This window comes from Pelodiscus sinensis, chromosome W (assembly GCF_052426305.1).
Source record: "Pelodiscus sinensis isolate ZL-2025 chromosome W, ASM5242630v1, whole genome shotgun sequence".
Lineage (NCBI taxonomy): Eukaryota > Metazoa > Chordata > Testudines > Trionychidae > Pelodiscus > Pelodiscus sinensis.
Window position 1 is genome coordinate 13,425,112 of NC_143084.1, and position 70,587 is coordinate 13,495,698.

Genomic DNA, 70,587 nt, shown 5'->3' on the forward strand with positions numbered 1-70,587 from the left:
CCCACTCGAGAGGCGCCGCAGTTCGGTGGCCTAAACTCAGGGGACCTTCCCTCTGACCCGGTCCAAAGTGCCCATTCCCTTTCCTGTTCCGATCCCTCCCTCCCTCCCGCTCACGGCCTTGATCCCGAACCTGCCCTTTGCGAACCTATTTCCGGCCCTGAGTCCCTCCCCGTTCCCGATCCCTCCCTAACCGTTACCGGTGTCCCCTTCCCTGCTCCTGACTCACCGCTCGACCCTGAGCCCGCCCTTCCTCCCACCCTTGTCACGAAATTCGCTCCCCCGCTATCTCCCTCCCAACCTCCCCCCACTCCTACCTCCATCATGAAGCCTTCCCTTTCTTAATTGCCCTCACATCCTGTTATTACTGCCACCCCCGCGGGAGCCGTCTCATTCCCGCTGCCTGCGGGCGGCTCTCAGGGGGTGGTATTTGTGTCCCCAGTTCCCAGTCCCATAGGGGCTGCTTTGTTCCCTCCAACGCCCCTTCCCTTGCCGGAGTCAGGGGCGGGCAGTGCGGCGCCGTCGCTTTTGGCGCCGCGCCGGGGCTCGGACCCCAGTTTGCCCATCTCTGTGGCCCGCGAGGTCCTTCAGGGGGCCCAGACAGAGGAAACGTCCGGTGCCCCCTCAGCGCTGGGGGCCAAGCTCCGCCAATTCCTCACGGATACGCGTGGGGCTAAGGGAAAGGCAGAGCTCGCCCTTCAGCGCTGGGGGGAATTCCATTCCATCTTGGGGGCCACAAGGGCCCTCTTGCAGGAGGGGAGAGGGACCAGGGGGCGGGACATCGTGGCCTACCGGCAGGCCAGCAAATTCTGCGACGCTCTCCTCCCCTTCGAGTCGGGGAGCGGCCTGTTCTGGGGCCTGCGGGAGGCCGACGATCACCCTGCCCGTGAGGACCCACCCCAGCCCTCATCATGAATTACACCACCATTGCGACATTGAATGCCCGGGGCTGTAGGGCGGGTCTCCGCAGGAGCCGGGTGCTCTCCTTCCTTCGGGAGGGGGGGTACTCGGTGGCTTTCCTGCAGAAGACCCACATGACTCCAGCTGTCAAGGCTGGCTGGCGGCTGGAGTGGGGGGACGGGGTGTATTTTAGCCACCTCGGCGCTCGCTCGCCTGGGGTGGTCACCCTGTTCTCCCCTGGCCTACGGCCCGAGGTGCTGGGGAGTGTCAAGGTTGTCCCGGGCCGCCTGCTGCACGTCCGGGCTCGCGTGGAGGGGCTGACGTTGAACTAGGTCACCTTTTATCAGCAGGCGGCCACCTTCCTCAGGACCCTGGATCCTTGCGAGTGTCTGGTCCCGGGCGGGGATTTCAACACCACCCTCGATGACCGGGACCATGTAGGACTTGCGAACTGCCAGGCCGCAGCAGGCATCCTCAGGGAGATCATGGACCATCAATCCCTGGACCATCACTACCTCTCCCGTTTCCATCTGGCACGAGCCCACTCCTCCAGCATTCGGTGGCCTTGAAAGCCTCTCTGACTTCGGAGAGGCTGGGGCCGGCCTATTGGCATTTTAACAATAGCTTGCTGGAGGACATGGGCTTCCTAGCGTCCTTCCGGGAGTTCTGACAGGCCTGGCGGGGGCAGCGGCCCACCTTTCTCTCGGTGCGGCGATGGTGGGATGTGGGGAAGGTGCGCGCCCGGCTCTTCTGCTGTGACTACTCCCGGGGCGCAGGCCTGCGGAGGGATGCGGCGATAGAGCAGCTGGAACGGGAGGTCTTGAAGCTTGAGAGGAGCCTGGTATCCGACCTCAAAGATCCACCGCTACGCGAGGCGTACTGGGAGAAGCAGGAGGAACGCAATGCCCTCCAAGATCACAGGGCCCGGGGCGCCTTCGTTTGATCTCGCATCCAGCTCCTTCGGGAGATGGATCGCAGCTCCTGCTTCTTCTATGCCCTGGAGAAAAAGAGGGGGGCAAAAAAGCACGTCACCTGCCTCTAGGCGGAGGACAGCACCCCCCTCACGGATCGGGCGGAGATGCGTGGAAGGGCCAGGGCCTTCTACGCCAGTTTGTTCTCCCCAGATCCGACTGAAGCCGACGCCTGCAAGGTGCTCTGGACCGAGCTCCTGACGGTCAGCGCGGGCGACCGAGACCGGCTGGAGCTGCCTCTCACTCTGGCCAAGTTCTCGGAAGCCCTCCGGCTCATGCCCAACAATAAAACCCCGGGCATGGATGGGCTGACCTTGGAAAGCGGGGTCCTCCCTCTGTCGTGCAGGTGAGCCGTGCTGGCCTTATTGCCGAAGAAGGGGAACCTCCGCGACGTTCAGAACTGCAGTCCCATCTCGCTCCTCAGCACGGACTACAAGGTCGTAGCAAAAGCCATCTCGCTGTGACTGCGGTCTGTGCTGGCGGACGTGATCCATCCCGACCAGACCTACACCGTCCCAGACCGTAGCATCTTTGATAATTTGTACTTGGCCCGGGATCTCTTAGAGCTCGGGCGTAGGGATGGCTTGTCGTTCGCCCTCCTGTCCCTGGACCAGGAGAAGGCGTTCGACAGGATGGACCACGGGTATCTCCTGGGCACTCTGCAGGCCTTCGGCTTCGGGCCCCGTTTTGTGGGTTTTCTCTGGGTGCTGTACGCCCACGCGGAGAGTTTGGTCAGACTCAAGTGGACCCTGACCGAGCCGGTCAGCTTCGGGCGGGGGGTACGTCAAGGGTTTCCGCTGTCGGGCCCGCTGTACGCTCTGGCAATCTGACGGGGTTAGTGCTCCGAGAGCCGGAGCTGCGGCTGGTCCTGTCGGTGTACACCAGTGACGTGCTCCTTGTGGTCCAGGACCTGGGAGACCTGGCATGAGTGGAAGCCTGCCAAGGCATCTACTTGGCGGCCTCCTCCACCTGGGTCAACTGGGTCGAGAGCTCTGGCCTGGTGGTCGGGGACGGGTGGCGGGCTGGCTCCCTCCCACCCGTGCTTCAGGCCATCAGGTGGGGCGCGGGTCCACTGCTCTATCTGGACGTTTATTTATCCGCCACACATTCTTCTCCACTGGAGAACTGGCAGGGTTTGGAGGCCAGGGTGGGTGAGCTGCTGCGGAGATGGACAGGACTGCTCCGGTGTCTCTCCCTTCGCGGGAGGGCGCTGGTACTCAATCAGCTGGTCCTGTCCATGCTCTGGCACCGGCTCAACACCCTGCGCCCGGCCCCGTAGGTCCTGGCCAAGCTCCAGAGGACAACTCTGGAGTTCTTTTGGGCAGGACTGCACTGGGTTTCTGCAGTGGTCTTGTCTCTCCCCCTGGAGGAGGGGGGCCAGGGCCTGATCTGCGTGCGCAACCAGGTCCGGACCCACCGCCTTGTGTGTGCAAGCAGCGGAATCTCCCTCGGGGCGCTGGAGACTGATCCTGCCAGAAACAACCAAGGTCGGAGACCTCCTGGACTATGACGGGGGGACTTGGTGGATCCCCGGGCGCTCGCTCAGCGTATGTGGCTCTCCACCCCTCGAACCCCCCTGCGCCTACTGCAGGAGGTGAAGGCGGCTTTGTCGCGGCCTGCTCTCAATTTCCTGCAGAGAGCCCTGCGAGAGGGTACGCCCCGCCCCTCCCTTCCTGCAAAACCTCCGTCCCTTGTTATTGGGCCCCTGTTCTGCGGGCCCCCCTGGCCTCCCCATCCTTGCACCCCCAGCCGGCTGCAAAATCTACAGCTGGTCTGCTTTTGCACTGTGCCTAGTGAACATCTGTACATGCTCGTGCTCCACACAATTCACTTCCTCACCCTCGTGTCCCGCCCCGACACCAAGTGACGGGACTATCTAAGACTCGTAGAGGGTGGGGAACCCTGATGGGCCAGTGTGTATTCCACCCTAGTTCCGCGGCCCATCGGGGACATTAGTTGGCGCCTCCTTCATGGAGCCATGAGCATGGGCGTGTACCTGGCGCGGTTCACCAACATCCCAGATGCCTGCCCCTTTTTCTGCGTGAGGGAAAACCTGGCGCACGCATATCTGGAATGTGCCAGGTTGCAGCCCCTATTCCAGCTCTTATTGAAGTTCTAGCTGCACTTTTCCCCTCATCTTTTAATTTACGCACACCCCATCCGTGGCCCCACAAAGTCGCGGGCCCTCCTCGTCAACCTCCTCCTGGCCCTAGCTAAAGCTGCCATCTATAACACCAGAAGGAGGATGCTGGACGAGGGGGTTCTCTGTGACTGTGGGGCCTATTTCTGTTCCTCCCTGGTTTCACGAATCCGTGCAGAGTTCCTCTGGGCGGCGTCCACTGGCTCCATTGATAGCTTCAAGGAGCAGTGGGCGCTGTCCGGGGTTCTCTGCTTGGTGTCCCCATCTGGTTCCCTTGTTTTACACCTGTGACCCTCACCCCTTGATCCTTTAGTCATTATTTTCCCCCCGTAATTAGTTGGACATGGGTCCAGTTGTTCCTCCTGCAAGGCTGGGGGAGGGGCTTTTAGAACGTGTGTGGGCTTTGCCCGCCCACCTTCCCATGTTTTTCAAATAGAACCCCACTACACTCCCTCTTAAACTCCCCTGTCTGCAGCTCCTGTCCGCTTCGCTCCCCTGGTCGCTCTGCCTCTGTCTTTTAAAGACCTTGAGCCCTTGAGACCTTTGGAAATAGGTTACAAAATTGGGTGGCCTTAATGCTGGGGCACTTACCCTACAAGACATAAGAACGTAAGAATGGCCATACTGGGTCAGAGCAAAGGTCCATCCAGCCCAGTATCCTGTCTGCCGACAGTGGCCAATGCCAGATGCCCTAGAGGGAGGGATCACAACAGGTAATCCTCATGTGATCCCTCCCCTGTCTCTCACTTCTGGAGAAACAGAGGCTAGGGACACCATTCCTACCCATCCTGGCTAATAGCACTGATGGACCTACCCTCCATGAATCTATCTAGCTCTTTTTTGAACCCTGTTAAAGTTCTAGCCTTCACCGCATCCTCTGGCAAGGAGTTCCACAGGTTGACTGTGCGCTGAGAGCAGAAAAACTTCCTTTTGTTTGTTTTAAACGTGCAGCCTCTTAATTGCATTTGGTGACCCCTAGTTCTTATATTGTGGGAATAAGTAAATAACTTATTCAAAGTAGGAATAAGAGATCCTCCGGAATAGGGCTTTATTCCGGAGGATCGGGCCAGTCTAGACGCTTTTTTTCTGGCTTTTCCCCAAGCCTCCTGCTTCCCGCGGATTTAAATTTAAATTTAAATCCCCCGCGGATTTCCCTATTCCCACTTTCAAAATTAGCATGCCCCTTCCGAAAAAGGGGCCAGTGTAGACGTAGCCACTGAGAGATGAGTGGGAGGGGAAGGCCTCCCCGGAGGGGGAGCCGGTCGTGGAATACGTCCTGAAGTGCCGGGAAAGACTTGCCAAGCTCATGTGCCTGGCCAGAGTGAACCTGAGCAGGGCCCAGAGGAAGCAGAAGGTCTGGTACGACCGCAATGCACGGGCCCGCGCCTACGCTACCGGGGACCAGGTGATGGTCCTAATCCCCGTGCGGAAGAACAAGCTGCAAGCCACCTGGGACGGTCCCTTCAAGGTTGTTAAGCAGCTGAGTGACGTGAACTATGTGGTGGAGTCGACGGGCCGGACACGCGGCCAGCAGGTGTACCACGTGAACATGATGAAGCCGTACTGGGACAGGGAGAACTTGGTGCTGGCCGTGTGTAAGTCCTGGGAGGAGCAGGGGGAGGATCCCCTGGTAGGTCTGTTCTCTGGGACCAGAGAGGACTCTTCGCTGGAGTCAATTTCTCTCTCGGACCAGCTCACCCCAGCCCAGCAGGCTGAGATCAGGGAGGTGCTGTGCTCCCGCCAGCAGCTGTTCTCCAACAAGCCTGGTCTCACCAACCTGGCTGTCCACCGGGTGGAGACCGGCACCCATCCCCCGGTGTGCTGCTCCCCATTCAGGGTCACGGGGAAAACAGCCCAGGACCTGGAGAGAGAGGTCCAGGACATGTTGGCCCTGGGGGTGATCCAGCCGTCCTCCAGCCCCTGGGCCTCTTCCGTGGTGCTGGTTCCCAAGAAGGACGGGTCGATCTGGTTCTGCGTGGATTACTGGAAGCTCAACACTATCACGGTGTCCGACGCCTACCCGATGCCAAGGCCCGACGAGCTCCTGGACAAGCTGGGGGGAGCTCGCTACCTCACCACCCTGGACCTCACCAAGGGCTACTGGCAGGTGCCTCTAGACCAGGAGGTTAGACTGAAATCGGCTTTCATCACCCGGCTGGGGCTCTATGAGTTCCTGGTCCTGCCCTTCGGCCTCAAAGGGGCGCCGGCCACCTTCCAGCGCCTGGTGGACCAACTGCTGCGGGGAATGGAGAACTGTACCCTAGCGTACATCGATGACATCTGCATCTTCGGCCAGTCCTGGGAGGACCATGTGGCCCAGGTCAGCCAGGTACTGGATCGGCTGAGGGAGGCTGGGCTGACTGTAAAGGCTGGGAAGTGCAATGTTGGAATGGCCGAAGTGTCCTACCTGGGCCATAAGGTGGGGAGCGGCTGCTTGAAGCCAGAGCCGGCCAAAGTGGAGGCCATCCGGGACTGGCCTGTGCCCCAGACCAAGAAGCAGGTCCAGGCTTCCATTGGGATGGCCGGGTACTACCGGAGGTTTGTGCCCAACTTCAGCTCCATCGCTGCCCTGATCACAGAGCTGTGCAGGAAGGGGAGGCCAGACAGGGTGGTCTGGACGGAGCAGTGCCAGAGGGCTCTCTGTGCACTGAAGGGAGCCCTGGCCAAGGCCCCAGTGTTGGTAAACCCAGACTTCGACAAGCCCTTTATCGTGTTTACGGACGCCTCGGACACTGGGCTGGGGGCGGTGCTGATGCAGGCAGACGAGAAAGGGGAACGTCACCCCATCGTGTACCTGAGCAGGAAGCTGCTGCCCCGGGAGCGGAGCTACGCGACCGTAGAGAGGGACGCCTGGCCGTGGTGTGGGCCCTGCAAAAGCTGCAACCGTACCTGTTTGGCCGGCGTTTCACGGTGACACCGACCACTGCCCCCTGACCTGGCTACACCAGACGAAGGGGACCAACGCCAAGCTGCTGCGGTGGAGCCTGCTCCTGCAGGACTACGACATGGAAGTGATCCACGTCAAGGGGAGCGCCAACATCATCGCTGATGTGCTGTCCCATAGCGAGGGGCCCAAACCTCCCCAGGCCACCGGCAGAGTGGCCCCGCTCAGTTCACTCTCGAGGGGGGGGGACGGACGACAGGTGTGATGTAGTGTGGGTATCTTGCTGGCTGCTATGCTGGGCGGTGGGCTGTGGGTGACTTTCGCTGGCGGCTGTTTGTAGCACAGCAGGACAGGGGATGAGTCATTATGCAAGGGGCTCCCAACCTGTCGGACCAGTTGCCTCCCAGGGAGAGAAACAAAGGAAGGAGGGAAGGGCAGCTCCTGGCTGGGGGGCAGAGCTGGAAGGGACGTTGGTTAGTTTCTGTCTGGAATCATGGAACAGGCAGCCTAAGCAACGGGCTGGGATTTAGGGGCCCAGTCTACCCTGTAACTGGATTACATCTGTGCTGTGCTGTATCCTGGAGAAGCAATAAACTTCCTCTATTCTACTGGCTGGTGGAGTCTGTTCATGCCATTACAGGGGTGCAGGCATTGGGGAAACCCCGATGCGCCACCACAGTAACATAAAAGTCTTATGTGGGTCCTGCAGCTTAGCAGGCCTGGGATGGAAGTTTCCATCCCTTCTGTACCCAGCTTAGTAGTTTCCTAGCTCCAGGCATGGGGTAAAGCTGAGAAAACCCACAGCTGCTGTTTGGGCTTGCAGGGTCCCAGGTTATACTAAGTGGTAAAGAAGTTTGACCTTGGTCTCTGCTCAGAAGAGCAGTAAGAATGGCGTTAAGCCAGGTACACGCCCACCCAGTACACAACTGGGCTGCGCCTAGACTGGCACGTTTTTCCGCAATGCGGAAAAACTTGCCAGCTGTCTACACTGGCCACTTGAATTTCCACAAGAACACTGACGATCTCATGTAAGATTGTCAGTGTTCTTGCGGAAATGCTATGCTGCTTCTGTTCGGGCAAAAGCCCTCTTGTGCAAGTGCTTTTGCGCAAGAGGGCCAGTGTAGACAATGCGGTATTGTTTTGCACAAAAAAGCCCCGATGGCGAAAATGGCGATCAGGGCTTTCTTGCGCAAAACCGCGTCTAGATTGGCCACGGACGCTTTTCCACAAAAAGTGCTTTTGCGGAAAAGCATCCGTGCCAATCTAGACGCTCTTTTGCACAAATGCTTTTAACAGAAAACTTTTCCATTAAAAGCATTTGCAGAAAATCATGCCAGTTTAGACGTAGCCCTGCAGTATAGCTAGTGTAGGGAGTCCCAGGCCCATTGAGTCTCACCAGGGATCTAGACCTCGAAGTGTGCCCTGGGTACCCCAGCTGGAGCCACGTACACTGCGGCCTGGTGCGAGGTGACAGGACCAGGACTCCCCGCAGACTGAAGGGGCGTAAGCATTTCCAAGTGCCTGTTACTCTTATGCATTGCACTGCCTATGCTGATTGTAGTATCACTTTGCAGTAGCTGTGTAACCATCTGGCAGTATTAAGTCTGTAATAGCAGTGACGTAGTGAGATTAATAAAAGCAACTATCCCTAATCAACTCTGTCTTGAAGCGAATCCACAACCCTGTTGGGCCCTGCTCCTGTGAGTTGACATCCTCCAGCTCACACCTAGTGGCAAATGGGCAACAATCTCTTACCAATATACTAACCAGTTCACATCCGTCGTCAACATTTGGCTGCCTACTCCCTCCCAAGTCCTCCAACATGGATAATAAGAGTGAGGATGCTAGATTTGCCAAACCCTGGTCCTGGCTTATCATAGAATCATCGAACCATAGAACTGGAAGAGACCTCAGAAGGCCATCAAGTCCAGCCCCCTGCTCTAGGCAGGACCAACCCAACTAAATCAACCCGGCCAGGGCTTTGTCAAGCCGAGACTTAAACACCTCTAGGGATGGAGACTCCACTACTTCCCTAGGGAACCCATTCCAGTTACCCTTCTGCTGACTGGAAAGCCTGCTATATCTCAACATACTCCTGGTGAAATCCTTGGCAGCTCACAAGAGTTGTTTGGTAAAAGCCTGGATTAGGAAGATTTTAAAATGTTGGTTACCTTGCCAAAATCTTGTTTCTCTACTGGTCAGCAAATGTGAAATAAGGTAAACTCTCAACATCAATAACTATTCCATCAATAACAGAAAACTCTCAGGCTACGTCTACACTACAAGGTTTTTGCACAAAAACCCGCAGAGCGTCCACACCTCAAGCGCGTTTTTGTGCAAGGAGATCGACAGTAAAACGGCAGAACAGAGGGCTTTTTGCAGTGTAGGTAAACCTCCTTCTACAAGGCATAACTCCTTTTTGTGCAACAGCTGTTGTGCTTTTTCTGCTTTTTCAAGAAACGCCTGCGGAGCATCCACACATGCCTTTTTGCGCAAGTGCTCTGATGGCCATTCTATGAATGGGCATCAGAGCTTTCTTGCGCAAGAGCGTCCATGCAGTGTGGACGTTTTCTTGCGCAAAAGTGCATCACAAAAGCGATGTGCTTTGAGGTGTGGACGCGCTCTTGTGCAAGAAGTTTTTGCGCAAAAACTCTTGTGCAAAAGGCTTCTTGTGCAAGAAGCCTGTAGTGTAGACGTAGCTTCAGTCTGAGCCACTTGTGGTTTTAAAACTTTTTTTTTTTTAAATTAAGATACTGATCTATTTGGTTTGTTTGGGTTTTATGGAGAATACTCCCCCCCCCCAAAAAAAAATTAGCAGCAACTTGTTAATCTCATATCAACAGTGTGTGACACCAGCCCACCTCTGTTTGTACAATGTAAGCCCCACCCAATGTGGGCCATAGAGTATCTGTCTTTTGGTTCAGAATACTCAATACTGTTCATGTGACCCCCCCCCCCAAAAAAAAAGAAGAAAAAAGCCGCTTCCTGCATACGTGAAGTCATGATTTTGGGGTCTTTTTAGAGGCTGGAAGAAACCCACCCCCATCTTGAAGCATTATGACTGGCACAAATGCAAAATAGTATGAAAACATCTTATTTCAGCTACACTATAATACAAAAGTTTAGATTTGGAGAAAACAGAGTATAGATAATTTTATGAAGCAATTCACAGTTGTTCTTGGCTTCAACACAAAGGTGTGACTCAGAGAGTGCAGTCTCAGCATGCAATACTCCATTTTGATGCAGCCCAGTGCTGTATTAAAGATGGAGGCAGCTATCTTCTCCACTGTATGCAAGTTTGATGTGGGTCTCAGGCTACTTAGTTTGGCAGAGCTAGTGATACTCTCAGCATGTACAGAAGCACCTTGAATTTCCAAAACAAGATATAAACCTTTGTTATGTTAATCCTCACACTATTGTTGTAATGTCAGGAATCTTTATTTTGCAGATCATGAGTTAAGGCAACGGCTCAGTAACTTGTACTGTAAGTTATTGAGCATCAGTGTCAGAACAGGATTAACTCAAGAGATTCCTGACTCTTAATGCTGTGTTGAATTTAATGAATTCTTGATGTACCAAAAACCAAGTGTCAGGCTGATTTATTAAAGTTAAATGTGGGAAGGCTACAAAGGGATAGTCATCCTCTCTGCATGGGCATTTGTGTTAATCTATAACACAGCCTTAATACTGTAGACCTCAACTCCATAACATTTTGTATCAGCTTTTTCTTGAGAAGAAATGTTTCTACCTGCAAAGGGAGGGACCCAAATCAGAGCAAGCCTCAGATGAAAAAGAAAATAGGATGCCTTGTGCAAAGCTGTTTAAAGGGGAATCACGAGTGCTATGTTGTAACCAAGAGGTCCAGGTCATTGAGAATACACCACAGAGGACTGGTGTCCCATTTCCTGGATCTCAACTGCACACCTTTCAGATACGTGGCTAAAATTGCTCAAAAACCAGACAAAACAACGGGATGTAAAGTAACACACTAACTTATTTAATACAGTCCAATCTGATTAATTCAAAAAAATCACTCTGCGAGCCCTGGGTTTATTCACACTAAACAAGTCAGTGGTACAGATAGTTTACTTGATTGTTGACCATGTTCATCTTCTAAGTACCCACAAAACAAATGAGCACCATCCAAGCAGACCACACCGGTATTTTCTTTTTTTTTTTTTAAATAAAACTATTTCTTCAATAGACTTAAAACAAACTAGCCAAGGTATTAATTATGATACATCTAAAAAAAATTAATACTAACCCTAACATGACTGCTGCTTTAAGACCGCTCTGTGTATCGCATTAGTCTGGCTTTTCAGTAGCAATTCCCTACAATATGTCCTAAAATAATAATAAAATAATAATAATAATAGAGAATTAAAAATTTGACAGCAAGTTTAATGGTTAAAATTAATAAAAACAGACGGTTTTGAATGATTATTTTCTTCAGCAGGTTAATTCCTGCTGTAGCACTCAGGCTACGTCTAGGCTACAGGGTTTTTTTGAAAAAAAAGTGGCCTTTTTTCAAAATAACATCACTTGTGTCTAGACTGCTGCCACGTTCTTTCAAAATTAAATCGAAAGAACGCAGCAGCTTTTTCGACAGCAGTAAACCTCATTTTACGAGGAAGAACGCCTCTGATGAAGTGGGTCTTTGCCCACGAAAGCTTATGCTCCTACACTTCAGTTAGTCTATAAGGTGCCACAGGACTCCTCGTCGTTTTTTCTAAAGAGCTCTTTCAAAAAAAGGCGTTCTTGAATGCAAACTGTGCTTTTTCGAAAGAGAGCATCCAGATTGCCTGGGTGCTCTCTTTCGAAAAAGCGGATCGCTTTTTCGAAAAAGTTGTGGCTGTCTAGACGATCTCTTTTGAAAGAAGCTTTTTCAAAAGATTATTTCAAAAAAGTTTCTTTAGAAAGAAGCGTGTAGTCTAGACGTACCCTCTGCCTCACAAATGGCAGAAGGGGTCCAAATTCTTTTAAAAATAGATTTTTAAAAAGGCAAAAGACATCTGCACCATTACCTGCTAGGCACCACAGGACTTTTGTTTATGTTATGTGCAGTCAGTAATATGTGTGTATGTATGTATGTAAAAAACTCACTGTGGGTTGGTGGGGGGTGGCAAAGAGAGGACAAAGGGTAAAACCTAGTTCCCTAAACATTTGGGTCACTAGAGCAGTTTACAATTCTGACCACCACTGGTGGCTTATTTATTTTAAAAGACCACACTGGAGCTCTGACACTCCATGTGATATTTTAGGTCACATTTCATTCAAGGTCATGCAGATTTTCTGCAGGTCATCAGGCAAGAAGCCTTCTTTTCCCTAAAGAAGGTTTAAGGAGGATAGACAGGGAAGGGAGCTAAAACGAATACAAATTTCTCAACTATAGAAGCAAATTTCATTATTTCTTCTCTCATTCACAGCGTCTTATAGGTATAACCAGACGGCTGCTTTGATTTGTCAAGGTTAAACTGGTCTCATTTCCCCTCTGGCCCCATTGGTTGCTGGTCTACCTCTGGATCCACCAGGGATGATGCAAATGCTGACTGGACGATCTGAAACCCAAATGACTCCAGAAGAGACATGTTCTGTTGGGGTGAAAAGGGGGACCCTAGAGCAGGACCCAGGTCCCCCAATGGGCCCCCAAGGGCTCTGATGTGAATTTTCTGTATATGTTTGTTCAGGTAAGACTTGGATCTGAAAAAGCTGCCACATTCGGGGCAGGGGTACTTCTTCTCTCCCTCCGGCTCCATTTTGTTTTTGGTGACTGCCATGTCGCAGGAGAAGGACCCATTGGCACTCTGTTTCTCAGGAGTCTTGAGGTCACTGGCATCAGAGAGGTCTCCATAGGAATCAGAACTCTCAATCGGGTCCGAATGTGAGCATTTCTGGCCTTCTATGGAAAGATAAGATGACAAGTTTTCAGAACCTTCCCTCCCAAGAGTGCTATTATAAAATGCTTTTAAGTAAAGGTTTAGTCACCAGCGGATTCACTATTACCTAAGACAGGCATGTCAAACAAACCCTAGGCGGGCCGCATGCGGCCCGATCAAAATTTTTTGTGGCCCACCACCACATTTTAAAAAAAGAATAAAGTGCAGCCCGCTGTGGCCGAGTGCAGATCACAGCCAGCCGACTGGCCGCTCTGCACACGGCACCACAGTGATTGCTCACGGCCGGCCGGGCCGCTCTGTGCACGGCACCCAGCACGTGCTCATGGCCGGCCGGCTGCTCTGCGCAGGCATCAAGCGCCTGCTCACAGCTGGCCGCTGTGCTCACATCGCCCCAGCCCCGGAGAAAGAAATGTGTGGCGGCAGCTCCGGGACCCAGGCATTAGGTTAAGGGGGCCTGGGGGGTGCCTGGCTCTGGGGGAGGGGGGAGGCATTAGGTTGGGGGTGCCTGGCTCTGGGGGAAGGATGAGGCATTGGGTTAGAACGGGGGGCTCTGGGGGAACGGAGGAGGGCATTGGGTTAGAAAGGGGGTATGGGAGTGCCTGGCTCTGGGGGAGAGGAGGGAAATATTTTGTTAACATTTTGTTTTTTTATGTATGTATTCCTAAATAAAAATCACAAAATGTATATTAATTTTATATCAATAAATGTCAATTTTTTGCAGTTGCATGAATATTATATATTTATGCAAAATCTGAAACTTAAAAAGTATCTGAAATTTTCACAGAAGCCTGTTCTAGTTGATTAACCACGGTCTATACTTGTTTTTATTTCAACAAAACAAGTTATGTATCATATACAACATTGAAAAGTCCCTTAAATTTATATTTATTTGCCCATATAAAATAAAATAACAATTTTACACATCAAATTATTGTATTATAGTAAAACAAGACCTGAAAAATTATAAAATATACCTAAAACAATCTATAATAAATTATTATGAATTTCCGATAGAAGTACAGTTTCTTTGGTGGCCCTGAAAGCTATCAGTTTTCGCTTGTGTGGCCCTCAGTAGGCTTCAGGTTTGACATGCCTGACCTAAGATGACAGAATGCTACAGACCTAATACAGGATGAGCCTCCCAAATCTGGGACACTCAGGTCAAGCAGGGCCACGGATGTTGCTGGACCAAGGAGCTTGGGAGGCCAGGAGCGGGAGCCAGCTGTGAGAATGCCGCAACAGCTGGGCCAGGCAGTGGAGCACCGGCCAGGCTAGGGAATCCCTGGCATCAGTGGGACATGGGGGGTGGGAAGCCCCACCCCTGCTGGGGAACCTCTGGAATCAGTGGGGCCAGGTGATGAACAGGGAGGCCCTGCCCCAGCCAGGGAACCCCCAGCGGTAGCGGGGCAGGCGCTCCTGGGCTAGGGAACCCTGGGGAACCCCCAATGGGAGTAGGACTGGCCCCGGCAGTGAGACATGGGGCAACCGGGCAGCCCCAGACCAGGGAAACCTGGGAAACCGGGGCCCAGGAACCCTGGCCAAGGCATCTGGGGAATCCCCAGTAGCAGCAGGGCTGGGGTGGCCAGATGGCCCGGGCAAAGGAACCTTTGGTGGAAGTGGGGCCCAGCGGTGGCAGGGGAATCCAGTGAACCTCTCAGGTCTCAAGGGTGCTGGACCGGGGGGGCCAACCTGTAGATATACTCCTCAATGTAATGAAGCACTGTGTCCCTCTTCCACATAGCCTGGATATGCTCCATCTCCCAGTAACCCAAGTTTGTATTATGGATACCTCCACTATCATTACAAATCTATAACATCCTCTTAATTTAATGTAGTGTCCTTATGATGCCCCATTTGAGATGTAAATGTACAGTAGAACCTCACAGTTATGAACACAAGAGTTATGAACTGACAGGTCAACCACACACCTGATTTGGAACTGGAAGTATAGTGTCAGGCAGCGATAGCAGACAAGAAAAAAAAGAGCAAGTACAAGGCCCGTATACAGGAATTTCGGTGGTGGTGGGGGGGGTGCTTTTTTGGTAAATGTGGACTGCATTTTTTTTTTTTAAATATAAAGGAGCTCAAAATAGTCATGCAATGAGTGTGTATAAGAGAGGTTAATGAAAAATTTGAATGGAAACAGTGATTGGTAAAATGTTTTTGTTGTAACATACATGAAGTAAGAATAAGAGCCTCCGGAAAAGGGCACTTTTTCCGGAGGATCGGGGCCAGTCTAGACGCTCTTTTCCGGCTTTTTTAAAAGCCGGAAAAAAGCGGCGGACATTTTTATTTAAATGCCGCGGGGGATATTTAAATCCCCTGCGGATTTCCCTACGACGACTAGTGAAATTTACATGCCCCTTCCGGAAAAGGGGCCAGTGTAGACGTAGCCTTTTAGTATACAGTAATAAAGGTTTTATAGAAATTACCTTCTGGAATCATGGCAGGCAGCGTGGCCGCCACAGCCTCCCACTCCCTCAGCTGCTTCTGCCTGCTGATACTCGGTGAGGCCAGTGCCAGGTGAGTGTGCGCGGGCCTTCTGGCCAGCGGGGCTGGGCCTGGGCCTCTCCTCGCAGGTGGGGGGTGCCATTCCCCCGGACCTTCCGTGCTGCCACCAGCCTATCCCCCCCACGACAAAGCACAGCACTCTCCCATCCCCCTAACACAATAGTTCTCAAACTTTTTGGCCTGTGGCCCATCTGGCTCATTGCAAACCTTTCCACGGACCAAGCCATTTTGCTAGTGCTGCAGCTAGGGAGAACAGTTTAATTTAACCAGCAAGAAAGGAAATATTAATTGAAATTATTAAACAAACTAAGCACTTTAACTTTCTCATGTTAGTTTACCAAAATTAATTTACTCCTCTGGCGCTCCAGCCCCACCAGGGGAGGGACAAGGAGGACTGAGGTTCAGGGCTTCTCACAGAATCCTAGGGCTGGAAGAGACCTCAGGAGGTCATTGAGTCCAACCCCCTGCCCAAAGCAGGACCAACCCCAGATTTACTCTTCTGGGGTTCCAGGGTTAGTGGATTTTGTGGACCCCCTAGGCTCTAAGTTTGGGACAAAATAGGGAGGGGGTTCAGTGTGCGGGATAGGGCTGCCTACAAGAGGGATGGGGGTGAAGGATCTGGGCGGGAGGTGGGGTGCAGGAGGGGGTGAGGATGCAAGGTGTGGATGGGCAGTGGGGTGCAGGAGCAGGCTGGGAGTAGGGTGTCTTGCCAGGGAGAGGGAGGAAGAGCAAGGGAAGATGCAGTGTGTGGCCAGAAGGGAGGGTGCAGGAGCAGGCTGGGGCTGCAGTGGTCTGGGCATGAGGGGCACTTACTTGCCTTCATGCCCCACGCTGGTCCCAAGCACGGCCTCACACTGCTCCCATTGGCCAGATTCTGGCTACTGGGAGTAGCGGGGTAAAGCCTCCAGGCAGTGCATCTGCATGCTGCTGTTCCTCCAGCCGGGGGAGGGGGAGCGTTTCTTTCCCAGGAGCTGGATTGCACAGCAAGGTTCAAGGCTCTCCAACCCCAGCAGGAAGCCAGTGCTGGCACTCCAACCTCGGGGGGGGGGGGGTGCGGAGCTGGAGCACCAGTGCAGGCTCCCCACTGTGGGGGAAGGATGGGGGCTGAGCTTGAGCCACAGAATCCCCTCACACTTTCTTGGGGGACCACGGGGGGGGGGGGGGGGGCGTCCGTTCACACACACCCTGTGTGCAGGCCTGGTATTAAATGTAAACCACTAAAAGAAAAATAAAGGGAAAGCTTACAAAAAGATTTGACAAGATAGGGAAGCTGTGTCTGCACTTGTTTAATTTAAATTAAGATGGTTAAAAAGCAGCATTTTTCTTTTACTATGCAGAAGTTTCAAAGCTATATTAAGTCAATGATCAGTCAAACTTTTGAAAGAACAAAAGTTGTTCAGAGTTACGAACATCCTCCATTCCCGAGGTGTTCAGAACTCTGAGGTTCTACTAGAGATATTGTCATGCGTGTTTAGATGCTGGAGTCCCTTCACCCAGCATTGAAATGAAGCAGGCACTTCTGGGTGGAATCCAAGAACGGTTTAACAGTGCACAACCATTAGAATATTTCCAGGTTTCTTCATCTCTTGCCCTATCACCAATATCCCAGCATGGGAGGAGGGCTCACTCTGCTCCTGGAGATGCAGTATTATATAGTCTCAACATAAAATGCATTATTCTCAGTTACTTCAACACATGCCCTGGCCGTGTCACCAGTATGTTTGGGGTGTTCCCCATCCTATTCTGGTACAGGTTGGATCTCCCTGATCCGGCACCCTTGGGACCTAACTGGTCCCAGATAAGGAATTTTGCCAGACAATGGGAGGTCATTTCTGGCCCCCCCGGCTTAGCCCCCCCCCTCCCCAAAGCCTAGCTGAGGAGCCACCACCCCCTCCCCCCACAGCCCAGCTGAGCCATGTGCCTGCTCCCCTCCTCTCCACAGCCCAGCTGGGCCACATGTCATGCCCCCCCGCCCCCAGCGCTGTGCTCCTGCCCCCCCACCCCGCAGCATGCTGGGACTCTCTGATCCTGGAACAGCCATGGTCCAGAAGGACCACGGATGTTGCTGGACCAGAGTTCCTGTTTATAGAGGTGCAACCTGTACCGTACCAAGAAAGCTCTTCTATGATCCTCTTATAGCATCTGTATGAGCATGGAAACCCCAGATGTACTCCCTAAACAAGTCTCAAAATACAAACTTTATTCTACTCCTAACCCTGAAATGCCAAAGGATTACTTGTCATATTTCATAAAAGCAGACTTTCTGTGGAATCAGCAAAAACCAATGAGGAATCCTGTGGCACCTTAAAGGCTAACAGATTTATTTGGGCATAAACTTCCGTGGGTCAAAAACACTTGTCACATGCATCTGAGAAAGTGTTTTTGACCCATGAAAGCTTATGTCCAAATAAATCTGTTACGGTATGTCTACACTACAAAGTTAGTTCGAATTAACTTTGCTAGGCACTACACATACAAACCGTTAGTTCGAACTTAATTCCAACTAGCGGAGTGCTTAATTCGAACTAGGTAAACCTCATTGTACGAGGACTAAGCCTAGTTCGAATTAAGTAGTTCGAATTAAGGGCTGTGTAGCCACTTAATTCGAACTAGTGGGAGGCTAGCCCTCCCCAGCTTGCCCTGGTGGCCACTCTGGGCCAAGCCAGGGAAACTCGTCTGCCCCCCTCCCGGCCCCGGAGCCCTTAAAGGGGCACGGGCTGGCTACGGTGCCCGTGCCAGGTGCAAGCCTGCCAGCACCCAGCCAGCAGACCCTGCACCTGGCACGGCTCAAGCCAGCCACCCGCTGCCACCCAGCCCTCCGCCTCTTCCTGGGACCAGGCTGGCGGCTCCCAGGAGCCTGCCCGGGTCCGCAAGAGGCGGGCGCCTGCCTGGTCTAGTGCGGAGATCGTGGACCTCATCCACGACCTCCGCACTAGGCACAGGAAAGTGGCCGTCTAGGGCAGGATAGCTGCCAGCCTGGCCACCCGGGAGCAGGTGTGCATGAAAATCAAGGTGGTCCAGTGATACCCCGACCCTGAGCCCTGAGCTTAGAATGTCCGTACTGGGTCAGACCAAAGGTCCATCTAGCCCAGTAGCCTGTCTGCTGACAGTGGCCAACACTAGGGACCCTGGAGGGGATGGACCGAAGACAATGACCAAGCCATTTGTCTCGTGCCATCCATCTCCAGCCTTCCACAAACAGAGGCCAGGGACACCATTTCTACCCCCTGGCTAATAGCACTCCATGGACCCAACCTCCATGAATTTATCTAACTTCTCTTTAAACTCTGTTCTAGTTCTAGCCTTCACATCCTCCTGCAGCAAGGAGTTCCACAGGTTGACTCTTTGCTTTGTGAAGAACAACTTTCTGTTACTAGTTTGAAGCCTGCTACCCATTCCTTTCCTTTGGTGTCCTCTAGTCCTTCTATTATGGGAACTAATGAAGAACTTTTCTTTATGCACCCTCTCCACACCACTCGTGCTTTTATAGACCTCTATCCTATCCCCCCTCCGTCTCCTCTTTTCTAAGCTGAGAAGTCCCAGTCTCTTTAGCCTTTCTTCATATGGGACCTGTTCCAAACCCCTGATCATTTTAGTTGCCCTCCCCTCTCCCACCCTCTCTCTTCCCCTCTCCCACCTCCTTTTCCCAGTTTCCCCGAGTTTTGTTCAATAAAGAGAGTTTCTATTTTTGAACACACGTGTCCTTTATTTTGTACATCAGGAAGGGGGGCTAGGGAGGGGTAAGTGGAAGGAGGTGAGGGAGGAATGGGGCACGAGCCCCCGATGGGGAGGACTGGGTTGGCTCTGCGGGCTTCTCGGGGTGGAAGCTCTCCTGAAGCCCCTTGATTGACCCCCCCTCCGGATGGCAGCCTGTGGCAAGTGCAGCCGGGCTGATGGCCGAGTGCTGTGATGTGCCCAGTGTGGGCACTCAGGGCACTCCAAGACAGGACTGCTTTGCAAGCAGGGAACCCCTGAGAACTCTCTGTCCGGGGTGGGGGTCAGGTCCCTTTAAGCACAGCCCTCGGCTAGCCTGAGACAGCAGCTCCACACTCTAAGTCCTAATCTGATGCCCTGCCAGCACTGCTTCCGGCCATCCTTAACCTTGGTTCAGGGTCCACTCAGTGTGGACATGCTAGTTCGAATTAGCAAAATGCTAATTCGAACTAGTTTTTAGGTCTAGATGCACTAATTCAAATTAGCTTAGTTCGAATTAGTGCTGTAGTGTAGACATACCCTTAGTCTTTAAGGTGCTACAGGATTCCTCTTTTTTTTTTTTTTAAACAGATACAGACTAACATAGCTACCCCTCTGAGACTTGTGGAATCAGCATTAGCAATCAAAACAGGACATGCACAAAATCAATATCCCACTGGCCTATGGAGAAAAACTTTTAAAATCAACACACAACCAAGGAGCTTGTGTAGCAACTCTGTGAGGACTTCCATGGAAAGAAAGCTATACAACTGTGACATCCCATCAGCACAAGATATGCTTAACTCAGCTCTGTTCTGATCTCCAGGGCAAAAGTAACCCCATTTTTTTGGGACACCCATGGTTTCCGATATCAGAGAGAGGTTTTCTGCTGTTCCAGCTTCAACCAAAGATACAGATGGTTCAAAACTGAGGGGCAAAAAGTAAGTTACTGTACACATATTAGTATCTAATTTTACAAGAGGCTAGTTACAAATTAAATAATTTTAACCACTCTGAAAAATAACTTACTTTAAGGCAAAACTAAATATTAGTGACATCTAAAAAGAAGCAGTCTAGATCTTTATCCTTCTCTACCACAATGTAAGAGAGGCAAAACAAAGTTTAACTAAAAGTATCTCTCCTCACCTGTCCGAACTGAAACAAATGGACTGTCATTACTCCTATTATACAAGCATCTACCAGACTTTCCCTCCACAGAAATCAGGCTATTCAGAGGTTTTAATTAGTCTTGGAGCATCTCAAGAGCAACTGGGAATCTTGGCAGCACAAGGATCTAGACTGAGTTATAAGCTTATCCTTCCCAACTCACAACCCCTCAGGTAAGATTCAAGCACAGTCTACTCACAGGAAGAGTAGCTAGATGGCCTAACACAGTGAGGGGGAACCTAGGCTAGTGAGCGAGCCGCATGAATGGCCTTCCATCTCGGTGGGCTGCAAGACTGTCTTGGTTATGACAATCTCCCAGAATAGGGTAGTTTTGCTAACTGCACTTGTGTACCTAGAATTTGAGGGGTGTGCTAATTGAACCGTAGGAGCACTTCAATTGGATGCAGAGGAAGCACATAGCTCTCACAGTCAATGTTATGTGCAATCAACATGCACCTCACTTCACATGCCCTTGCTTTGAGTGTGTGTCACTCTTGTAATACCAGTAGGAAAAAACTATGTGGACAAAAACCTGCAGAATCTGGCAACCCTGTGCATGGGCAACAGTAAACAAAATAAACAATGATCAGTCCCTGTGGCACCTCATAGACTAACAGATGTATTGGAGCATAAGCTTTCGTGGGCAAAGACCCACTTCGTCAGATGATGCATCTGACGAAGTGGGTCTTTGCCCACGAAAGCTTATGCTCCAATACATCTGTTAGTCTATGAGGTGCCACAGGACTTTTTGTTGTTTACGCAGATTCAGACGAACACGACTACCCCTCTGATACTAGTAAACAAAATGTCTCATTGGCCACATGTAGAATCCCAATGGGTTGCAGGTTGCCCACCACTGGCCTAACAAGTCTTTTCCACCTATAAAGTGAAGGAAGCTGCCAAAAGTTAAAGTATTTCTACTATTTCCCCCAATAAGGTACCCAGAGATATCCTTGCATAAACTATAGAAATGAGCTCTATGAAACCTCTCCATTTTCCTAAGTTTCTCCTTAGGACTTCCCCGATCTTTCTCTCCTCCCTTTCCCATACTGGAAAGTTCCCAGTTCCCAGCCCTGCCCCACACAACACAAAGTCCTGTGCAAAGAAGCACAGTGCAGAGCAGGGAATTGCTTGCCTTTGATGCCATAGGTCCTGACGCAGTGGAACGCTGCTCCCCCATTCGGGATGGGCTCCTGGTGCCTGGAGACCTGGGGAAGGGGAACACCGTGGTGGGTTTTAACATGGACCTTTAAGTAGGAGGCAGAGGAGAAACCTAAACAAGATAAAAGGAGATGAGATCCTGCCATCAGCAAAGACACACATCTGCCTTCCCTGTTCCTTTTATCCTTCTCTCTCTCCCCTAGTGTCCCTTTAAGAGACTCATACTAACTTAGTTAGAACTAACATAAGTGTTCTGCTTCAGCATGTTTTGGGTAGCCAGAAACTAAGGCTCAAATGTGAAACAAAACTTTCCACAGAGGATTTACTGGTTCTGTGGGGAGAACAAAACTTGTGCACAAGTGTGTGTAGAAAAAGTTACTGCAATGAATAAGAGACTCTAGAATCCTTCAGATTTGCAAAAGCGAAATCCTGAAACTTCTTGCTTATGCCAAGTATATTGTAAGAGAACATACTAAGAGAAATCACAAAATGTAATTGTTATTTAGAGCCTCACCAACAATTCCTCACCACATTCCTACTGTTTAAAGAAGGGCTTATGTTTTGAGGTTCACCTGCTTCGCCCCTCCCTCTAATGTGATAATTCATCTCAAGTATTTTTGTAAGCACTCTTTCATTCAGCTTTTAGAAGTTGTGGCAATTATTATGAGGATCATTAGGCCAATAATTGGATGATAAAGAGGCCAGATATTTAAGGAATCTTTCAACCTTATCAATAAAGACTTATTGTGGTACTTATCAATAATTGAAATCATTGTGGTACATATTAGAAACCTCTCCTGTAGGCATCACATTGGGGTACAAGGTCCACTGGTACAGTCATATGAGCTGAAAATGTTTCTTTTTTTGTTTGTTTAAAAGGCCCCTAAGTGTACAGAAAAGAGAGTGAGATTTACATTTTGGCCACTAACATAGGCCTGGTCTATACTTGAAAGTTGTACTGGTATAACTATGCTGATTTGAGGAGGTTTTCTTTGTTTTTTTAACCAATACAAACCCTTGTGTAGACGCAGTTATGTTGATATAAAAGGTACCTTTGGGTATGTCTAGACTACATGGCTCCATCAACGGAGCCATGTAGATTAGTTTGCTAGACATAGGAAAATGAAGCGGCGATTTAAATAATCGCCGCTTCATTTACATAAAAATGGCTGCCACGCCGTGCCAATCAGCTGTTTGGCAGCACAGCGCGGTAGTCTGGACGCCCCGCGGTCGACAAGGGAAGCCCTTGTCAACCGCCCCGGTAAACCTCATTCCACAAGACATAACAGGGCGGTCAACAAGGGCTTCCCTTGTCAACCGTGGAGCGTCCAGACTGCCACGCTGTGCTGCCAAACAGCTGATCGGCACAGCGCAGCGGCCATTTTGATGTAAATGAAGCAGCGATTATTTAAATCGCTGCTTCATTTTCCTATGTCTAGTAAACTAATCTACATGGCTCCGTCGACGGAGCCATGTAGTCTAGACGTACCCTTACACGGGTATAGCTTATTCCCCTTCGCATACAGGGACAGCTATTCTGGTATAAAACACCTTCATACACGGATATAAATGCATCCAAAGTAGGAGGGTTGTACTCCTATTTTAACATAAACAAGGCCTTAATAGTCAAGACAATGTCACTTACTTCAGGTATTGACTTTAAGCATCTTAACAACAAAAAAATCCCCATCTCCTCTACTGCCTTATCCACATACACATTTCACAGCCCCAGGGAGCAAATCTTGCTGCTTCTTACCATTGTAAGCCTTTCAAACATACACAGGAACAGGCTACTTCCTTCCTATCTCCTCTGACTGTAATGAATTCTTCCCAAGAAGAACTGCAGGATGAACCCTGTTCATAGTGTCTAAATTGGGCATATCTAGAGCAGCTGGCAAATGTCTCCAGCCCCTGGTCTTCAGAAGTTACTTCAAGTCCAGCAGGGAGAATGGCAAGAATTCATCCTTCTATCAAAACAATTACAACAAATTCTCAGTCTGAACACCACACCTTACATAGAAGGAGTAGAACCTGTGGCTTTAGTCCACTCATTGGATGCCTGTGGCATGAAAACTGGACATGTACTTATCAGAAAGTATCTGTCTTATGTTGCACTTTCTAATCACTATATCTTATTATAAAAAACACTACGAAGATTGTCAAAGGAGTTTAAGGGTATTGGATGCTTGTCTCCTTTAACTTCCTTTGAACCTAAACCCAACTTAAACCAGTACAGGCAGTCCCCGGGTTACGTACAAGATAGGGACTGTAGGTTTGTTCTTAAGTTGAATCTGTATGTAAGTCGGAACTGGCATCCAGATTCAGCCGCTGCTGAAACTGACCGCCAGTTCTGACTTACATACAGAATCAACTTAAGAACCCCAAGTGTCCCCAAGTCAGCTGCTGCTGAAACTGATCAGCAGCTGATTCCAGGAAGCCTGGGGCAGAGCAACTCTGCCTGGGGCTTCCTGTAGTCAGCGCTGGTCAGTTTCAGCAGCAGCTGACTTGGGGACGCCTGGGGCAGAGCAGCTGGGGTGCTGCTGGGTTGCTCCAGTAGCACCGCTCCTCGGCGCTACTGGACCAACCCAGCAGCACCCCAGCTGCTCTGCCCCAGGCGTCCTGATTCAGCCACTGCTGAAACTGACCAGCAGCGGCTGAATCAGGACCTGGGGCAGAGCAGCTGGGGTGCTGCCGGGCTGGTCCAGTAGTGCCCAGAGCGGCACTGCAGGACCAATCGGCAGCACCCCAGCTGCTCTGCCCCAGGGTCCAAAACAAAAGCCTGGTCTGCTGGGGGGGGGCACACTAGCTGCGCCCCCCCCCCCCCCCCCAGCAGACCAGGGACACGGGGAGCAGAGCCGCAGCGGCAGCGGGGTGCCGCGCCTCTGAGGCTTTGCTCTGGCAAAGTCTCAGAGGCGCGGGACCCCGCCGTGGCTGCCGCTTCAGTCCCGGTGCCTGTGGTCTGCTGGGGACAGTCCCCAGCAGACCACAGGCACCGGGACTGAAGCGGCAGCAGCGGAGGGTTCCCGCGCCTCTGAGGCTTTGCCAGAGCAAAGCCTCAGAAGCGCGGGAACCCACCCAGTGCCCCTGGTCTGCTGGAGACAGTCTCCAGCAGACCAGGGGCACCGGAGCAGCTTACGAACGGGGCTCTCTCGCCCCGGAGCTCACAGGTAGCAATCCGCTACCTCGACCTCCGGGGCGAGAAAGCCCCGTTCGTAAGTGCGGATCCGACATAAGTCGGATCCGCGTAAGTTGGGGACTGCCTGTACATAAAAAATTTCTAAGGATCTTAAAAGAAAGTAAGAGAAGAATATATAACAATTAGACAGGAAGCAGCAGTTGACAATTTGGTTATCTAAACTAAATACATTTGATTTGCCTTTAGAAAGAATATTTTGGTTAACAATTTTCATAAACTTTTAAAAAATGTGATGTATTAATTGTTCAGCTAAACAAACCAATGTTAAAAATGAACTTACAGAACTTTCCTTACAGCAACTTTTAAATCTCTTTATGGCAAAACCATCTCAACCCTACTCTGCATCAAATGGAGCCCCTGCTGACAAGTATAAAAAAAAAAAAAGCTGCCCCTCAGAGAGAGAGGTGTCCCAGTCACTAAACAGATATTGACAGTGATGGATTTTTGAAAACTGCTTGGAAAACTGTTTTCTCAGTACTTAGAGATTTCTAAAATATTTCTAAAGTCTATTGCACGACTCCTGCACAAGAGCTGTTCTTCCGCATTTTTTTTCAGGAAGAACGGCTCTTGCACAAGAGGGGTTTTTTGCACAAAAAGGAGCCATGTAGACAGCTCCTTTTTGTGCAAAAGCCTCTTGCGCAAAAACAGAGCCTAATTAATTATGCAAATGAGGTGTGGCGATACTCCACGCTTTGCCTCATTTGCATATTTTTTGTGCAAAACGGGGGCAGTGTAGACATAGCCTAAGTTAAAGAAAAGTTTTTCAGTAGTCAGGCACTCCCTTAAAGGAGGCCTATAGTCATTTCAATGTCCCAACCAATGGAATTTAAGAGTCCTAAGGATTTCCTAGTAAACTGGTGTTTCCATGCAAAATCTTAATTCACTTTAAGGACTCAAAAGGCGTTCCCACAGTGGACAATGGCTCTTTCATAATTTAAGGCAGTGGTTCCCAAACTTTTTGATACCAGGGACTAGCGAACCCATTCACAAACTTTTGGTGGACTGGTAACATTTTATTTGTATATTTGCACATTCATTATGCAAATAAAATGTTACCAGTCCACCAAAAGCCCCGGCCTCCAGAGTCTCCCAGTACCAGCCCTAATCTCTAGAGCCCCCCACCCCTCCACTACCCCCCAGTGCCAGCTACTGACCCCAGGATCCCCTTCACCCAACCCCCCGTGCTAGCCTCCCACCCTCCAAGCCCCACAGTGCCAGCCTCCTGTTTCCAGATAGCCCCACTGCACCCAACCCCCGCCCCCCCCCCCGCCCAGAGCCTCCCCCCAGTACCAGTCCCCAATATTAGCCCCACCCCCAGAGCCCCCAGCACTAGCCCCACCCCTGGAGCCCCCAATGCCTGCCCCACCCTCCTCACCTAGCCCTGCACTGTCTCCCAGCTGTGCGCTGCTGCCCCAATCATGACTGCTCTAAGGCTGCCGTGCCAGTGTCCACGCAGCCCTCCCACAGCGCAGCAAAGCACTCTTCCGTGGCTGGGAAAAGACCCTGTTCCTGCCAGGCCTGGCAACAGCCCAGCCCCTGACACACACACGGGATTGGCAGTGTCTACTGCACAAGTGACAGGGGCGGGCACACGTTTCTGGGACCTCAATAGTTCATCCCCAGGCCGTTAACAGTTGGGGCCTACAGGGGCAGGGTCACTCAGCCCATGGGCATCTTGGGCTCGCGGCACCCACCCAACAGCCGAGTGGTACTAACCCCCTGACACCCGCTGGTTTGAGTCAGGGAGCTTGCCTTCCCCCACACAACTCTAACCGGCGCTGCTGGCTGCGGTGCCCCGGGGACGTTGGGAAGTGGCCAGACACATGGTGCAGGCTGGAGCCAGCAGGAGAGACTGTGTGGGGGAAGCTGGGCCCTGCTGGAGTAGGGGCAGAAATTGCAGACACCCAGTGCAGCTCCCTGGGGCCTCTAACCTGATCCTCCTCAGGATCGATAAAGGCTGGGACGCTCATGGCCGTGAAGGCTCCACTCCCTGGTCCCGAACACACCCCCGCAACTGAAAGGACATGGAGCAGCCGCCCGCCATGCAGCCCCACTGGCTGGGTCACATGGCTGCCGCTGGAGCTGGAACCAGGGCCATGGTGAGGCTTCCCCAGTAGGGACAGCCTCACCGCGGCCAGCTCCAGCAGCGGCATGCTGGGCAGCCTGCAGCGCCACTCGCTGTGGGAGGAGAATTTTTAAGTGTACACACAGGCGCGCACCTTACAGAGAACAGAGCTCCCCAGTAGGCGGGGCTCATTAGCAGCTGGGAGCATGGCCTGGTAGAGTGCCACGGACTGGTGGTTGGGAACTGCCGATTTAAGAAGTCACTCACTACTCACCATTATGCATTCTAACCACTCAACTGTTCCTCTCCTGCACACTGCCCCAAACTTTCTGCTATGTAACAACCAGGGCTTGACAAGCAGCAGCGAGCCCCACTCGCCAGCCACGTGGTTTAGCACGCTGCGCATGCGCTGATTGCGCTGCAGCGCCATGCTGGGCTAAAATCTACTCACCATGGGCAAGTAGATTGCCCTAATTGTTGAGCCCTGGTAACTATATTCTCTCAATAAATATCAGCTCCCTTCAACAAAACAAAAAAGCAGTCCCATAACTGACAGTGGCTGCCTCCAACACACCAAAAGGTGTTCCCTACACATGAAACCAACCCATTCAACAACCCAACAGGTTTTACTTCACCCATCACCAAGTTAATGCCATGCAGAAACATCCCTTACCTGCAATAATTGTTATCAGTTATTAGTAGGTACACTTCAAAGATTAGCCAAGTATTGGTCAGGGTTCTGTGCAAACAAACCAGTGTATATCTAGATATGTGAAGTAGGAGACAAATGTCTCTGGAGACGAGAAAATACAGTGCTTTTGAGACAATACCTGGATCAGTCCTTTCCTTGTGAGTCTGGAGTAGGGATGTGAATGTTTAACCTGTTAGCCTCACCCTTAATGGGTGGGGCTTACCAGATAAGGTTAACCAGTGGGGACTGGAGGAGCTCCCTGCCTGCTGCAGGCACCTGCTCTAGCCCTTTGGGGGGCCCAGGCCCGCCGCGCCCAGGGGCTGCTCCAACCCGGCCAGTGCAGCCCCTGCCTGCGGGGGGGAAGGTGGGGGGAGGAGGGAGAGTGTGTACTTAAGCCCAGTGGTGGGCAGGGGGACCACTCCAGCCAGGCTGGAGCAGCCCCCCACCATTAATCAGTTAAACAATGTGTTCAACTGGTTAAACAGGATTTTACATCCCTAGTCTGAAGTCTCTTTATTTCCTACCTCTTCTTCTATGTCTAGACAGCAGGGCTATTTCGGGATTCTGGAGGTATCCCAAAATAGCTACCCCACGTCTTTTAAATGTGCCTGTTATTTTGAAATCCAATCAAAATAAGATACGCAAATTGCGTATCTTATTTCGAGTTTAGGGTGCTGTGTAGACACACCCTAACTTTGATGCTTCCTACACAGGTGGATTATCCAAGGAAATCCTCTAGTAGGCATTTTTTCGCCTTCCCTGTGAACCATTTTTCATTCCACTGCTGGTAAGAGAAGTGTGAAGACATGCACAAGTATCTTTTTGTTCACTTGGCACCAGCTGCATATCTTTCTTGCAAACTACAGCATTGTTCTGAAGTAGCATCTCATGATATCAGTCAGTCTAGTCTTAGACTCCATTACCCTTTAACTTCCTTCTTCCAGAAGCTTTTTCCTGTTTATCCACAGCATGGGACCTGAAGGTACGCTACCTACTAGGGATGTAAAAACCGCCTATAATAGTTAACTGATTAAAGAATTTGTTTAACCAGTTAACCACCGGCGGCAGGGGGGGCTACTCCAGCCTGTCATGGCCAGGGGTCCTGCCTGCCAGGCCCTCCGGTTAACCGGTTATCTGGTAAGCATGTCGGTAAGGTAACTGTTTAACCTTTTACATCCCTACTCTACATCTGCAGGCATTCCTCCCTAATTTGTGGGAAGTACATATGTAATGAAAAAGCTTAGCTTAGCTTTGTTTTATAAATGAAAATTTGTTTGTCTCTTTTTCTTACAAGCCAACTTTATAAATGTAAACCAGCACAAACCAATTACTAGGGTTCAAATGAGAGAACAGCTGAACTCCACTTCTGGTGCAGGAGGCTAAGAGGGGACCAGGATATCACATATACTTCTGTAAAATGAAACCAAAGAATCTTTTCACATGTCCTCCCCAGGATAATTAGTCCAGCCCGGTGACAGTGAGAAGGTGCACAGGGAATGGCATCATGGCAAGCAGGAAGTGGGTATTTTGGAGGGACGTGGGAGGGGAATTTGGCAAAAAAATTGTTTATAGAGCCATCCTAAAATGCTAAGCTCTGCATTTAATTTAAATTTCATCAGAGAAGGAATATTAAGCACTTAGCCATGTCCAAAGGCTAGGCCAATACTTCCATCAATTTCAAGATGTTCATTGTTCAATGAGGAAAACAATAAGGAAAGCTATGGTATGATCTTTTTCTGTTGCAGACAGCATTAGCGAGTGTAGCGCTTTCTCTGCCTTGCACCATCCCCCTGAAAGAGAGAGAGCTCATCATTACCTCGGTTACAGATAGTGCAGAAGTTGCTTGGTCCTTCACTGTGTTTCTTCAAATGATCTGCCATGTACGCTGCCCGCAGGTACTTTCCACACACCTGGCATGGAACTTTATCTTCATGGCATGCTAGGTGTGAGCGTAGTCGGTCACGGGTGGCAAAGGAAGCATTACAAGTCTGCCAGTAGGAGAACAGCGTTAGCCACCAATCTGCTGCAAGTAATCATATTACTGTATCTACACTAAGTAACCCTCACCATAAGACTCTCAAAGCCTGCATATGAACAAAAGCAACTTCATGAGTTAATTTTCCCAAACAGGCAATCCAAGTTACCATCCCACTGCATAGGATGCAATGTTACTACTCAAAAAGAGCAGGCCCCAGGATTAGTACTTAAGGGTATGTCTACACTACCCTCCTAGTTCGAACTAGGAGGGTAATGTAGGCATACTGCACTTGCAAATGAAGCCCGGGATTTGAATTTCCCGGGCTTCATTTGCATAAACTGGGTGCCGCCATTTTTAAATCCCTGCTCGTTCGAACCCCGTGCCACGCGGCTACACGCGGCACGAACTAGGTAGTTCGGACTAGGAAGCCTAGTTCGAACTACCTAGTTCGTGCCCCGTGTAGCCGCGCGGCACGGGGTTCGAACGAGCAGGGATTTAAAAATGGCGGCGCCCAGTTTATGCAAATGAAGCCTGGGAAATTCAAATCCCGGGCTTCATTTGCAAGTGCGGTATGCCTATATTACCCCGCTAGTTCGAACTAGCGGGGTAGTGTAGACATACCCTAACAGACAGAAAGAAGCTTTGACACAATGCAATCTGTAAAATTTGAATAAAAACACAGGTCTAAAATGCCTCAGCTCCTCACTGAAATCTGTGTTACTAAAACTTCACAAGTCATATTTGGTAATATAAATAGATTTGCCATTATCCTTCTTTGTCACATCTGACTCTATCCTAGCTCATTTTATGGTGACATCATGGTCACATAAGCCAGGCTCACCTCAATACCTTTGTCTCCTTCCTGCACTCACTTTGTGATCTCATCAATTTGACTCTAGTCTCTATGGTTTCCCCCTGGACCCCCAATGATGTATAAACAAAGCATCAGAGAACTAAAAGTAAGGCTGGATTGACAGGATCACAAAGGGCACTACAGAAGGAGAACCATGTTGGCATCCACAGCAGCAGGGAGACCTCAGAATAGGGATGTAAGCAACTAATCAACTAGTTGCTCTCCACCCCACCCCCCCGCACTTGCTGCCTCTATCAGAAAGAGGCAGCGGGGGGGGGGGGGGGGAGAAGGGGGTGCGTGGGGGAGCCGGCTTAAAAGCCGATTCCCCCCAGCTCCAGCTCCGTGGGAGGTGGCAGGGGTGCAATGGTAGCGTTCCAACTTTTAAATCTACAAGAGTCCCCACAGGGGCTCTTGTGCATTTCAAAGATTGAAACACCACATGGAGCCCGGAGCCAGCGGGGAGTCCTCTGCTGACCCTGGGCTCCACGTGGCGTTTCAATCTATGAAATGCACAAGAGCCCCTACATTTCAAAGGTGGAATACCACGCTAGTTCTTATCAGCTAATTGAATAGTCACTGGAAATCCCATCAAGTATTCGATTAGTTAATTAATCGAAATTTAACATCCCTACCTCAGAATGCCACTGTGTGCCAGGGATGTTAACGTGTGTCTGTGAACACATTCAGTTAACCCTCACTGTTACATGCCTCCTCCATGTCTCTGTATCAGAGGTAGCAAGGGGGAGGGGGCAGGTGGGAGCTGGCTCCTATGCTGCTGTCTATCAGAGGCCGGGGGGGGGGGGGGGGGGGGGGGGGGGAGAAGAGAAGGTGGGAGCCGGTACACGCGGGGAGCCGACTTTTACTGCCTCCCTGCATTTAAATGTGTAACTGCTAAAAAAATTCAGCAGCTACACATTTACACACATAAATGTATTTTAACATCCCTACTGTGTACTCTGTTTACACTGGATAACTTGATCTCTGTTATGGTGTCATACTCCAGTTACTACTATGCACCAAGATTAATGTAGTGTAAAACAATGACTATACATGTCAGCTTTGCAAAATTCTACTTGCCCATTCACCCCAGGGAAATAATTTTACAGGTGAGTAAGACCTCCGTCCCCACCCTCCATCATCATCATAGCAGAGGACAGGCAAGCAGATTTCGTGCTTGGACTATAATGTTTTTGACAGTTTTGCAAGGCTGATCATATTATTAGCAGAATATACCTTAAAGCTGTCAAATCTTTACCAACATTTCACATAAAAAATGCCATCTGAACTATTGCTCACCAATGGAGGACAGAGAAAACCAGAAATATCAGTGTGACCTGACCAGGTGGATGAAAGTAACAAAATTCAAGGTTGTGCTGTGACTAACTTATCGCACAGCACCCTTTAGGTGAATAATTGAGACACATGGTTTATACCACAGCCCCCCTAGGAGATTTTATTAGCTCAGTAAGTGTTCTGGGGAATGGGAATTTTAGCTTTTTGTCATATAAAGAATTAGTGCTTTACTTTTCAGACAGCTGTTTCACTGTAAAGTAGATTCTGTTAAGATAACATAACTACTGCACTACAATTACAACATAGTAGCTTAAAATAAATGAAAGTGGCAATACGACAATCATGTGTAGAATTTTATGTAGCTCTCCCTAATTGTCTGATCCTAAGTCCACTAAAGTTTTTTGAAAGGTGCATATTGACTTCAGTAGGCTTTCGATCAGGCTCTAAAGGTCAATCTTGGGAGGTGCTAAGTACTCTTGCTCTTCCACTGACTGCATTTCAGTGGAAGTTGTGGGTACTCTGCACCAAACAGAACACTCAGTACCTTGCAGGATCAGTGCCTAATCTCTCTCTCTCTATATAAAAACCTTTTTCTTTCCGCGCAACAGAATGACATCATCACGCTCTCACACTCTCTGGCTGCGAAAGCTACCAGAGAGAGGGGGGTTGGCAAGTGCAGCAAGCATGGGGCACAGCCTGCTAGTATAGTTTAAAAAACAGTTACACAAATATGGATTACTGTGATATATGGAATTTCACTGACCTCATTAGAGAAAGACTCCTATGTCACAAATGATGATGGGGGGAAAAAAAAAGTAATTTCTTTAACATGAAAGATTTCTTCTCATATGAACTCTCAGGACACAGCGCTGAGCAAAATAGGTGTAGGTTTCATTTAGCAAAATGCTACTGGAAACAAATAAGTCATTAAATCAAGATTCCAACAACAAATCAACCTGTTGGAGATAAAGTTAATGTGCATTCCTGAGCAGTAGAGTATGAAAGTCAAAAGCTCTATCACCAATAATTCAATATCAAGTGATAGCAAGCTTGTGTATAAATGCAGCGGGAATATCTGGGCATCAGTTCTATTACAGACTACAGATAAACTACACAAATCTTCATGTGTTAGAATTAAAACCATCATCTATCCTACATTGAAGAGATCAAGTGGAAAGCTTATGGTGGGTGTAATGCCATCATATTTCTGTTTGGTTATCAGACTTGCTGCTAATTTTTCTAGAGTCCGTTCCCAGATAATCTATGTACTGATCAGACTTGAAGGAGGAAAAAAAAAAAAAAAAAAAAAAGGTCCATTTGAGAAAGCAAAAACCAGTTTAGCTGAATCATACAAGGGAGACAGGACCAGGTTTGGAGAAAACCTCTTACAGTTAATATTAGTTAATGTTTGTAAAAGGCTTTACAGATGTAAAGTGCGAAATGGGTGCTAAGTATATTGTTAATAATAATAAAGGAAAACTCCAGTGCTTTCCTATCAAACACTGCATAGGTAGATAAATAGACCAAAAAAAGAATATATAAAAAAGTTTAAAGTAACATTGTTTAAGAAATACCTCTTGAAGTTTCAACTTTTCTATGGCTGTGGATGTCTCTGAGCTTATTCCATGGTGGCTGCCATTTTCCTGCTAATAGGCAGGAAGTAAGAGAAATTAGGACAGGAAGAAACTCATTTTGCACTGAAATCAAGGGGGAAAGCACTGGATTTGGAGCACCAATTGTAGGTAAATTTCATTAAATAGATTTTATTTGTATTGTTTAAGTAAATGTAGTTTGATTTTTAACAACTTGCATTTTCTCTTCTTTATTTGAATTACCAGATGTTACCTAGAACTGTCAGCTGAAGGAGGACAATCTGTGCCTTCTTCCCTGAGAAATAACGAATCTCTGATCTCTCTCCCCCAATCTTTCTCTGCTATTTCAGTCCACGGTATTTTTAAACCATCATTCCTCTCACCCTGCAGCCTGACATTAGTACCAATCCCTACAAAGTAGGCACTCAAGCAACTGAGTGGATTATCTCAGGACTCCAGGGCAGCAACCTGAACTATCCCCTTACGGCCAGCAAACTGACTTACCCCTTCTCCCATGTCAAGCACTTAATTGACAGATTTAAAATTTTCAAATGTTACCAGGGAGAAAAGTATCCAGAGTTCCATTTGGTGTCTGCCTTGGACACCAAAGCAACTTATTGGATCCGATTTCTCAGATTACGTGGCTCTGTAGAGGGCTTCCTTCCCCATTCAATGTCTGTTTTAAGAGGAAGTAAAAAGGTAGAATCAGATGCTTGTCTGCAGAGACAAGCTCTCTTTATAAGTGAGGTAAGACAGCGTTGTGTGCTGATTAGTCCCAACAGCGACCAATATGAGCGGCATTTAGCACATAACCATCTCTTCCTCACCACAACTTCATTTTAGCTGCCCTGAAGTTAACTTGCCAGCTCGGCTACGTCTACATTGGCATCCCTTTCTGGAAAAGGGATGCTAATGAGACGAGTCGGAATTGCAAATCCGTGGGGGATTTAAATATCCCCCGCGGCATTTGCATTTACATGGCTGCCGCTTTTTTCTGGCTCGGGGATAAGCCGGAGAAAAGCGCCAGTCTAGACGCGATTCTCCGGAAAATAAGCCCTTTTCCGGAGGATTTCTTATTCCTACTTGAAAGTAGGAATAAGAAATCCTCCAGAAAAGGGCTTATGTCGACAAAGCAACATGACAGTGTAGACGCAAAGGACAGTGTAGATGCAATAACGCCTTCTCTCGACAGAACTCTGTCGACAAAAGGCGTTATTCCTTGTAGAATGAGGTTTACAGCCGTCGACAAAACTGCTGAGTTCTGTTGATGTTATGTCGACAGAACTCAGCGGCAGTGTAGACGCAGGTATAGTTTTGTCGACAAAAGTCCACTTTTGTCGACAAAACCCTGTAGTCTAGACACACCCTAAAACAGCTTCACTGATTTCTAAGACAAAACAAGGAAAAATGGTGGTGGGATATGGAGAAATAACATGTCAATATTGAGCTATTCTGTTCCTCAGTGCCCAAAGTTGGTGACTAAGAAAGATAATTCTCTATGGAAGGGAAAGTCATTGCTCAGGAGATAACTAGACTGAAAGCCACATTTGTATATATTTCAGATCTGAAACAAATTTAGAGCACTTTTCCAGAATGAAAGTATCCTTTCTGTGGTGTGTATCTGTGTGGGTGTGAGGTCTTCAGCAAAATCTTGTACACTTTATTATGGCAACATTAATTATGAACAATTAAGCAGTCAAAAGTCAAGCATAAGCTACTGTTTAATTCGCTACCATAACTCTGTCATCATCCTAATAACAATTAATTATGCCATTTTATTATACAATACCTCGCTGCACTTTCTACAATTCTAGAGAAAGGAGATTATTCTAAGAAACTGTGCTCATGTAATCCATATGTGTAAAGGGTAGAGTTAAGATCGTTTGTCAAACCTTAACTTTCATGTCTTGACTTTTGAGTGCTCAATGCACCCTTAAATTCACATGAATTTAGTTGTTAACATTTAATACTAAAGAACATTTGTTTCCTAACAGTTACCAGTTAGCAAAGGACAATTAGTGCTTATCAGTGTTATTAGTCAATTGCACATTTTCTGTAAGCTTCACACCAGCTGGTCAAAGACTGATGAGTTTCTACCAGCATTGTAGGCTTAGTGCATATGTCTGTATGTTAGGGATGTAAAATCCTGTTTAATTAGTTAACTGATTAAATGTTAAGTTTAACTGGTTACCTGATTAAATGGGGACAAGCAGTAGGACCGTTCCAGCCCACTGGGCTGGAGCTGCCAAGTGGCCCCCGCACCTTCCTTCAGAGACCAAACATGAAAATTTTAGCCCAAGAGATATATATTTCTGAAAGTTACAAGTGTGTGAAGACAGGGTCTTGTAATGGAAACTGGTTAACAGGCATCTGAGCAAAACACTCTCCCACCCGCTTCACAAATGGATTATAAAAGGTTAATCTTGATTTGGTTTTTTTTTAAACCTTAACCAACGACTTATTGTTTAACTGTAAAGAACTATATAAGCTGATATTAAACTGCATTTCAAAGGATACTGTGCTGGTATCACTCATATACTTGCTGAAAAAAGCTTCAAGTTTTGCTCAGTGCAATGTTCTGAAAGCTATGTGATACAAAGAGCTTCACAGCAAGTGAAGCTAAACAATTGTATTTGAAATTATATTAAAAAATTGAAGTCAGAATTTGAGTCTCGTGTTAGTGGCCACAACTACAGAAGAGAAAAAGGACATCATTTGAGACATCCAGGGACAAAACAGCGGGGTAAGATTTCCAGGGTGGGGACTGGGATAGAGCAGCAAAAAAGAACATCTGGTAGAGGGGGAGGGGAGGCAGGACCAGAGTAGCAGGAGATGACAACAGGGAGTAGTGGGGGGAGGGTAGAGAGAAGACTGTAAAGCAGCTGTCAGTTTTTTTAACATAATTAGTTACATATTTATCTCAGTTCATAATATACATAATATTTCTATCAATGTTTGATCTTTCTTCGCGCACACGTACATTCATTGCCCATTTTTAAAATAAAAAGATATTAACCCTCTTTTATACCCCTGCTCCTACCTGACACTTATGAGGTCTCTCTGACGTGTGCACTTGTTTGATGTGCCCATTCAAGTGATCTGGCCTTAAAAAAATATATATGTATTTATATATGTATATGTATACACACACACACACACACACACACACACACTTCAAAACAAACATTAAAATTAGATGCTACTGTTGCATCTGCTCCAAGAAGAGTTCTCTCTGGTGTATCTGGACTCCAGGTTATTCAAGCAACCCATTATATTTTACTTCAGTAGACAAAGATCAGAAACAGTTAGAGCTCTACTCTGATATTCTGCCATCCCTCGGCAAGGAAATACTGTTTTCTAATCAAGAAAGTCAGAAAATTTAGATCAAAATTTTCACACGGGGATGCCTACAGTTGGACTTCTAAATTCATATCTGGACACCAAAATCATTGACCTCAGTGTGTGAAGTGCTGAGTGTTTTAAAGTCAGGACACCTTGATTTAGGTGTCCAAATAAGGATTTAGGAATCCAACTTTAGGTGCCCTAGTATGAAAAATTTGGCATTAAGTTCTACTTTTGTGTCTCAATTTCCTCATATATAGTATGGAAAAATATTGTCCTCCCTTACAACTATGCTGTGATGCATAATTTATGTTTGTAAAATACTTTGAGGGCCTCAGACAGAAGATGCTACGGAAAAGCAAATTATTATTGAAAGAAGTTAGTCCAGTCCCCAAAATTTGTAAAGCATGTTTTGAAGGAGGGAAGCCTGAATAGCTAACGATTTTCCTAGTGGGTGTTCCTCCGGGTAAGAAGAAAGCTTTTCGTTGTATGAGACCAAAGCTGCTCGGAAACTAATTCTCCTCCTTTCCTCCCCCAACTTTCAGCCAGCCAGAGAGAGCTGGGTGGAATTCATTCTCTGGAGACAGAAGACAGAGTTAACGCCACAGTTAAGCTGTTAAACCTGATGCTTGGGCAGGTGGGCTGGGACTGTTTAACTGGAAAGACCAGTCAGAGGTTTAAATTCTTAGTACATACCTATGAACTTCAGGGATGCCCCTTGAACCAATCCTTGAACTAAAGCAGGGGTGGTCAATGATTTTTAAAAGAGGGGCCTCAGGCGGAAGGGGCGGGGCCAGCCAGGAGACTTCTTGTGCTTCTCCCCCTACCCTGATTGGCCTGGGGTGGGGGAGTGCAAGAAGTCTTCCCCCTCCCTCCCCCGCCCCCTGGAGAGAAATGCCAGCTGTTTTAAAGACAGCTGTCGGTTCCCTCTAGGCGCCCAGCGGAATAAGACCTCGTGTGCTCCCCCTGCCCAATCAGGGCCTGGGGAGCACGCAAAGTCTCCTCACCCCTGCAAGAGCATACAGCGGCTAGAGACACACGCAGGTTGTTTTAAAACAGCCGGTACGTCTCTCTAGCCGCTGCATGCCCCTGGCAGGGCAGGGCAGGGCAGGGCAGGGACAGGTCACGAGAGACTTCGCGCGCTCCCTGTCCCCAGGCCGATTGGCCTGGGGACGGGTAGCGTGCAAAGCTTCCCCCTGCCCCCCCACCAAAGGTGTGCGGCCCCTAGAGATAAATGCCAGCGGTTTTAAAACAGCCGGTGTGTGTCTCTAGCCACCGCACACTCTTGCAGGGGCGAGGAGACTTCGCGCGCTCCCCCACCCCCAGGTCCTGATTGGTCTGGGGATGGGGGAGTGGCAGGGCGGCCACGGGCCGGATCCAGCCCACAGAGGGCCCTTTGATCACCCCTGAACTAAAGGTGTACTGTAAAATTAAACATCACACTTCTGTCTGATTTGTTTACCCACCTTGGTATAACACTTAAGATTACTAAAACTAGAAGACTAGAGGAAAAGTAAGATCCTCTTTTTTCAGATTTTTATTTTATGAAGGCATATAGACATTTTCACTGTTTCCTTTTTAACATTAGACCCTGGCTTTCTGAACTCAATGGGAGCACTGAATTTTCAGGACCTCAGAGAATCAGTTACTTTATATTATGCATGAAAGTCTTTCAGCATAGCAACAACAGGGAGATTCTCTTCTTTTTTTAAGTGCGTTTGGAAAATAAAAACTGGCAGGGGATCTCATGTGCAGGTACAGGACTCAAAAGTGCCTTTAACTCCTCATGGTGATTAAACTTGATACAGAAACAGCATCACCTTGAAATCTGTTGTCTTAGAACATCCCTGAACTTGCCCATTATTGGAGAGTTCCTTTTTGTCATAGAGTTTGTTTGTATAGCAAAAAACCCCTGTCCTTATGACAAGAGCAGATTCAGCAGGGACAAAGGTTTTTATGTTTATATTCCTGGGGTACCTTTATCCAAAGCAGATTTTCACTGCTTTCTGGCTATCATCTCAGCTCTCTCTCACCAACCAGGGCAAACCAAAAAGATCAGATCCATTAGCTAGGGATATTGTTGAAACAGGAAGGCTGGTGTTGACTATTCCCTTATCTACCCTCTCCTCAATTTGGGCATTGAATTTGTGAAAGACCCAAGTTTCAAACTCATTCCTGAACTCAAAACAAAACATTGATACTGCCTTAATATGGCTTGTGTCTAAGATCCAATTGTTTGTGGGAGTTCACTTAAGTGACAACAAATATCAGCCACATTAAACATACAGATCTTATGTATGCTGCAGGTTAGAAACAGGATACCCTTCAGGAGACTGTAAACACAAAGACCATGTACTAAAGAGATAGCTGTAGCTGCAGACTCTGAAATACCACTTCTTCACACAGTAGGACAAATGGAGTGAAGTTAAGACAGGAAAACTTTACTGATGAACAGTCTACAAGTCATTTTAAGATCTATTAATACTTTGCACTTCAATAGCAACTTGCAGTAGAGGGCTTCAAACCACTTCACAGCTCATAATTAATCCACAGAACACCTCTCTCAGGTACCCAATTATTTCAATTCACAGATGAATCACTTGCCCACCATTACACACCAAGTCTATGACAAAACTGGGAATGTTACCCAAGACTGATCCAACTCCCCTTATGACTTAATAGTTAACCCTTCCACAAGGCTGCAAAACAGTTTCCCAAGGGAAGCGATGAAAGCTCCATCACTTGGGATATTTAAAACTAGCAGCATATGGATGATTCTACACTGGTCCTCAAGAGATGGGTTAGATAACCCTCTAGGTCTTTTCCATTTATGATTCACATCAACATCCTTTTACCTGGAGAAACCTTTTCCGCAGCTCTGGCAAATGTAGGGCTTTCCCACAGAGCCATCATGAGACCGAACGTGATAGGACATCCTATCTTTCCGCTTGAACCGCAGCCCACACACTGGACAAGAATACGGCTTCTCGCCGGAGTGTGACAGCTTGTGCCGGTTCAGGTGGTACACGTCCCGAAAAATCTTGCCACAGATCTCACAGGCCACCTGCTTCCTTATCCTGCTCCTCTTTCGGGGGGCATCAGGACTGTCCTGACCATGCACCCCATTTTCACCAAGTCTTGGTGGTGGGATGTCTATGTAACCCAACTGTAAGCTGGTCACCCCATGCTGAGCCTCATGCTGCCGTAGGCGATTAGCATCTGTGAACACTTTCCCACAGAGACCACAAGGAAGGATGCCGGCCTCTCGCAGGCCCCCGGGGGTACCAAACATCATGGAGTCTAAAAGATTTGCTTTGCGAGGACGTCCCCGGCCCCTTTTGGTGCCCAAAGTGGGGGCACTGGTCCCCATGTTCTGGAAAGACGAGGCCAGCGGAGGTGGCGACAACGGTCCTGCCACCATGGGCAGGTGGTCCATGCCCTGCAGGATGGGCAAGGAGGACTGGGTGGTGGTGAGGGCAACCTGTGTGGCCTCGTCTTCGGGCATACCAGCAATGCCATTGCCATTGGGTGGCAGGCTGGCCCCACTGGTTGTATCGAGGGATAAGCCCAGGTCGGCAGTGCTGGGGCGGAAAAGCATGATGTCAGGGCGCACAGGGGGCACCAGGATCTGCACGTTGGACTGCTTGATGACCTCCTGGCAGATGTCGATGACAGAGCGCATGAGCAGGAACTTGGCGGCCGTCATGAGCTCGGGAAAGCTCTCCAGCCGCACCACAATGCGTGAGGTGTAGGCAAAATCCAGGATGTCCCTGAAGACCTTGGAGCTGATGGTGTGCATCTCCAGCTCCCGCCCCACCACGGCTGCCCCACTGCCAGTCCCGTCCTCTGAACTGCCCCCTTCCGCACCACCAGCCCCCTCACCCAGCTGCACGGTGAACACTGACTCGAAGTACTCGCTGCAGGCGGCCAGCACGGCCCGGTGCGCAGGGAACCTCTCATCGCCCACCCGCAGCAGCACATCGCAGAAGCGGCCGCCGTTCTTCCGCTGCTGGTTGAGGTTGTGCAGCATGTCGGCGCTGTGCCGGCTCACTTGGTAGGTGTAGCAGCCCGACGACGGCCCGCAGGCAGCAGCCTCATTCACACGCTCCATGGGGCTGTGCTGCCCCCGGTGGCCTGCAGGCGGCGCTCGCTCTTAGGCTGCCTGGCGGCGTTCGCAACGCCTCCCCCCACTCCCTCCCCGTGGCTGTCCGGGCCCGGCGGTGGCGCGCGCTGCTTGCAAAGCGCGACGGGATGGATTGGGGGGGAGCAAAAGGCTGAGGCGGCGAAGGAGCGCGCGCGCAGCTCGGAGCTGAAACAGCAGCAGCTGAGGCGGGTCGAGCTCCGCCCGGCAGCCGCGGAGGCCGCAGCAGGCAGGAGCGTGCGGCTGTAGCAGGCAGGGCGGGAGGGGGCTGCCGGCTCCGTCCGTCTGTCCCTCCCTGTGTATTTGGAGAGGAGGAAAGATGGCAGCGGCTACACTTCCTCTTGCACTTTCACCCCTGGGGGGAGGAGAAGGGGGGCGAAACCACCCCACCCCCGACAAAAATCCAGTGGAGCCCCCCGCTGCTGCTCCCCGACTAAGCGCCGGCCCTGCCCGCCTCGCTGCACCCGCACCAGAAGCGCCGCAAACTTTTCTTCTCTTCTGGGGCTCTAACGCCCCCCACCCTTTTAATAGACCCCCCCTCTCCCGTCACTCGGGCTCCCGCTTCCTGTCCCTCTTCCCCCCGTATCCGCCAATGTAAGAGCAGCCAGAGCCAGCAGGCCAGCCCCCACCCCGCCCGCAGGGGCTGCAGTCTCCCCCCTCCCTAGCACAGATCCGCCAATGCCGAACGAAGAGCAAGGCCCCCGCCCGAGTACATGGGGGAGGGGACTGCACTCTCATCTCCTCCCCCAAATAACGAGGTTGTGGTTCGACCCGACCCTGTAGGAGAGACCGTGGGGGGAGCAGCGGTTTCCCCCCCCCCGCCTTAGGAAAGCTGATCCTAAAGGGGCCAGGGGCTACAGGGAGACCAACTCTCCCGTGCGCATTTAAATCTTCACTGCACCCCCCTGGCCAGGAAAACTGAGCACAAAGATTGGGGGCGGGGAGAAAAGGAGTACAGAAGTTCGCTCCCAATCCAGTGAAAAATCCCCCCAGATGAACAATTAGGAAAGCGCTCTTGCGCGGGGGGGCGGGAGAAAGAGAAGCTACACAAATCAGTTGATTAAACAAAATACAGGACTATGTAGCACTTTAAAGACTAACAAGATGGTTTATTAGATGATGAGCTTTCGTGGGCCAGACCCACTTCCTCAGATCAAACAGTGGAAGAAAATAGTCACAGCCATATATACCAAAGGATACAATTTTAAAAAATGAACACACATGAAAAGGACAAATCACATTACAGAACAGAAGGGGGATGCAGGGGAGGTGAATGTCTGTGGGCTAATGATATTAGAGGTGATAATTGGGGAAGCTATCTTTGTAATGGGTAAGATAACTAGATCCTTTGTTCAGACTCAGGTGTAAAGTGTCGAATTTTAGCATGAATGACAGTTCAGAGGATTCCCTTTGAAGTGCAGATTTAAAAGGTCTTTGTAGCAGGATGCAGGTGGTTAAGTCGTTGAGACAATGTCCTTTCTGGTTGAAATGGCAAGAAACTGTTTTTTCTTTGTGATCCTGTCTAATATCTGTTTTGTGGGCATTGATCCTTTGGCGAAGTGTCTGAGACGTTTGTCCAATGTACATAGCAGACGGACACTTTCGGCACATGATAGCATAGATTATATTTCTGGATGCGCAGGAATATGTGTTCTTGATCTTATAACTCACTTGGTTAGGTCCAATAATGGTATCAGCAGAGAGAATATGTGGACAAAGCTGGCAACGGGGTTTGTTGCAAGGGAAGGTAAAAGGGTTGGTATTAGTGTGGTATGTCCTGTGGTTGTTGGTAAGAATCATCTTGAGGTTAGGTGGTTGTCTATAGGAGACTATGGGTCTGTCCCCCAGAGCCTCTTGGAGTTTGGTATCCTGTTCCAGTATAGGCTGTAGTTTATTGATAATGTGTTGCACAGGTTTAAGTTGGGGGTTGTAGGTGATGACAAGTGGTGTTCTATTGTGGGTTTTCTTGGGTCTGTCTTGAAGTAGATGGTTTCTAGGTATTCATCTGGCTCTTTCAATTTGCTTTTTTATTTCTCCAGGTGGGTAGTTGAGGTTTATAAATGCTTGGTAGAGATCCTGAAGTTTCTGGTCTCTGTCAGTGGGATTAGAGCAGATGTGGTTGTATCGAAGGGCTTGGCTATAGATGATGGATCGTAGGGTGTGTGCTGGATGGGAGCTGGAAGCATGTAGGTAACTGTATGAGTCGGTGGGTTTTCTGTAGAGAGTGGTGTCTAATTTTCCATTGGTGATTTGTACTGTGGTAGAATGGTCCATGTAGAATGGTCCAGGCTGAGGTTGATGGTGGGGTGTAGGTTGTTGAAATCTCTGTGGAATGTCTCCAGTGTTTCTTGGCCATGCGTCCAGATCATAAAGATGTCATCGATGTAGCGTAAGTAGAGAAGGGGTAAAAGGGGACGGGAGTTGAGGAAACGTTGTTCTAGGTCAGCCATAAAGATGTTAGCATACTGTGGGGCCATGCGTGTACCCATGGCTGTGCCGCTGATCTGGAGGTATAAGTTGTTCTCAAACTGGAAATAATTGTGGGTGAGACCAAAGTTACGTAGGTCTGCTATCAGGTTGGTAGTGGTGTCCTCTGGGATAGTGTTGTAATTGCTTGTAATCCGTCTTCATGTGGGATGTTGGTGTACAGAGCTTCTACATCCATGGTGGCAAGGATGGTGTTATTGGGGAGGTTATCGATGTTTTGTAGTTTCCTTAGGAAGTCAGTAGTGTCTCGGAGATAGCTGGGGGTGTTGGTTGCAAAGGGTTTGAGCGTACCAATACCAGAGATGATGGGACGTCCGGGGTGTCCAGGTTTATGGATCTTGGGAAGCAGATAGAACAATCCTGGTCGGGGGTCAGAAGGTGTTTCTGTGTGGATTTGTTCCCGAGTAGCTGTAGGGAGGCTTTTAAGGAGATAGTGTAGTTTCTTTTGGTATTCCGAGGTGGGATCAGAGGAGAGAAGTTTGTAAAATGTGGTGTTCGAGAGTTGTCTGGTTGCCTCCTGGTTATAGTCGGCCTTATTCATAATGACCACAGCACCCCCTTTGTCAGCTGGTTTGATTATAATGTCCAGGTTGTTTTTGAGACTCTGGATGGCATGGTGTTCAGCGCGGCTGAGATTGTGTGTCGCTTGTTGTCGTTTGTGAATAATGTCAGTCTGTGCGTTGTTGCGGAAGCTTTGTATATAGAAATCCAGATTGTAATTCCGACCGTCAGGGGGAGTCCATATAGAATTATTTTTCCTTTGGTGTTGATAGGGGGGGATCTGGTAGGTCAGATTGATGTTCATTGGTGGTTTGGAAATATTCTCGGAGGCGGAGGCAGTGAAAAAAAGCCTCAAGGTCACCACAAAATTGTATCCAGTTTGTGGGGGACGTGGGGCAGAAAGAGAGACCCCGGGACAAGACAGACTCTTCTGCTGGATTGAGTTTGTAGCTGGAGAGGTTAACAATATTATCCGGTGGGTTGAGGTAGTTGCTGTTGTAGCCTGTGGTATGGAGCAGGTTAGAAAGTTTATTGTCTTTTCTTTGTTGTAGGGAATAGAAGTGTGTATAGTAGATTTCTTGTCTGGTGGAACAAAACTCTTGCAAGGTGTCAGTCGGCGTGGATGTTTGTCTTGAGATGAGACGCTCTAAGTTAGAAATGTCATTCTTGATGGTTTTCTGTTTCTTGTATAAAATACTTATCAGGTGATTCCTTAATTTCTTGGATAGTGTGAGGCAGAGTCTTTCACTGTAGTCAGTACAGTATGTTGATCTTAATGGATTGTTCACTTTCAGTCCTTTGGGTACAATGTCCATCTTGCACTTGGATAGAAAGATGATGTCTGTCTGTATCTGTGCAAGTTTCTTCATATGGTTGATGGATTTCCATTCCAAACGGCTAAATGTAGTGCCTTGCATGTAGAATAGTAATAGAAATGTAGCCGTGTTAGTCTGGTGTAGCTGAAGCACACTAATACCAACCCTGGTACCTTCCCTTGCAACAAACCCCGTTGCCAGCTTTGTCCACATATTCTCTCTGCTGATACCATTATTGGACCTAACCAAGTGAGTTATAAGATCAAGAACACATATTCCTGCGCCTCCAGAAATATAATTTATGCTATCATGTGCCGAAAGTGTCCGTCTGCTATGTACATTGGACAAACGTCTCAGATACTTCGCCAAAGGATCAATGCCCACAAAACAGATATTAGACAGGATCACAAAGAAAAGACAGTTTCTTGCCATTTCAACCAAAAAGGACATTGTCTCAACGACTTAACTACCTGCATCCTGCTACAAAGACCTTTTAAATCTGCACTTGAAAGGGAATCCTCTGAACTGTCATTCATGCTAAAATTCGACACTTTACATCTGAGTCTGAACAAAGGATCTAGTTATCTTACCCATTACAAAGATAGCTTCCCCAATTATCACCTCTAATATCATTAGCCCAGAGACATTCACCTCCCCCGCATCCCCCTTCTGTTCTGAAATTTGATTTGTCCTTTTCATATGTGTTCATTTTTTTTAAATTGTATCCTTTGGTATATATGGTTGTGACTATTTTCTTCCACTATTTGATCTGAGGAAGTGGGTCTGGCCCATGAAAGTTCATCACCTATTAAACCATCTTGTTAGTCTTTAAAGTGCTACATAGTCCTGTATTTTGCTTCAGCTACACCAGGCTAACACAGCTACATTTCTATTACTATTCTTGATTAAACAAGGCTGCGTCCCTCCATGTTGGGGAAACTCAGACTGTCCCGGTTTAGCTTTGTGCTGGCCTATTGAGGTTGTGGAACTGAGCAGTGCAAGCCCTAAGATCTGTCTATGCAAGGCTCCCTCCACTGGGAGGCTGGGTTCCTGAGGGCCTGAGCCAGGCACGCCAAGGGCTCCCCACGACTTTGATTTAATAAGGGAGTTTCTCTGAACTGACTCTTGTTGCTTCAAGGTGTCTCCCTGCTAAAATCTTGTTTTAGTGGTGTCAGGGATTCGAACCCAAACGGCTTGGTTCGTTGTCTGACTGCAAAGAGACAGGCAACACCAGCAAGGGCCAATCACAAGCTCTTTATTGAAGAGTGCACACTACAATAGAGAGCAGCCCATCTCCAAAGAGAACCAGCCACGATTTTAGTAACAAGTAGGTTTATATAGACAGTTCCGTCGCGTCATAGAATATTCGCCCAAGCAACCCACTCCCCTTTTTCAATTAAACCTCCCATATCTATGCATATCTGGCCAACTATACAATGTGACCTTAAGCAATTCATAATGCATTAGCAACTTTCTTACCAGCACAGAAGACAAGTACCAGGCAACAAGGAGACATGGAGTTAGGAACAAACAGAGGGCAGGAACAGGGAGTTAAGATCAGAGGGAGAACAGAAACAGGGAGTTTCTTTATCAGTTCTCAAAACAAGCTGTTCCACATCACAGCAGGTACAAGAATGCAATTTTTCACTTATCGTACTTTTGCAACTTAAGCAAGTATGTAGGGCACACCCTTGCTTGAACCATGGGTACGTCTACACTACAGCGCTAATTCGAACTAACTTAGTTCGAATTAGTTAATTCGAACTAAGCTAATTCGAACTAACGCGTCTAGAACTAAAAACTAGTTCGAATTAGCGTTTTGCTAATTCGAACTAGCGCGTCCACACTGATTGGACGCAGGGGGGCATTTAAGGGCAGCTGAAACAGGTTCTGGCAGGGCATCAGGTCAGTAGTTGCTTTGTGTGGCTGCTGTCTGAGGCTATCTGAGGCTCGAGCTTAAAGGGACCCCCCTGGACAGCCAGTTCTCAGCTTTTCCTGCTTCCTTGCCAACCTCGCCGAGGGACAGCAAAGCGTTGGTCTCTGTGCCCGTCTGTGTCGGTGCATCCCTTCGGGGCCGCTGCCGCAGGTGGCAACATGAAGCCACAGCTCGCCCTGCACCTTCTGGTGCACTTTCTGGACTTGCTGCTGCAAGCCTGCCAGCAATGGCTTGAGGCTGCCTGGCACCACCTGGTGCACGTCAGCCCCCTGCCTCTCCGCCTGGCCGCCCAGGAGGACACCAGCACCGACTGGTGGGACCGCATCGTCCTGGAGCGCTGGGAGGACCAACAGTGGACCCAGAACTTCAGGATGAGGAGGGACACCTTCCTGGAGCTCTGCGAGTGGCTCACTCCTGCCCTGCGCAGAAGGGACACTCGCATGAGGCCCGCCATCCCCCTCCAGAAGCGGGTGGCCATCGCCCTCTGGAAGCTCTCCATGCCGGACAGCTACCGATCCGTCAGGAACCAGTTTGGCGTGGGGAGATCCACCGTCGGAGCGGTGCTCATGCAGGTATGGCACTCGTCGGCCACCGAGCCGGGGGGGGAGAGGGGCTGCGAGGAGGGGATGGGCCGCCCCAGGGACAAAGGGGGGGCGGGAGGAGGCGAAAGCGCCCCGCACCGGAGGGGTCGGTCTGTCCCAGCCGTACTACACGCAGCCAGGGGGGTTGCTATCGGGAGTGGGGCGCGGGGCACTGCCAGGGCATGAACGCTCCCAGCCACCCGGGCGCCCCACTGATTGGCGCTTTGCTGTGTCTCTCTCCGCAGGTGGTCAAGGCCATCAACCGGGTGCTGCTCCGCAGGGTGGTCCGCCTCGCCGACCCGGACGCCGTCATCCGGGGCTTCGGCGCCCTCGGATTCCCCAACTGCGGGGGGGCCATCGACGGGACGCACATCCCCATCCGTGCCCCGGAACACCAGGCGTCCCGGTACGTCAACCGCAAGGGGTACTTCTCCGTGATCCTGCAGGCCGTGTGAGACCACCGGGGCCAATTCACGGACATTAATGTGGGCTGGTCCGGCAAAGCACATGACGCCCGGGTGTACCGCAACTCCTCCGTGTGCCAGCGGCTGCAGGCCGGGACCTTCTTCCCCGACCGCCACATCAGGGTCGGGGACGTGGACATGCCCATGTGCCTTGTGGGGGATGCCGCCTACCCACTGCAGCCGTGGCTCATGAAGCCCTACACGGGGCACCTCAATCCCTCCCGCCAGGCCTTCAATGCCAGGCTGACCAGGGCCCACATCGTGGTGGAGGGTGCCTTCGGGCGACTGAAAGCCCGCTTTGGATACCTCCTCACCCGTCTGGACCTGGCCGAGCACAACATCCCTCCCGTGGTGGCAGCATGTTGTGTGCTCCACAATTTGTGTGAGCGGAAGGGGGAGGCTTTCCTGCCAGCCTGGATGGCTGAGGCTGACCGCATGGCTGGACACTACGGTCAGCCCCGCACCGCCGCCATCCGGGAAGCCCAGCGGGGGGCCGTCCGGATCCGGGAAGCCCTGCGGGAGAGCTTCCTGGTGGAGGAGGAGGACTGACCTCTCCCTTGCATGCCCCACTGGGGCCTTCTTCCACCCTACCCCCCTTCCCCTTTCCCCTCCCTACCTACTGTCAAATAAAGACACCTGTTTTTCAACCAAAAACGTCTGTTTATTTCACATAACTGGGGTGGGGGGAGGGAGGATTGAGGGTGGGAGAGGGGAGGGGGAAACCTGGGACGAGGGAGCTGGAAGGGGAGGGAAGGGAGGAAGGGAAAGGAAAGCTCAGTGGTGGGAGTCCGGCTGCCTCTCCCGTCTCACCACACTGCGGGTCCGGGGGCGTCGGTGGGAAATGGTTGTGGAGGGGGGGGCAGGAGGGACAGGGGGTGTGAAGGAAGGAGGAGCGGGAGCAGGAGGGGGAGCAGGAGGATAAGGGGGAGCAGGGGGAGGAGGAAATGGGAAGCGGTCGAGCAGGCTCTGGAGGTGGCCTCGCAGGGCACGGCCCTGCTCCTCCAGGGCCTCCAGACTCCTCCGGCGCAGCCTCAGGTCCTCCTGGACCCAGTGGTCCTGGGTGCGGAGCTGGTGGTCCATGAACCGGAGGTGCCGCCTTTGGTACTCCTCCTCGTTCCTGGCTCTCCTGCTTGCCCGGGCACGGGCAGCTGCTGCAGGCGGGGTGGTGCACCCTGCAGGCCCAGGTGCTGCAGCTGTAGTGCAACAAGACCAGCAGTCAATTACCCCAGGGGCCCAGGTGTGTGAAACCCAGCTCCCCTCTGCAAGGCCAGGGCCCCTGCAGGATCCCCAGCTGCTGCTCCTTGGTGGGCAAGGCCCAGGCGCACGGTCCCGGGGCTCCCTCTCGCCCCAGCCCCCTGTACACATAAGGGGAGCATGATGGTACTCACATGTGGACGCCTCCCCGGCCTCGGACGACACAGGCGAGCGGCTCTGTGGGGTGCCTCGGGGGTCCCGGGTCCTGGGCAGGTTGGCGGCAGGCTCCTGGCTCTCAGAGCCCTCCTCCTCCTCCTCCGTCTCCAGGAGCGGGCCCTCTGCCCCGGGGTCTATCACGTCCCGGGGGGCAGGGATGGCATGAGCCCCCAGGAGGCGGTCCAGGGCGTGGAAGTGGGGACAGGCCTCCGGGTCGGCCCCTGGCTGGCAGGCCCGGGAGTAGGACTGCCGCAGGTCCTTAATTTTGCACCGGACCTGCTCCCGGCTGCGCTGGTGGCCCCTGGCGGCCAGGCTGGCAGCCATGCGGCCGTAGACGGCCGCGTTCCTGTGGCTAGTGCGGAGATCGTGGACATTGGAGGCTTCCCCCCAAACCTTGATGAGGTCCACGATCTCCGCACTTGACCAAGCGGGCGCCCGCCTTTTGCGCCCCCGGGCAGGGTACTGGGAGCCGCCAGGCTGGTCCTGGGGAGCAGTGGAGGGCTGGGTGTCATCGGGTGGCTGGCTCATGGTGTGGCAGGTGCAGGGTCTGCTGGCACGGGTGCTGGCAGCCTTGCAACTGGCACAAACTGTGTAGCCAGCCCGTGGCCCTTTAAGGGCTCCGGGGCCGGGAGGGGGGCAATAGAGTTTCCCTGGTGTTGGCCAGAGTGGCCACCAGGGAAACCTGGGAAGCATTAGCCTCCCACTAGTTCGAATTAAGGGTCTACACAGCCCTTAATTCAAACTAGCTAGTTCGAACTAGGCTTAATCCTCGTAAAATGAGGTTTACCTAGTTCGAACTAAGCGCTCCGTTAGTTCGAATTAAGTTCGAACTAACGGAGCGCTAGTGTAGCACCTATCAAAGTTAGTTCGAACTAACGTCCGTTAGTTCGAACTAACTTTGTAGTGTAGACATACCCCCAGTCCCTAGTTCTGCTCAGGGATTACCCAGAAACCTTTGTTAGCCTCTTTTTTTTTTATCTGTCTTAGCATAACTGCACTAGGCCCAATTCTCTAGGGCCTAACAGTGGCTTCATAATAATTCAGTTCTGAGTGAAATTTGACTACTTGGGTCCTGGTGTGGGAAGGAACTGCAGTTTGTTTTTGCACATGTTCCCTCTCTATTGCTCAGTTCATTGTTATATGAAATTATTTGAAGTCACAGGTTTCCAGTATACTCTTCTACACTTGCGAAATTAAATTAGATTTAGTATTTAATAAATTCCCAGCTGAATAATTGATAAATATGGTTTCTTCGCTTAAAAATGTTATAGTGGGGAAAAATATGGAATTTTGTGTGCACAAGAACATCCCGAACTTTCACACACACACCAAGAGCTCAGACCCAAACACATAAAATAGTGGTGGAGCTGAAAGAGCATTCTGGGTATTGATGTGCAAATGAGCACACCAAGCTTCCAACTCCAAAATGAGGGTTGTAATATCACTAAGGGTGTGTCTAGACTACAGGGTTATGTTGACAAAAGTGGACTTTTGTTGACAAAACTATACCTACGTCTACACTGCCGCTGAGTTCTGTCGACATAACGTCGACAGAACTCTGCAGTTTTGTCGACAGCTGTAAACCTCATTCTACGAGGTTTGTCGATGGAGTTCTGTTGACATAAGGCGTTATTGCATCTACACTGTCCTTTGCGTCTACACTGTCATGTCGACAAAGCGGCTTGCTTTGTCAACAGAACTGGATGTAGTCTAGACGCTCTTTGTCGACAGAAACTTTGTTGACAGTATCTGTCGACAAAAGCTTGTAGTCTAGGGCTGTGTCTAGACTGGCCAGTTTTTCCGGAAAATCAGCTGCTTTTCCGGAAAAACTTGCCAGCTGTCTACACTGGCCGCTTGAATTTCCGCAAAAGCACTGACTTCCTACTGTAAGAAATAAGTGCTTTTTGCGGAAATACTATGCTGCTCCCATTCGGGCAAAAGTCCCTTTTGCGCAAAACTTTTGCGCAAAAGGGCCAGTTTAGACAGCTGAGATTTGTTTTGCGTAAAAAAGCCCCGATCGCTAAAATGGCGATCGGGGCTTTTTTGCGCAAAAGCGCGTCTTAGATTGGCCACGGACGCTTTTCCGCAAAAAGTGCTTTTGCGGAAAAGTATCCGTACCAATCTAGACGCTCTTTTCCGAAAATGCTTTTAACGGAAAACTTTTCCGTTAAAAGCATTTCCGGAAAATCATGCCAGTCTAGACGTAGCCTAGACGTACCCTTAAAGCCATATAGTGCCCTCAATCCATGTGCTTTATTTCTGTTGATGACAGTGGGAATTGCTTGTCTATATCGAAGGCAGAGTATCATCAGTAGCTTTTTATCATTGCATCAAGGTTTGTGTGTATTAAATATACACACTTGCAGTTGGGGAGCTGGCTATTTGGACTGCAACAGTGACAAATCCACTTTAAATATATCATTTTGCATAGATACTATAGTCTCCAAATCTGTTTGCCTGTCTCACAAACAAGAGCATACTCAATATACCAAAGAAAAATATATTTAAGCATACATGTCAAGCAGAAACTCACAGGCTTCACACACACCTCAGTGCAAAGAGATAATTGGGAACTCACTCTCTTTTCCTTTGAGTTTTAGTTCTGTGTCTTCCCCCACTCCCCACTTGGTTCTGTTGGCATTTTGTGCTTTATTTAGTTCCCTATTCCCTGAGGGTATGTCTACACTACAGCGCTAATTTAAACTAACTTAATTCGAATTAGTTAATTCGAAATAAACTAATTTGAATTAGGGCATCTAGACCTAAAAACTAATTCGAATTAACCTTTTGCTAATTCGAAATAGCATATCCACATTGAGTGGACCCTGAATCAAAGGTAAGGCTGGCCAGAACCAGTGCCGGCAGGGCATCAGGGTCGGACATAGGCTACGTCTACACTGGCATGATTTTCCAAAAATGCTTTTAACGGAAAAGTTTTCCGTTAAAAGCATTTTTGGAAAAGCACGTCTAGACGCGGTTTTCCGCAAAAAAGCCCCAATCGCCATTTTCGCTATCGGGGCTTTTTTGCGGAAAACGGTACTATGCTGTTTACACTGGCCCTCTTGCGCAAATGATTTGCGCAAGAGGGCTTTTGCCCGAACGGGAGCAGCACAGTATTTCCGCAAAAACAGGCAATCTTACATGAGATCGTCAGTGTTCTTGAGGAAATTCAAATGGCCAGTCTAGACACAGCCTTAGTGTGTGGGGCTGCTGCCTCAGGCTAGCGGAGGTCTGTGCTTAAAGGGACCCGACCCCCCATCTCGGACAGACAGTTCTCAGGTTTCTCTGCTTGCTGGTCCACCTCGCTGAGGGACAGCAAAGCATTTGTGTCTCGGAGTGCTCTGCTTGCCCTCACTCGGGACACCACGGCTCTCTGCAACATGGAACCAGACCTGCCCCCGGGGACTCTGCTGCGTCTTGTGGACACGTTGCCGGCAGCCTGGCTGCACTGTCTGCAGGCTGCCATCCAGGAGGACCATCGAGGGGATGTCAGGATCCAGGGGGCCCTGCGGGAGAGCGTCCGCCCCGAGGAGCCCTCAGAGCCACACCGGTCCTCCCCACCAGGGGCTCGTGCCCCATTCCTCCCTCTCGTCCTTCCACTTACCCTTCCCTAGCCCCCCTTCCTGATGTCAAATAAAAGACATGTATGTTCAAAAATAACAACTCTCTTTATTCAACACAACTGGGGAGGGGGAATGACACTCTGGAGAGACAGGGGAAAGAAGGCAGGAGAGGGTGGGAGAGGGGAGGGGGAAAACTGGGAGGAGGGAGCAGGAAGGGGGAAGCAAGGGGAAGAAGAGAGAGGGGAAACTCAGGGATATGGGGTGGGGGTCTCTCAGGGCCAACCGCCTCCCAGCACGGCGAGGGAGGGGGCCTCGGCATCCCCGGGGGGATGGGGTGGAGGGTGTGGAGGTTGAGGTGGGGGGTGTGGACATTGAGGAGGAGGGTGTGGGGGTTGAGGAGGAAGAGGTGGGAGGGGGGGCAGGAGTGGGAGGAGGGACAGTAGTTGGGGGGGCAGCAGGCGCAGGACCAGCACGGGGCACCATGCTCTGCAGCACGGCCTGCAGGTTTGAGTTCAGCGCTCAGTCCTGAGCAAGCTGCTCCCGGCGGAGCTGCAGGTCTTCCCGCATCCAGGCCTGGACGGTGCAGTGCAGGGCTCGCAGGGCCCCCAGGTGCTGGTCCCAGTACTCCTGCCGCGTGGTGGTGGTCCGGAGCAGGCCACGGGTGCGGGAGCATGTCCCAGGCGGGGTGGTGCGCCCTGCACGAGCAGCTGGTGAAGCTGTAGAGAAAGAAGAGAAGTGATCAGTTCTCCCTGGGGACACAGTGGATGATGCCCAGCCCTCCCCTGCGACGTGAGGGCGACCGTGCCCTGCACCGTCAGAGCCGCTGTGCTTGTACAGAGGCCACGATCAAGATGTCTGGCTCTCCCCAGGATTGGGAGCTGCCCCAAGACCGCACCCATGCCCCTGTGCCATGTATAGTGTGGCCGGGGCGGGGGGGAGGGGGAGATGTCCCCTGCCTCTGCGTAGAGGGGGCATGTGAAGGGAGAGCATCCTGCTGGGTCCCGCCCCGGGGTCGGGAGCGTGTCAGGTCTCTTCACACACGCGTGTGCCTATTGGGCCATGGCCCCTGGGTGTCACGCAGCTGGAGCCACCTGCCCAAGGGTGACATGGCACGTGCTCACATGTGCACAGGTGGCTGAGTGATCCGTGGGAGGCATGGCCCACGTGTGCGGTCCCTGGTCTCCCTCCCCGCCTCCGCCCCCCCCCCCCCCCCCGGGCAGGGGACAGTGCTGGCACTTACCTGGTATGGCCTCCCTGGACGACCCTGCTGACTCCGGTGCCGGAACAGCTGGCGGTGGCCGCTCCGGTGCACCCGGGTCAGGGCCCTCCGGTCCCGGCTCGCTGCCTCCTGGGCTGGCGCGGACCACCCCGCCCCCCAGGAGTTGGTTGAGGGCGGGGAAGTAGGGGCAGGTGGCAGGCCCTGCTGCAGCGCCACCCCTGGTGGCCCTGGCGTATGCCTGCCGCAGCTCCTTCACTTTCAGGTGCACCTGCTCCTGGGTGCGCCTGTGTCCCTTTCGGGCCATGGTGGCCGCTATGCGGCCATAGACGGCTGCGTTCCTCCTCCTAGTGCGGAGATCATGGACGTTGGGGGCCTGCCCCCAAACCTCAGTGAGGTCCATGACCTCCACACTAGTCCAGGAGGGCGTGCGCTGTCTACGGCCCCTGGCTGGCCCCTGGGAGCTGGGGGACTGGGCGGGGGACGGCTGGCTGTCACTGGCTGCCCGGCTCATCGAGGGGCCACTGGGTCAGGGGCAGAGACTGCTGGCAGGGCTGGCTCTGGCAAGTGCCGTCTGGCCAGAGTCTACCCCTTTAAGGGCCCCGGGGCTGGGTGAGAGGAGAGGAGGTTTCCTGGTTTGGCCCAGAGTGGCCACCAGGGAAACCTGGGAAGGGCTAGCCTCCCACTAGTTCGAATTAAGTGGCTACACGGCCCTTAATTCAAACTAGTTAATTCGAACCAGGCGTTAGTCCTCGTGGAATGAGGTTTACCTAGTTCGAATTAAGCGCTCCACTAGTTCCATTTAAATTCAAAATAGCGGTTTGTATGTGTAGCCCCTTTGAAAGTTAATTCGAACTAACGGCTGTTAGTTTGAATTAACTTTGTAGTGTAGACATACCCTGAGATAGGAAGCAGGGTGAGTGTCATAACCAGGAGTGCTGACCAGCACCTGGTGACTAAGGGGTTAACTCTTATCAATTAGTGGCTCTTTCCATCTAGCCACTTTACTATGCTTGCAACTGTAGTTTTGTTTTGATAATAAAAGTTTGTTTCTTTTTTTTAATTAACTGGAATTGGTTGATTAGTGTGTCCTTGGACTCAGTGCCTAACTGCAAGAGCAGAGTCCATTGTTGTCTGTGAATCCCCCCGCCCCCGGTTTTCCCATCTCCAAGTAAAATGGAGGTTGGGGCAGGGGGGAGTTTTACCTTAGGGAGGAGGTTTCCCAAGTGATCTCTTCCCTGGGTTTCATGGAATTACTTGGGAGGTGGCAGCAGGGACACCATTTCTATCCCTTGGCCTTTTAAGGACCGAACCTCCATGAAATTATCTAGCTTCTCTTTAAACCATGTTATAGTCTTATCCTTCACAGCCTCCTCTGGCAAGGAGTTCCACAGGTTGACTATGTGCTGTGTGAAGAAGAACTTTTGCTTAATAGTTTTAAGCCTGATACCCATTAATTTCATTTGGTGTCCTCTAGTTCTTATATTATGGGAACTAATGAAGAACTTTTCTTTATGCACCCTCTCCACACCACTCATGATTTTATAGACCTCTATCATATCCCCCCCTCAGTCTCCCCTTTTCTAAACTGAAAAGTCCCAGTCTCTTTAGCCTCTCTTCATATGGGACCTGTTCCAAACCCCTGATCATTTTAGTTGCCCTTCTCCGAACCCTTTCTAAGGCTAAAATATATGTTTTGACGTGAGGAGACCACATCTGTACACAGTACTCAAGATGTGGGTGTACCATGGTTTTATACAGGGGCAGTAAGATATTCTGGGTCTTATTTCCTATCCCTTCCTTAATGATTCCTAACATCCCATTTGCCTTTTTGACCGCCTCTGCACACTGCGTGGACGTTTTCAGAGAACTGTCCACGATAACTCCAAGATCTCTTTCCTGATTTGTCGTAGCCAAATTAGCCCCCATCACCCTCCTCTGCTGTCCTGACTCCTGCCCTTCTCACTGCCCTCAGCCCTCCTGTGACCAGCCCCCCTCCACCAGCCTTTCTCTCCCCCCATGCCCACTCCTCCAGTAGCCCCACTCTGATCATGTGAGCTACCCCTCCTCATCCCCTCTCCTAACACCTCCCTCTGCACACCTGCCCTGCCTCTCTCCTCTGGTGCTGGTCCCTCCCCTGCAGGTGTCTGCCCTTCTGCTTCACCCCAGAATCCCCTGGTACCTGCAACTTCCCTTAGCCCTGCACCCTCCTGGTGCCTCCCCCTTCCCTCACTGCCCCTGCCCCCTTTGCCCTCTTTTTCCCTGATGCCCACCCCCTCACCACCCTCTGCCCCTGTTCCCCTCATGCCCCTGTGCCCTCACACGAGTTGCTCCACCCCCACCTTCCTCATGCCCACCCCTTCTTTCAAGCCTTCTCCCTGCACCTCCCCCTCCCTCCTCTAGCCCCCAATGCCCTTACCCTTTCCTCTCCCAGCATCACCCTGTCCCCCCTCCCACTGACACCTCCCCTCCTGCCCTTTTCCTCATTGTCTGCACTTGGCCCCCTGGCATTTGTCTCTCCTGCACCCTGTCCCTTGGTGCCTTCTCCTTTCTTCTCCTGCCCTGCCCCCCTCCCCTCAGCAGAAGCCCCTTCCTCTCCCACCCCTTCCCCCTATTTTTCCCCCTTCCCCTCCCAAACCTTCTGCCTTCCAGTTTGCGGGGCTGGAGTCTGTGGAGCTGCTCCAGCTTCTGGCCGAGGGCCAGGCGGAAGGTCTCCAAGAGACACATGAGACCGTAGTAACCACAGAGCTTGAAGCCCCAACGCTCTGGGCGGACCCGCACACGGAGGCACTGGAAGCCACATTTATCCTCCAGGCTCAACATCCCACCTGCCCGGGAAATGTAGCTCCCCAGAGCAAGCTGCGCGGGGTCGAATTGGTGATTCCTGGTTGAGTCTGATGCCTTGGAGAGGAGGAGAAGCCCTGTCCCATCTCCCGAGCGTGTTGTGGAGCCACAGCCGGACTCACTCGCGCTTCGCCGGGACCGTGCGCGGGACTGACAGCACCCCGGGATCAGCATGTGCCTGGGTCAGGCCCGCTCCCCACCGGCCGATTTGCTCCCCCCTGCCACTTCCCCCGACCCTTCCCGACCTGCTCTGCTGCCCCTGACGCCCTCCCGGCCACCCCTGCTTCCTGCCAGCCGATTCTCCTCCTCCCGATCTCCCCTGGCCAGCCCCGCTGCCCCTGACCCCCCCATCTCCTCCAGCCAGCCACGCTCCCCCCATCTCCCCGGGCTAGCTGCGCTGCCCCCAACCCCCCACCTGCCAGCCCCGCCCCCCCAGCGCCCCCCATCTCCCCCAGCCAGTCGCGCTGCCCCCACCCCTCCTTCCTCCCGGCCAGCCCCGCCCCCCTCCTGGCCAGTATTTTTTCCCAGGGCGGACTCTGAGTAGCGGGCCCCCACCATGTGGGCAGCTCCGGAGCCTGGCCGCCAGCAGCCCAGCTCGGGGCCGAGCCCTGTGCGCAAGGAGCAGCCGCTGCAGCCCTGCCCAGCCTGGCACTACTTCCGGCACGGCGCAGCCAGTGGCGAGACCCTGGGCTGCGGGGCCCTGGCACCGAGGGGGCGGCTCTCGGGCTAGGGGCGCACCCCTGGCCCAAGCTCCGCCACTGCTATGGCCAATGCCCTCCCTGGAATGGGCAGGCCCTCTACCTCGGCCGGCAAGAAAGGCCGGGAAGGAAAGAAGGGCAAAGGCCCGGCCCAGAAGGCCGTAACTCCTGTGGCGGAGGCCGCCCTGCCCACTGCGGCCCAGACATCTGCCGCAGCCCCTCCTTCCACTGTTGTTCCCCCCACCAGCTCTGGGGGCAATCCACCCGCAGGCCCCAGAGCGTACGCCCAGGTGGTCGCTACCGCCCCCACATGTGCTGTGTCATCTGCCCATCCCTGGTGGCTGAGGCCCCTTCCCCACCCTGACCAGGAGGCACGGTGTCCGCTACCTCCTGGTCGCCGCCTCGCCCAACGTCGAAACCTACGTGCGGGTGTTAGCGAGGGTGGTGGGGGCCTCGGCCATGGTGGCAGCCTCCAAAATGTACGGCAAGGTTGTATCCGCCGCCCAGGAGGCGGTGGAGAGGGGCCTGGCGGTGGGGGGCGTGCACGTGCCTCTCGAGCCGTTGGAGGACCCGGGCGTACGGGTGGTCCTCACCTCCGTCCCGCCCTTTCTCCCCAATGCCGCCCTGCTGTCTCCCTCTCCACCCTGGGGAAGCCAATTTCCATCATCAGCCCTCTCCCATTGGGCTGCAAGGACCCCGCCCTCCGCCACGTCCTGTCCTTCCGCTGGCAGGTACAGCTGCAGCTGCTGCCGGCGGCGCGTGGCAGGGTGGCACTCGAGGGGTCCTTCCTAGTACCCTACCAGGGGGCCCTTTACCGGGTCCATTATTCCTCGGGGGAGACCCGGTGCTTCCTCTGCCGGGCGACAGGGCATGTCCGGAGGGACTGTCCCTTGGCCCGGTTGGAGGAGGCATCTGGAGCCCGGGAGGGTGCTGGCCCCAGCACCGCCGGCCCCCCTGGTTGTCCGGCCTCCGTGGCTGCCCCTCCTCCAACCAACGGCTCTGCTCGGGAGCCGGAGGCGCCCCCTCTGGCGTGCCCGAGCGAGCAGGCGGGCCCCGCCTCTACCCAACCCATCTCTGCGGGGCCCGAGGAGGAGAGGGTGGTGCGGTCATTGCCAGGAGAGCAAGAGGGCTCCCCCCCAGGTGGAGGTTTCCCTACCCCCCTCTCTCCTTCCCCTGCCTCAACATCTCCCCTGAAGACCAACTGCACCCCCTGGCCTTGCCCCTGCTGACCAGCCCTCCACCTCCACCTCGGAGGGCTGGACGCTCGTCCGGGGGAAGCGCAGAGCCTGCCGTTCGCGGGCTCCCTCTCCCCTCTCTGATGAGAAGTGTGGGAATGCCCCCCTCCGGAAGATCCTGAGGGGGGCCAGCGCTGTCGAACGCCCCCGGCGAGCGTCAGCAGGAGGCGCCGGCTGAGGAAGCCGTGGCAGCGAGGGGGAACGATGTTGTCCCCCCCCTGTGGAGCCCATCCACGAGGAGGCCTCGGGTTGAGCTCCCCCAGCCCCGGAATCAACCGCACTCCCTGCACTCACCACTGAGGTAATTGTTGCCTCGGCGGCCGGTGGGGAGGGCTCTGGGGCTGAGGGGATGCAACTCGGCTCCATCTTTGAGGAGATCGAGGCCCTGGGTCTGACCCGGCTTACCCAGCGGGAGGACGACCCTCCGCCAGCGGGACTCAGTCTGGGCGGCGACTCTGTTGCGCCGCCCCCTCCTCTCCCCACCCATATGCCCCAGGTGGCCGACCCCATCCTCAGTTTTGGGGTGCCCCTGGTGTTATCCTTTGGCCCGGCCGACTCGGGCGCCGGAGCTGAAGCTGCCGAGCCCTCTGGGGCGACGGCTGGTGCTGAGCGGTCGAGCCCAGGGCTTGGGGGCGCCCCCTCTCCCTCAAATGGGGCAGGGCAGTCATCTCCCCTTCCCGGTGGGGGCCCAGAAAAGAACATCTCCCAGGCCGACACCGTGGTCGTAGTTGCTGCTCCACCACCTGAGGCCGGTGTCAGCGTGGGCCCCCTCTCCACTCCTGCCCCCCCGGTCCCCATTCGGGAGGAGCTGCAGCCCGCTGGCACAAACCCGGGGGATCTTCCCTCAGACCCCGACCCAATTTCTGGCCCCCTCCCCTGTCACGATTCTCCTTTCACCCCCGTTTGTACCCTTGGCCCTGATCCCACCCTTTATGAACCCATTTCCAGCACCGAGTCCTCCCCCGTCCCTAATCCCTCTCCTACCGTTACCGTTCCCCCTCTCTCCACCCCTGACCCACCGTCCGGCCATGAGCCGCCCCCCTTTCCACCCCTACTGTGCTGCCTGTCCCGCTTTCACTGTCCTCCCAAACCACTGTTATTACCACCCCTGCGGGGGCCGTCTCCTTCTCATTCGCTGTGGGCGGCCCCCTGGGGGTGGTTTTTGTGTCCCCGGTCCCTAATCCGTGTTCCCTCTACCGCCCCCTCCCTTGCCGGGGTTGGGGACGGGCAGTGCGATGCTGTCGCTATCGGCGCCATGCCAGGTGTCGGATCCCTGCTTGCCTGTCTCCATGGCCCGTGAGCTCCACCTGGGGGCACGGACAGAGGAGAACCCCCAGTACCCCCTCAGTGCTGAGGGTTGATCTGTGCCAGTTCCTCCTAGACAACGGCGGGGCTAACGGCAAGGTGCAGCTCGCCCTCCAGCGCTGGGGGGACTTTCATTCTATCCTCCAGGGGACAAGCGCTCTTTTGCAGGAGGGGAGAGGGACCAATAGGCAGGACGGCGCGGCCTACCGCTGGACCCGCAGATTCCGAGACACGCGCCTGACCTTCGGGGCAGAGTGCGGTCTGCTACAGGGCCTGAGGCAGGCCGACAACCCGCCTGCCCGCGAGGATCCACCCCAGACCTCATTATGAAGTATACCACCATCGCAACATTGAACGCCCGGGGCTGTAGGGCGGGTCTCCGCAGGAGCCGGGTGCTCTCCTTCCTTCGGGAGGGGGGGTACTCGGTGGTTTTCCTGCAGGAGACCCACACGACTCCAGCCGTCGAGGCTGGCTGGTGGCTGGAGTGGGGGGACGGGGTGTATTTTAGCCACCTCAGCGCTCGCTCGGCCGGGGTGGTCACCCTGTTCTCCCCTGCCCTATGGCCAAAGGTGCTGGGGACCGCCGAGGTTGTCCCGGGCCGCCAGCTGCACGTCCGGGCCCGCGTGGAGGGGCTGACGTTGAACCTGGTCAATGTCTACGCCCCGAACGCGGGCCCGGACCAGGTCACCTTTTATCGGCAGGCGGCCACCTTCCTCGGCACTTTGGATCCTCGCGAGGGCCTGGTCCTGGGCGGGGACTTTAACACCATCCTCGATGACCGGGACCGTGTAGGACTCGCGAACTGCCAGGCTGCAGCAGGCGTCCTCACAGAGATTGTGGACAACCACTCCCTGGTGGACGTCTGGTGAGACCACCACCCGGACGACAGTACCACCTTCACCTACGTCCGGGTGGAGGACGATCGGTCGAGCCACTCCCTGTTGGATCGCATCTACTTATCCCGTTTCCATCTGGCACAAGCCCACTCCTCCAATGTCTGGCCGTCCCCGTTCACGGACCACCATTTGGTGGTCATGAGAGCCTCTCTGACTTCGGAGAGGCTGGGGCCGGCCTATTGGCATTTTAATAATAGCTTGCTGGAGGATGTGGGCTTTGTGGCGTCCTTCCAGGAGTTCTGGCTGGCCTGGCGGGGGCAGCGGCCCGCCTTTCCTTCGGCGCGGCGATGGTGGGACGTGGGGAAGGTGCGCGCCCGGCTCTTCTGCCACGACTACTCTCGGGGCACCAGCCGGCAGAAGGATGCCTGCAACGGGCTCTGGACTGAGCTCCTGACGGTCAGCGCGAGCGACCGGGACCGGCTGGAGCTGCCTCTCACTCTGGCCGAGTTCTCAGAAGCCCTCCATCTCATGCCCAACAATAAAACCCTGGGCATGGACGGGCTGACCGCGGAGTTCTACCGATGGTGACGAGGTCTGGGCCGAGTCCGTGGAGAACGGGGTCCTCCCTCTATTGTGCAGGCGAGCCGTGCTGGCCTTATTGCTGAAGAAGGGGGACCTCCGCGACCTTCGGAACTGGCGTCCCGTCTCGCTCCTCAGCACAGACTACAAGGTCGTAGCAAAGGCCATCTCGCTGCGACTGCGGTCCGTGCTGGCGGACGTGATCCATCCCAACCAGACTTACACCATCCCGGGCCGTAGCATCTTTGATAATTTGTACTTGGCCCGGGATCTCTTGGGGTATGTCTACACTACAGCACTAATTCGAACTAACTTAATTCGAATTTGTTAATTCGAACTAAGCTAATTTGAACTAGTGCATCTAGACCTAAAAATTAGTTCGAATTAGCATTTTGCTAATTCGAACTAGCATGTCCAAATTGAGTGGACCGTGAACCGAGGTTAAGGCTGGCCGGAAGCAGTGCCGGCAGGGCATCAGGTTAGGACTTAGAGTGTGGAGCTGCTGTCTCAGGCTAGCCGAGGGCTGTGCTTAAAGGGTTCCGACCTCCACCCCGGACAGACAGTTCTCAGGGGTTCCCCGCTCACTTGTCTAACTCGATGAGGGACAGCAAAACAGTCCTGTCTTGGAGTGCCCTGAATGCCCACACTTGGCACATCGCAGCACTCAGCCATCAGCCTGGCTGCACTTGCCGCAGGCTGCCATCCGGGGGGACGGGGGGTCAATCGGGGGGCTGCAGGAGAGGAGCCCGCAGAGCCAGCCCAGTCCTCCCCATCGGGGGCTCGTACCCCATTCCTCCCTCACCTCCTTCCACTTACCCCTCCCTAGCCCCCCTTCCTGATGTACAAAATAAAGGACAGGTGTGTTCAAAAATAGAAACTCTCTTTATTCCACAAAACTCGGGGAGACTAGGAAAAGGAGGTGGGCGAGGGGAAGAGAGAGGGTGGGAGAGGGGAGGGGGAAAACTGGGAGGAGGGAGCTGGAAGGGGGAAGCAAGGGAAAGGAGGGGGTGGGGAAACTGAAGGATCAGGGGTGGGGGTCTCGCTGGGCCAACCGCCTCCCAGCACAGCGAGGGAGGGGGCCTCGGCGTCCCCGGGGGGATGGGGTGGAGGGTGTGGAGGTTGAGGTGGGGGGTGTGGACATTGAGGAAGAGGTTGTGGGGGTTGAGGAGGAAGAGGTGGGAGGGGGGGCAGGAGTGGGAGGAGGGACAGCAGTTGGGGGGGCAGCAGGCGCAGGACCAGCATGGGGCACCATGCTCTGCAGCAGGGCCTGCAGGTTTGTGCTCAGCCCTCGGACCTCAGCCAGCTGCTCCTGGCGGACCTGCAGGTCTTCCCGCATCCAGGCCTCCAGTGTGCGGTGCAGGGCTCGCAGGGCCCCCAGGTGCTGGTCCCAGTACTCCTGCCGCGTGGTGGTGGTCCGGAGCAGGCCACGGGTGCGGGAGCATGTCCCAGGCGGGGTGGTGCGCCCTGCACGAGCAGCTGGTGAAGCTGTAGAGAAAGAAGAGAAGTGATCAGTTCTCCCTGGGGACACAGTGGATGATGCCCAGCCCCCCCCCTCGATGTGAGGGCGACCGTGCCCTGCACCGTCAGAGCCGCTGTGCTTGTACAGAGGCCATGGTCAGGATGTCTGGCTCTCCCCGGGACAGGGAGCTGCCCCAAGACCGCACCCATGTCCCTGTGCCATGTATAGTGTGGCCGGGGCGGGGGGGAGGGGGAGATGTCCCCTGCCTCCGTGTAGAGGGGGCATGTGAAGGGAGAGCATCCTGCTGGGTCCCGCCCCGGGGTCGGGAGCGTGTCAGGTCTCTTCGCACAAGCGTGTGCCTATTGGGCCATGGCCCCTGGGTGTCACGCAGCTGGAGCCACCTGCCCAAGGGTGGCATGGCACATGCTCGCACATGCACAGGTGTCTGCGTAATCCGTGGAAGGCATGGCCCACGCGTGTGGTCTCTGGTCTCCCTCCCGCCTCCCCCCCTCCCCCGAACTACTTAATTCAAACTACTTACCCGGTACGGTCTCCCTGGACGACCCTGCCGACTCCAGTGCTGGGACATCCTGCGGTGGCCCCTCCGGTGTGCCCGGGTCAGGGCCCTCCAGTCCCGGCTCGCTGTCCCCCAGGCTGGCACGGACCGCCCTGCCCCCCAAGAGTCGGTTGAGGGCAGAGAAGTAGGGGCAGGTGGCAGCCCCTGCTGTGGCGCCACCCCTGGTGGCCCTGGCGTACGCCTGACGCAGCTGCTTGATCTTCAGGCGCACCTGCTCCTGGGTGCGCCTGTGTCCCTTTCGGGCCATGGCGGCTGCTATACGGCCGTAGACAGCCACGTTCCCTCCTAGTGCGGAGATCATGGAGATTGGGGGCCTGCCCCCAAACCTCAATGAGGTCCATGACCTCCGCACTAGTCCAGGAGGCTGCGCACCGTCTACAGCCCCTGGCTGGCTCCTGGGTGCTGGGGGACTGGGCGGGGGACACGTCACTGCCACTGGCTGCCTGGCTCATCCTGCGGCCACTGGGTCAGGGGCACAGACTGCTGGCAGGGCTGTTTCTGCAAAGTGCCGTCTGGCCAGAGTCTGCCCTTTTAAGGGCCTGGGGCTGGGGGAGAGGAGAGGAGTTTTCCTGGTTGTGCCCAGAGTGGCCACCAGGGCAAGCTGGGGAGGGCTAGCCTCCCACTAGTTCGAATTAAGGGTCTACACAGCCCTTAGTTCGAACTAGTAAGTTCGAACTAGGCTTAGTCCTCGTAGAATGAGGTTTACCTAGTTCGAACTAAGCGCTCCGCTAGTTTGAATTAAGTTTGAACTAGCGGAGCGCTAGTGTAGCGCCTAGCAAAGTTAATTCGAACTAACATCCGTCAGTTCAAATTAACTTTGTAGTGTAGACATACCCTAAGACCCGTAGAGGGTGGGGAACCCTGATGGGCCAGTGTGTATTCCACCCTAGTTCTACGGCCCATCGGGGACATTAGTTGGCGGCTCCTTCACGGGGCCGTGAGCATGGGCATGTACTTGGTGCAGTTCACCCCTATTCCAGACACCTGCCCCTTTTGAGGCGTGAGGGAGAACCTGGCGCACGCCTACCTTGAATGCGCCAGGTTGCAGCCCCTATTCCGGCTCCTCCAGAACCTCTTATTGAGGTTCTGGCTGCACTTTTCCCCTCACCTCTTCATTTATGCACACCCTATCCGTGGCCCCACAAAGTCGCGAGACCTCCTCGTCAACATACTCCTGGTGCTGGCGAAAGCCGCCATATACAATACCAGGAGGAGGATTTTGGACGAGGGGGTTCCCTGCGACTGTGGGGCCTATTTCCGCTCCTCCCTTGTGTCACGTATCCAGGCAGAGTTCCTCTGGGCGGCGTCCACTGGCTCCTTCGACAGCTTTGAGGAGCGGTGGGCGCTGTCCGGGGTTCTCTGCTCGGTGTCCCCATCCGGTTCCCTTGTTTTAAACCTGTGACTCCCACACCTTGCTCTTGTTTTGTCATTATTTGTCCCCCAAAATTAGTTGGACCCTGGGCCTAGTCGTCCCTCCCTCAAGGCTGGGGGAGGGACCTTGAGAAGTGGGCAGGCTGTGCCCGCCCACCCCTCCCATGGTTTCAAATAGGCCCCACTACAGGTAACAACAGCAGACTTGTCACTATCCATACCTGCCTTCCTTCTGAGAGGTTCCTCAGATGTTTTTAAATGCCTCCTGAGCTACTCTGGGACGTTTCCCAGACAAACTCGCCTGTTGGCTTGTTGGAACTGAAAGTTTTATTCTTTTTATATTTGTATTTTAGATTTAGTAATGTAGTAATGTAAGGTAATATATTTAATATTGTAGTAAGTTAAATTCTTTAGTTAAGTATATATCTCCTATATTTCCTTGGTCTAAAGTTTAGTAAGCTTAGTAAGTAAAGAGACAGGATCTCATATTGTGTCTATGTTAATGAGATTAGAAATATTGAAGGCCCGGGCCTTCCATGTGAATTGTTTTGATTTTGATTTTGCTTAAAATAAAGCACTGCTGTTTACCTTTGAAGGATTCTGTGAGAAAGACTGTTTGTATGAATGAGATATGGTGTGAAGGTCATCGTTAGAGCCAGATGGTCAAGCGAGAAGGGGGAGAATGCGGGGTGAAGACAAACTGTAAAAGACGGACTGCGAAGAAACATATCGGCATCAGAAAAACCATCAGTGCGTACCCACAGTCAAGAATTGATCAGATTGGCAGAATTGACAGCTCTAAAGGTGAAGGGCCGGCACCCCTGAAAACAACTGATTAAATCCAGGACATGATGAGCCTTTTGAGATGTTTTGGGAATGAATGTCAACATCAAAAGATAACAGTAACCAGTCACAGACTGACACAGTGAAATCCATAGAGGAGAGGATTATAAAAGCAGGGTGCCTTGCTATGGGACTTTGGGTTCGTCTTGCCACCAACTCCAGAGGAGCATCGGATCAATCAACTGACAAAGGCCTTGCTCTCCCTCTGTGTTCAGTCTAGCTGGCCACTAGACTGATACAGAATCTGGACTGGTAACTATGACATCGTCTGGTGGAACTGTGTACGCATGATGATTGTGTGTCTGAGTGACTGAAAAGCATATGCAACTGTTGTATCCTCAATAAATGCGGTGTACTGCCTTTTCCCCTATAAAAGATCTCGTGTGCTTCGTTTAAGCATAACAGGCTGCCGCCCTGTTCGCTGCTCTCTGCGTTCGCTCTGGTTGGCTTTTTTATAAGGCTGAGGCTAGGCCCAGATCAAAGCCTTGCCTCTGATGCAATCAACCCCTGAAGGCCCACCTAAGCTCAGGAAGTTTTTATTATACTTTAGTGTAAAGGTTTTAAAGAATGGCGAGTATCCCTCTCCCCCTTCCCTCTCCTTCCAAACTCCCTCTCACATTTTCCTGTTTGCAGTCCCTGTTCGCAAGGGACCCCCCTGGACAGCCGCTTCTCTGTTTCTGCTGCCTGCTTGCTAGCCTCTTTGGCAAAGAAAAGCTTCAGCAGTGCCTGCTGTGTTTGCCCTTTGCTTTTTTGGGGACGACACAGCTTTTCACTACTCTTCCCCTGAAGCTGCCCCTGGGCATGCAACGGACCCCCAGGGCCATGCTGTACTCCCTGCAGTGCCTGCTTCAAGCAGGGGTCCTCTTCCAGCTGGAGGTGGCCCCGAGATCTTCCTAATCAGCCTCTGCCTGGCTGCGGGTGCTCCACTTTGACTGCCCCAGCCCACCATACCCAGAAGGTTCTGGAGGCTGGAGACCAGCTCAGACTGGTGGGACCGGCTGGTCATGGAGCGGTGGGACGACCAGCAATGGATGCAAAACTTCTGCATGCCGAAGGTCACCTTCCAGGAGCTCTGTGCCTGGCTCGCACCTGTCCTCCAATGACGCGACACCCACCTGTAGCCCGCCATCCCACTCCAGAAGTGGGTCACCATCACCCTGTGGAAGCTGGCCACCCCAGACAGCTACCGCTCGGTGGCACACCAGTTTGGGGTGGGGAGGTCCACTGTCGGGGCCATTCTGATACACGTAAAGAGATCATGGGATGCAGCCCCTGCATGGGGGGAGGGGGGGTGTTGCATAAGGGGGACCCTCAGGACAGGGGGGCTGGGGACTGTACGTGGTGGACTGGGGGTGGGGGGAAAGGCCTGGCCCAGGGGCTTGTGCCTTTTCGGCCTCACACTGGCCTGGTCGGGGGCAGGGGGGGGGGACACGGGCTCACGGGCGGGGTGCTCCTGCGGGCGGGGGCAAGAGGGGGGGCAGCCACGTCCCACTGGGAGCACACAAACCCCTCTGTCATTCTCTGTTTTGTCTGTTCCTGTCTCTCCTTCTGCAGGTCGTCCGGGCCATCAACTCCCTGCTGCTGCACAGAGTCATCCGGCTCCAGGGGAGGCCACCATGGACGGCTTTGCTGTCCTGGGGTTCCCCAACTGCACGGGAGCAATCAACGGCACGCACATCCCCATCCAGGCCCTGGAACATCGAGCATCCCAGTTTGTCAACAGAAAGGGATACTTCTCCGTAGTCCTGCAGGCCCTGTTGGATCACCGGGACCACTTCTCAAACATTTATGTGGGTTGGTCGGGCAGGGCTCACAATGCCCGAGTATTTCAGAACTCCAGCCTGTGTGCCCAGCTGGAGGCAAGCACCTTTTCCCCCCGACAGGAGTTTCCGGTGGGCGACCAGGCCATGCCCAGTGTGCACAGTGGGGGATGCGGCATACCCACTCATGCCCTGGCTAATGCGCCCCTACACCGGCCAGCTGGATCGCAACAAGGACATTTTCAATGCCCACCTCAACAGAGCCTGCCTGTAGGTTGAGTGCGCCTTCGGGCATCCGAAGGGACGGATCCGCTGCCTCCTCACCCACCTTAACGTTGGGGAGCAGAATATCCCCGAGGTGGTGGTGGCCTGCTGTGTGCTCCACAACTTGGTGGAGTGCAAGGGGGAGGCCTTCCTCCCGGGGTGGGTGGAAGAGGCTGCCTGCAAGGGCTGGGGCTTTGAGCAGCCCTGGACTGCTGCAACCCGCCAGGCCCATCAGGCTGGGGTGCGCATACGGGAGGCCCTGAGGGAGAGGTTCTCACAGGAACCACTGTAAATCTCCACAGGGCCTCCACAACAGGGCCTTCACCCTTCCTTCTCTCTCCCTTCCCCCTCTCAGCCCCTCCCCTTGCCCCTACCCCAACCTATGAATAAACACACCTGCTTGGTTTTCCAACAAAACAACTCTTTTTTTTTATTTAACAGAAAGGAGGGTGGGCCAGGGGAGGGGGGGGGGGGCTGTCTGAACTGGGAGGGAGGATCATAACTTGGAGGAGTGGTGGGGCAGCTTGCTGAGCACCTTCGGGTGCGAGGACGTTGTTGGGGTTGGATGGCTCTGGGGGCCCCAATGGGGTGGGCAGGAGGGGCGGCTGGAGCGGGGCCAGGGTTGGCAGGGGGGGCAAGAGGAGGGGCCATAGGAGGGGCCGTAGGCATGACTGGGGGAGGAGGCATGGCCATGGGGAAGGGAGGAGAGGCATGGCAGGGTGGGCAGACGGGTGGGCCAGGATGGTGGAAGGGAGGAGCAGCGGCAGCAAGTGGCTGTTCCCCCATGTGGGACAGGATGCCGCACACGGTGTTGCAGCGCGCCATGAGATCACTCCAGGCTTGCTGCCGCCACTCGAGGTTGGTGTTCAGCCGGCGCAACCGGGTGGTGTGGATGTTGCGCATCACCCCAATGTGCTGGCGCATGAGCTCCTCCCCAGGCCTGGCTCATCTGCGGCTCCCCCGGAATGTGGCAGGTGGCGGCGGTGGTGTGTCACGGCCCTCTGTCCCAGCTGTGGAGAAGACACAAGAGGGAGAGGCGGTCAGTCCTCTCTGCACACACATTCCCTGAGGCCGTGCCCTCCTCTGTGAGTGGCGACCGCACCAGTCCACGGCCCACAGGAGGGGGATGTCCCATGTGCAAGGCCATGTGTGGCCTGCACAGCACGTCCTGTGTCACAGGGGCCCTGAGGTGACCAGAGGACTGTGCTGCCCTCTCTCCCGCCCCCAGCCACACAGACCACAGGCAGGCAGGCAAGGGAAGTGTGCGGCCACAGTGGATCCCCTCATGGGAGGCAGAGGAGCCATGAGCAGCCTGCCCCTCCTTGGGGGTGGGGTGGCGTGGCACACAGTTGTGGCTCGCTGGGTCATCAGTGGGAGTGGCTGCTGACTCTCACGTGCAGGCATGCCCGTGTGCTGTGTTCCAGGGCGTGTGTGGGGTTGTGCCTGCACCCTTGCGGCTAGCCTGCTTGCAGCTGGGTGTGCCCCTCCCCCTGGGGACAGGACTCATGTGGTCATGCATGAGGCTGGCAGCAGGCTCCCGGGCACGTAGAGGGGCTGGCTGCTGTGGCTGCATGCTGCACCCTCCCACTGCACGTGGCTGCACATGCCCAGACTGCAGCAGCATGTGCTGGCCAAGCAGCCCGTGCAACAGTGTGCCCCCTTCCCCCTGTGTGCCCACCTCCCCGCCCTGTGTGTGTGTGTGTGTGTGTGTGTGTGTGTGTGTGTGTGTGCCAACCTACCTGAAGATCCCTCCCAAGCCTCCTTGGAGGCCTGGGAGATGTCCAGGCTGGAAGGGACTGGCTCCAGGGACAGGGTGACAGTCCGACTGTCCTGGTCATCCTCCTCCTCCTCCATCGGAGGCTGGACCTGCCCCTCCATCTCCTCCGGGTTGGGGACAGGCTCTGGGCGCTGGAGTACGGGCTGCTCCAGGCCAGAGTCCACCACGATGGAGGGGGAAGAGGGTTCCCCCCCCCAAGGATGTGGTGGAGCTCCTTGTAGTAGGGGCAGGTGTAGGGTTCTGCTCCGTCACCCTGACATATCCCTGACAGCGCTCCTTCACCTTTGCCCGGACCTGTTCCATGGTCCGGGCAGGGTGACTTCACTCTGTCAGGGATATGGCCATGTGGGTGAAGATCTCTGCATTTCACCTTTTTGCCCGAGATTCCTGAAGCAACTCCTCCTCCCACAATTGGAGGAGGGTCGCGATTTCTGCCAATGACCAGGCTGGTGCACAGTGCTTGCTGCCCCTGGGGGGTCCTGGGAGACCTGTGGCTGGTCCCTGGCAGGGCCAGGGGAGTCTCGGGCACCTGCTTCCTCTGTCATTTTCACCAACAGAGTGCAGCAAGGCTGCTGGCTGTGGGCAAGCTTCCTGCCACAATGGCTGTGCAGGGTGCCTGCAGCTTTAAGAGGGGCCAGTAGACAGGAACAAGAGAGTTGTGATTGCCTGCTATGGAGTGGCCAAGAGGCCACCTGTGTTTTTCCCTGGAGGCCAGTTCTTGCGCAAAAACCCCTGTGGCGCATCCACGCTTTCCTTTTTGCGCAAGAACTGTAGCGCAAAGAAGAGTTATTCCTCCTGGGGAGAGGAATAACTGTACCGCAAAAAGCCTTCTCTTCTGCTGATTTACTTGCACAAAAGCGCGCTTGAGGTGTGGACGTTCTGCGGGTTATTGCACAAAAACCTTGTAGTGTAGACGTAGCCTAAATGTTTGCCTGAGGGAGATAGCTGTGTGTCTACGCAGGAGAGCAGTGTGCCTGTTGAGTGAGGTTTCTGCATGCCTGTCTGATGTCTCTGGGGGTAAGGCTGGAATCAGAAACAGGGCAGGGAAAACCCAGTGATCAGGGAAGTGTTTCTCTGGAGCAGTCTGAAGCAACTGGCCAGGGTGAAGTTCTAATTGAGGGAAAAAAATCCAGTTCTTGAGGGTGATGGGTTGTTGGCTGGTGAACTTTGTGAAACTGAACCTGCACAAGCTGAAAGTGATTTGTTTCAGGAAGCTCAGTGGGAGTAGCCTCTGTGTGTGGAGACTGGCAGTTTGGCTGCTGGGAGGGGCAGTGTGTCAGTGAAAGAAGCTGCCTCAGGCACCTTCTGCATCCAAAGAATTGGGAAGAAACCCTTCCCCCACAGGCATGCTGCTACTGCTGCCACATGCAGACACACACCTGCATGGCTGAGGAGAGTGCTGTGGGTCCATATTTGGTTCTGGGAACAGTTGGAGCCCAGAAAGGGGAGGACCCTAAGTTTGTGTCTGCTGGGAAGAGTGATGCTGTGACTGGGGTAGGTCCAGTCAGTGTCATGACAGGATCCCAGAGGTCAGACAGTTCTGGTGCTTGTGCTTTGCCTGTTGCTGGGGGAGGGGGAAATTACTCTGTGTGAT

At 52.6% G+C, this 70,587-nt stretch overlaps 1 protein-coding gene across 6 annotated transcripts; it reads right to left on the reverse strand.

Annotated features, from left to right (window-relative positions):
• Positions 1-11,055: 11,055 nt before the first annotated feature.
• LOC102454356 (POZ-, AT hook-, and zinc finger-containing protein 1-like) lies at positions 11,056-41,001 on the reverse strand. Of its 6 annotated transcripts, XM_075897830.2 has the most exons (7): positions 39,187-40,996; positions 36,030-36,093; positions 32,972-33,043; positions 32,161-32,178; positions 29,090-29,261; positions 21,296-21,433; positions 11,056-12,791 (listed from the first exon to the last, which is right to left on the reverse strand). In XM_075897830.2, exons 1-7 carry the CDS (start codon positions 40,440-40,442, stop codon positions 12,373-12,375), a joined length of 2,139 nt encoding a protein of 712 aa, XP_075753945.2. In that variant the 5' UTR covers positions 40,443-40,996; the 3' UTR covers positions 11,056-12,372. The 6 variants fall into 6 exon arrangements, with proteins under 6 accessions (XP_075753945.2, XP_075753949.2, XP_075753946.2 ...); XM_075897834.2 differs by lacking the exon at positions 21,296-21,433 and having other exon boundaries at positions 39,187-41,001; XM_075897831.2 differs by lacking the exon at positions 32,161-32,178.
• Between the last annotated feature and the right edge of the window lie 29,586 nt (positions 41,002-70,587).

Excerpts from the sequence above, each read along its gene's own strand:
- LOC102454356 (XM_075897830.2), bottom strand. The coding sequence starts at position 40,442 with ATGGAGCGTGTGAATGAGGCTGCTGCCTGCGGGCCGTCGTCGGGCTGC. Across the intron at positions 36,094-39,186 it reads TGCGGAAAAGGTTTCTCCAG|GCCAGATCACTTGAATGGGC; the intron begins GTAAAAGGATGT and ends TATTTTTTTAAG. Across the intron at positions 33,044-36,029 it reads AGAGACCTCATAAGTGTCAG|CAGGAAAATGGCAGCCACCA; the intron begins GTAGGAGCAGGG and ends CCTGCCTATTAG.